This window comes from Lacerta agilis, chromosome 7, assembly GCF_009819535.1.
Source record: "Lacerta agilis isolate rLacAgi1 chromosome 7, rLacAgi1.pri, whole genome shotgun sequence".
Lineage (NCBI taxonomy): Eukaryota > Metazoa > Chordata > Lepidosauria > Squamata > Lacertidae > Lacerta > Lacerta agilis.
Window position 1 is genome coordinate 83,172,352 of NC_046318.1, and position 71,259 is coordinate 83,243,610.

General features: G+C 47.9%; 2 protein-coding genes and 1 non-coding gene across 3 annotated transcripts in view; 1 reads left to right on the forward strand and 2 right to left on the reverse strand.

Annotated features, from left to right (window-relative positions):
- LOC117050331 (lymphocyte antigen 6E-like) overlaps positions 1 to 9,806 on the reverse strand; it is a 10,583-nt gene extending 777 nt beyond the window's left edge. Inside the window, exons 1-2 of the mRNA XM_033155936.1 lie at positions 9,595 to 9,806; positions 2,533 to 2,652 (exon numbers count right to left, since the gene is read on the reverse strand). Of these exons, the coding sequence (XP_033011827.1) occupies positions 2,533 to 2,652; positions 9,595 to 9,646 (172 nt within the window). The 5' untranslated portion in view covers positions 9,647 to 9,806. The remainder of the gene's footprint in view (positions 1 to 2,532; positions 2,653 to 9,594) is intronic.
- On the forward strand, positions 6,049 to 6,121 carry TRNAR-UCG. Its single transcript has one exon. It is a non-coding gene; the product is annotated as a tRNA-Arg (tRNA).
- Positions 9,807 to 22,926: 13,120 nt separating the features above from the next.
- Positions 22,927 to 48,667, reverse strand: LOC117050332 (lymphocyte antigen 6E-like). Its single transcript, XM_033155937.1, has 3 exons — positions 48,354 to 48,667; positions 27,119 to 27,238; positions 22,927 to 23,447 (listed from the first exon to the last, which is right to left on the reverse strand). Exons 1-3 carry the CDS (start codon positions 48,403 to 48,405, stop codon positions 23,239 to 23,241), a joined length of 381 nt encoding a protein of 126 aa, XP_033011828.1. The 5' UTR covers positions 48,406 to 48,667; the 3' UTR covers positions 22,927 to 23,238.
- Between the last annotated feature and the right edge of the window lie 22,592 nt (positions 48,668 to 71,259).

The following is a 71,259-nucleotide window of genomic DNA, read 5'->3' on the forward strand; positions in this document are numbered from 1 at the left end:
TTAAATACTGTGGGGAGGAAGTATGAATAATTGTTACTTCTGGATTTTTTAAAATTGTTTTGTGGAGGTTTTTTTTTTTGTTTGTTTGTTCCACATAAACTAGTAAACAGTTCAGGAGATTTTTGCTCCATTTGTTACAAATACAAATAAATATTATTTTAAAAGTAAATTCTGTTCGTAATAATTGTTTGGATACACTATATTTTTAATATGCTAGTTGTGATAATTTTATGTCCATAAAAATTGTCCATAGTTATATTTCATGTTTCTAAAAGTAACAAAATGACTTTCAATCTGGAAAAGAAAAAAGAAGTGCTAATGTAGCATATTTTTTTTCAATTTTTCCAAAAATTTCCATTTCCCCCCAGAAAAAAAGCAAGGGTTCTTTTCCGAGCTTCAAAATTTCTGGAAATTTTACATCTCTAAGCTGCGCCATAACCAATAAAACGAATTTCAGTAGGGACAAATGTCAGGTTTTGCACTTGGGCAGGAAGAACCAGATGCACAAATACAGGATGGGTGACACCTGGCTTACTAGCAGTGCATGTGAAAAGGATCTAGGGGTCTTGGTGGACCCACAAGCTTAAGATGAGTCCGCAGTGTGATGCAGCAGCAAAAAAGGCTAATGCTATTCTAGGCTGCAGCAACAGAAGTCTAGTGTCCAGATCAAGGGAAGTAATTGTACCGCTCTAATCTCATCTTGGTCAGACCACGCTTGGAATACTGTGTGTCCAATTCTGGGCACCACAATTTAAGAAGGATGTTGACAAGCATGCAGAGGAGGGCCACCAAGGGTCCGGATTCTAAGCCTTATGAGGAACGGTTGAAGGAGCCGGGTACGTTTAGCCTGGAAAAGAGGAGAGTGGGAGGAGATAGGATAGCCATCTTCAAGTATTTCAAGGGCTGTCACGTGGAAGAGGGAGCAAACTTGTTTTCTCCTGCTCTGGAGGGTAGGACTCGAACCCATGGCTTCAAGTTGCAAGAAAGGAGATTCCGACTAAACATACGGAAAAGCTTTCTGACAACAAGAGCTATTTCCCTTGGGAGGTTGTGGACTCTCCTTCTTTGGATGTTTTTAAGCAGAGGTTGGTAGTTATCTGTCATGGATGCTTTAGCTGAGATCCGTGCATTCGAGGGGGTTGGACTAGATGACCCTTGGTGGTCCCTTCCAAGTCTACGATTCTTATGTTTTCCCAACTGCAACAACAACTAAAAAATTCCTTGCCTTCCCCTTCAGCTATTGCAGTGCACTTGCACAGGGAATGCCGTTTGGTGCTCCTGTTGGCGTGTTTGGACCACGGTGGTCCTCCAAACTATTCCTTGGCCACCAGGCAACTACGTAGTTACAGGCTCACTGACCACACTGATCTGCTGACAGATTCAAACTGCAGACAGTCCGCAGGGGGAAAATGTTTGCAGGAGCAGTTTGACTCCTAAATGCATCTGCAATCGGACAAACCCAGGCTTGCCACTGGTGGCAGTGGGAATAGTGACAGAAATTATCCAGGCACCCAGCGCATTTAGAAACTGGCCCAGATCCAATGGCGGCCGCATGGAGACCTCAGGTTGGCGACTGGGGAAAGCAAAACGTCTCTTTGAGAAGGACCTGAAATATTTCCCTTGGAGCTCGCTTCTGTTTTATTCTGGACTGTTTTGCTGTGTGTTTTAACGTGTTGTCAACCGCTTTTGAGTTTTGTTCTTTAAACTATAAAGTTTGTGTAGAAATGAAAATAATAACAGGAAGGAAAAGAAGTGGAAGAAGCTTCATTGGGAAAAAGTGGCACTTGAGACATTCCATTGTGGCAACCGTAACACAGGTTGGTATAAGGTGCCATTTGGCAATTAGATTTTATATCTTGAGTTTCGGACACTGGCTGAACCCCGATGAAACTGTCACCCCACAACATGTGGGGTGCTTGACAGGTAAAAGGTAAAGGACCCCTGGACGGTTAAGTCCAGTCAAAGGAGACTATGGGGTTGCGGCGCTCATCTCGCTTTCAGGCCAAGGGAGCCGGCATTTGTCCACAGACAAGCGTTCTGGGTCATGTGGCCAGCAGGACTAAACCACTTCTGGTGCAACGGAACACCATGATGGGAACCAGAGCGCCCGGAAACGCCGTTTACCTTCCCGCCACAGCAATACCTATTTATCTACTTGCACTGGTGTGCTTTCGAACTGCTAGGATGGCAGGAGCTGGGACAGAGCGACGGGAGCTCACCCCGGCGTGGGGATTCGAACCGCCAACCTCCTGACCTGCAAGCCCAAGAGGCTCCGTGGTTTAGACCCGCGTCCCTTGGACTTGACAGGTCGGCCCATGGGGAGTGGGGACTCCAGCCTGCCGGCCAAAATAAACCAAGACCCCCTATCCCAGACTAGATGGGCTTCTGGTCTCCCATGGAGAAGAGTCTTGCCTATCAAGTGATGAAGGATGATTGTAGCTTAAGATGGAAAACCCCAGAGCCAATCAACCCAAGAATACCCTTGCCCCCGTGTAAAGCAACCCTCGTGTCTCCAGTTTAAAATACACCTACCCACTCCTGCACCAACGTAGACAGTAGCGCAAGTGGTCTCTGAATCAGAGCAAATCTGCCACCTCCAGCAGCCCCAGTTCGATTCTGCTCCATCGCAGTACCAGCACACCAGCGAGGAAGCTGAAAAACAGTTAAAACCGTCCCCGAAATTAGACGCAACAGTGGTTGCCAGGGCTTACGTCTGAGTAAGCAAACCCACGATGGAACTGTAGGCCAGGCATAGGCAAACTCCGGCCCTCTAGGTCTTTGGGACTACAATTCCCATCATCCCTGACCCGGACTGGTCCTGTTAGCTAGGGATGATGGGAATTGTAGTCCCCAACATCTGGAGGGCCGGAGTTTGCCTACTGCCTGCTGTCGGCGCCTTCACTCATCCCACAACCCACCCAACTGTTTTTGACATTTATACACCTTTTTAACTTCCCCTTCCAGGCAAGGAGGATTTGATTTAAATAAAATCCATTTAAATCACTAGTCCGTAAGATTTGATTTAAATCATTTTTTTACAGAAAGACTCGTTCTTGCTGGTATCATCTTAATATTTACAACCAGGTGAAGGTTTCGTTTTTGGAAGAATAAATTTTCAGAGTAGTTTTTACAGTTATGTATATCAAAAAGTGCTGATTTGGTTATTAACTGTATTTGGACAACTTTTCTGCTGTACTTTATTGGAAGGAGAAAAATAATCATTTCCTTAATAACAATTAACTAAAAAAGTAACATCATAGTATCCATGCTTGTTAACTGATGTGGTTAAACAATGAAAAAACAACAACAGAGTTTTAGCACACATGAAAAACTTTAAACAAATCCTGATTTCCTAATGAACTATAATGGAGCTCAAATAGAAAACTATCTTTAGGAAGATTTTTCCTCCAAAAGCATTTCATTTAAAAAATCCAATTTAAATTTTATAAATCCAATTTAAATTTTAAAAAATCAATTTAAATTAAAAAAAAAAAAAGATTTAATTTTTTTTAAAAAAATCATTGATTTTTATCCAGCCTGCTTCCAGCTTCTTGGCCGAACAGAAGGGCAGGTGAGGTTTTTCTGTTTTTGTTGAAAGACTTTTCTTTCCCTAAGCCTTAGGTTACACTTCCCCAAGATCGCCTTCTGAAATACGGTACCTGGGAACAGAAACTTGACATTTTACAAGAAAAGAGGACATCCATCATGGCTGTGCCGTTTCACAATGAAATTGAGTAACTCGTGAAATATACTGTTTTCCAGTGCAGTCTCCCCCCCCCAAAAAAAAACCTGCACCTCGACCCAGTGTGGCAGTTCAGTGTCAAGGCAAGGACTGGGAAAGAGACCCAGGTTCTAATCTGCACCCAACTACAATGCTCCCTGGGCGATGGTGCACTAGGGCTAGATGCTAACAGCTTTGCAGCATCATGGTATATCAACCAGCCAAACATCGCGGGGTCTGGCGATATACCTCGATGTGGAAAACACAAGCTGCATTGGCCTGAGCCTGCGAGGCGCCGGGTGAAATTGCCGCAGCTCTCACCGCGGGAGAAGAGGCATTTCACCCCAAAACCTAGCGGGCTGGGACAACGCAGCTTGTTTGTACGGCTCAGGTGGGGCGCGGGACGGCTCCCCATCCCCAACTGAGCCAGCTCCGGGCTGGGGGAAGAGATTGAAGAAGAAGAGTTTGGATTTGATATCCCGCTTTTCACTACCCAAAGGAGTCTCAAAGCGGCTAACATTCTCCTTTCCCTTCTTCTGTGAGGTGAGTGGGGCTGAGAGACGTCAGAGAAGTGGGACTAGCCCAAGGTCACCCAGCAGCTGCATGTGGAGGAGCGGAGACACGAACCCGGTTCACCAGATTACGAGTCTACCACTCTTAACCCACTACACCACACTGGCTCTCACACTGGGGGATCCTTTCAACTGCTCGGCTGAAGGAAGCGGCAACCGCACACTGCTCAGCCAAGCAGTTAAAAGATGCAGAGGGAGGAACAAGCTGTATCGGCGCCTCACCAATGCAGCTTTCTTCTCCATCTGCGCAGCACAGTGGAACCATGACTTACGGACATAATCTGTTCCGGAGGTGCGTCTCCCGGTCGAAACGGATGCTAGAAGAGGCATCTTGCGCGGGTGCGCATCCGACGTTAGCGGCTTCTGCGCACACGCAGGTGGCAGAAGCCGCATGCGCGAATCGCGGCAAACACGGTGCTTACTTCCGGGTTTGCCGCGGACGCAACTTGGAACATCCACGAGACGAGGCGTAAGACGAGGTTCCGCTGTTATGAGGGCAGAATGGGATGGCGGTTTCACTCGGCGATGAATCGCTTGTGAAGTGCCACCGCTCCAGAGTCCCTCTGCTAGAAACGCTTGATGGAGGAACTCGCTAGCAGAAGGACTCAGGAGCAGCGGTGGTTTCACCAGCGATACACCACTGAGTGAAGACGGCATCACCGTCTGCTCCTCATACCGTTCCTGGGCGATGTATTGATATACAGCGGTACCTTGGTACTCAAACAACTTGGAACCCAAACACTGCAACCCCGGAAGTAAGTGTTCCGGCTTGCAAACTTTTTTCGGAAGCCGAACGTGCTCCGTTTTGAGTGTTACGCTTCCGATTTGAGCACCACACTTCCGTTTTGAGCGTTACAAAGAGGTCTGTCCATTTCTGCCATTTATTCTGTGTTTTTGTGCGTCTTTTTGTTTGTTTTTGTGTGTGGAACCCAGTTCAGCTACTGACTTATCAATTGTGTGACTGCAGTACATTGTTTATTGCTTTCATTTAATGGATTGATGAAACTAAGGTAAGGGGAGGGGAAACACCCCCCCCCCAAAAAAAACCCACCCCATTAGTAACTCAATGGTATGGAAAGTTGAGAAACTTGGAAGGGGTGGGCAGCACAGAGTGGCTGGAGCAGGTAAACAGACCTATAGGTATCAGGCATTGGCAATCTGGTGCCCCCCCCCCCGATTGCTAGCATGGGCAGGGATGATGGGAGGAATTTCAGCAACATCTGCCAGGCAACTTAGATGCTGCTTCTGCGTTTTCCACCCCTGTCTAGTAAACTATTATACTTCCCGCTTATTTCTTCCCATTTCTGCTAAACTGTCTCGTGGGGAGAAGGTGCGTGGCATGTGACTGGTGTCCAAAACTATGCGCCATCAAGCATATGACGTTCTTTGCACACCAGTGCCTTCCTTGTTTCACTTTCTCACACATACCAGTACATATATTCTGTTTTACAATTTAAAATACTCTTTTTAAATCCTCAATATATCAGTGACTTCCCTTCTCTTTCCATGGTTCATTTTAGCAAGCATAAAAGGGAAAGGGAATGGGACCCCTGACCATTAGGTCCAGTCGCGGACGACTCTGGAGTTGCGCGCTCATCTTGCTCTACAGGCTGAGGGAGCCAGCGTTTGTCCGCAGACAGCTTCTGGGTCATGTGGCCGGCATGACTAAGCCGCTTCTGGCGAACCAGAGCAGCGCACGGAAATGCCGTTTACCTTCCCGCCGGAGTGGTACCTATTTATCTACTTGCACTGGATGACCACGTGGCCTAATGGATAAGGCGTCTGACTTCGGATCAGAAGATTGAGGGTTCGAGTCCCTACGTGGTTGGCGTTTGTTATCTGTGAAGAAAGTTGCTGATTTTTAGAGAGCCAGTGTGGTGTAGTGGTTAAGAGCGATAGACTCGTAATCTGGTGAACCGGGTTCGCGTCTCCGCTCCTCCACATGCAGCTGCTGGGTGACCTTGGGCTAGTCACACTTCTCCGAAGTCTCTCAGCCCCACTCACCTCACAGAGTGTTTGTTGTGGGGGAGGAAGGGAAAGGAGAATGTTAGCCGCTTTGAGACTCCTTCGGGTAGTGATAAAGCGGGATATCAAATCCAAACTCTTCTTCTTCTTCTTCACTTTGACGTGCTTTCGAACTGCTAGGTTGGCAGGAGCTGGGACCCAGCAACGGGAGCTCACCCCGTCGCGGAGATTCGAACCACCGACCTTCTGATCAGCAAGCCTACTCAGAGTTAAATACAATCTGTGAATCACTTTCCTGATCACAGATCAAAATCAAGAGACCTGAAGCTCTGGGGACCCTTTGAAGGATGGATGTGGGACATAATCTCAAACTAATTTCATAGGGAACCTGGCGTTCCTCAAAGAGCAGGTAAGTGATGGTGGATAATCTCCCCCAAGAGACAGCTGGATCCCACCACCTTTTCCTGGTTAAGGAAAGCTGTTTCCAAAAGGCCTCCCGCTGCCTTCCGTGTAAACCAAGAGGGGGGGCTTTCCAGGATCTGACCTCCATTATAACAAATAAAATAAATGCAGAATACTTCCTTGTTGGCCAGAGGAAGCAGATTCCTCTTGAGATACAACTCTGCAGCTGTTCATTCAATTACGGAACTGAAGAATGTAAGCAGAGCCTGCCGGATCCGGCCATTGCCCCCTCCTCGAGTCCAGCATCCTGTTTTTCACAATGGCCAAGCAGATGCCTGTGGAAAAACCCGCAAGCAGGATCCAACCACAAGAGCAGCTCTCCACCCCACCCCCCCCCCCCCCGCGGTCTCCAGCAACTGGGATTCGGAAGCATCGCTGGAGGCAGAACATAAGCCATAGTGGCTACCGCTAGCCATCAATATCCTCTCCACCAGGAAGGACCAGAATGACTGAAGGACTACAGGTAACTGGGTTATTGAAATACAAAAACTTTTTAGCAGCAGGAAAAGGCAGGTCAGGGCTTCTGGCAAGTACAGGCAGGCTTGGTTTGTTTTCTTTTCATTTCTTTTGTTTTTTACAATACTGCGTTTTCCATAGGGCATAAATCACTTGGGGGGAAGGGCTTTGGAGAGTGAATCAAAAGCAACCATATTCACCGAGAGAAAAGGATGGTGCCAGCAGCCCAAAAAGGATGGGCAGAATCGATGCCGCAGAACACCACCCAATTTTACTCACTGCAAAGGACTAGCTGGGACTAGCGGGTGGCGCTGTGGGTTAAACCAGTGTTTCCCAAACTTGGGTCTCCAGCTGTTTTTGGACTACAACTCCCATCATCCCTAACTAGCAAGACCAGTGGTCAGGGATGATGGGAATTGCAGTCCGAAAACAGCTGGAGACCCAAATTTGGGAAACACTGGGTTAAACCACAGAACCTAGGGCTTGCCGATCAGAAGGCTGGTGGTTCGAATCCCCGCCATGGGGTGAGCTCCCATTGCTCGGTCCCTGCTCCTGCCCACCTAGCAGTTCGAAAGCACGTCAAAGTGCAAGTAGATAAATAGGTACCACTCTGGCGGGAAGGTAAACGGCGCTTCCATGCGCTGCTCTGGTTCGCCAGAAACAGCTTAGTCACATCGGCCACATGACTCGGAAGCTGTACGCCGGCTCCCTCGGCCAGTAACGCGAGATGAGCGTGGCAACGCCAGAGTCATCCGCGACTGGACCTAACGGTCAGGGGTCCCTTTACCTTTACCTAGCTGGGACAGGCACTAAGCCAGGGGTCAGCAAACTTTTTCAGCAGAGGGCCAGTCCACTGTCCCTCAAACCTTGTGGGGGGCCAGACTATATTTTGGGGGAAAAATAATGAACAAATTCCTATGCCCCACAAATAACCCAGAGATGCATTTTAAATAAAAGGACACATTCTACCCATGTAAAAACACGCTGATTCCCAGACCGTCTGCGGGCCGGATTTAGAAGGCGATTGGGCCACATCCGGCCCCCGGGCCTTAGTTTGGGGACCCCTGCACTAAGCCACAGGACCCTGGAAATGGCATTCCCGGAAGAAGAAGAAATAGAAAAAAAAACATAAATGTTTCCTCTCTAAAATATTGCTCTGATGCATCTCTAGCACATCCGTTTAAACCAGTGGTGGCCAAACCTGGCCCTCCAGCTGTTTTGGGACTACAATTCCCATCACCTCTGACCACTGTTCCTGTTAGCTAGGGATGATGGGAGTTGTAGTCCCAAAACAGCTGGAGGGCATTCCTTCCCGTTCAGTACCATCCCAGCTTTTACATCATCCCGGTAACATTCCACAGGACCACAATGGGAGCGACTACAAAACCCGGAGTTTTCTTCCAAGGCTTGCTAGAGGCCCTGGCAAGGCTCCAGACCCTCAGACAAAGGGGTGGGGTGGGGTGGAGGAGAGACCTCGTGGTCTGCTTCCCCTTCCCCCATCTCAGGATTTTTTGGCACTCTGCTGCTAGGTTGGGTTGCCACCTTCTCTTCCCGGCCCTGCTCCCATGCATGCAAAGAGTTTACAGAAAGATAAAATAAAATCAAGAAAAAGCAGGCATCCATACTTTAAATTTTGTAGGTCTCAAAATAATACATCAGATTAAAATTAACTCCGCCCCTTCTCTATACAAAAAATGATATTCCAGGAATCCCGCCACTGGGTTTGTGGGGGGTTGGTGTGAGTTCTTGCAAAGCCCTTGTACCGGGAAAGTCTCTGAGCATGTGCTGAGTGCCTCCCTGCTCATTACCACAGGTGATGGCGTTGGGGGGGGGGGAGGCCTTCCTGCCTAATCTTTTGGCTTCCGGCCCTATCCGTATCCAACCCTGGTCTCCCGGATCCTAACGCAGCACTCCAACCACTAAGCCACACTGTGTGAAGCACACACTGCCTCGATAGCAGACCCAGGTGTCCTTTCTCATTTAACGCGTGCACAGAAATGCAGGGCAAGCCCGGGCAAACGGGGTCAGGGCGGCACCTTTAGGATTGCGCGCAACCCTTAGCCGTGCCCACCCAGAAGAAATTGCTATTCAATCCAATGGCGCTTCCTCCCAGAGGTTTAGGATCGCAGCAGCGTACGTTGCGCTCGCTCTTTTAACGCGTAACGAGCCCCTCGCCCCTGCAACGCCCATTTTCGCAAACCAGACCCGGGCAGCCGCAAAAGCAAGCTATCCTCCCCCCGCTTTGCAGAGATAAGGGCAGACACGGCAGCTACTCCTGCTAGCAGCTAACGGGCATCCTTAAAAATAACCTAAATTGATATTGGGCGGGGAGACGCGGGGAGAAAAACTTATTTTGGATGGGGGGGGGGTCCAGAAACCCTAAACGCGTCCTGCCTAGTGAAAATGGAAAGGCCTCACCTCTTTGTACGCAGAGACAGGCAGCCAGCAGGATTGCAAAAGACGCCTTCATCTTGGATGCGGTCTTGTCCGCGCTTGTTTTTTACCTTCCCTTTTTTAATTATTTGCAAAGATGGATCCCACCTCCGGGGTGGAGGGACGGCGAAAACTCTTGCGCTGGGTTGCAAAAAGAAGAAGAAATACCAATGGAGGAACTGCGCCAAGCGACGGTTCAACCAGCGCGCAGCAATTTAGGCGCAAGCAGCTTATAAACCGCCGGAGGGGCCGGATGAGATCTACCCACGTGTAGCTTCTCCTCAAATCCAAGGCGGCTTGGCGGAGGCTGCAAAGCGGTTTTTTTTTTCTAATTCTGTTGTTCCACCCCAAACCCACCCCCTGTGTTTTGCTTTTCTCTTTCGTTTCTTGCTGCCCGGGTGCCTTCACCAGAAACGAAAGCTTTCCAAAAATGCGCCCTGGGGGCAGTGCCGGATTTACGCATAACTGGATGTACATTTCCAAAATATAAGATTAAAAAAACAAATAAAACGAAACCTACATACAGCGATGGTGTTTTGTGTTGTGTAGGCTCCTAGGATGTAAGTCATGGGTACGCAAACTAAGGCCCGTGGCCGCATCCTGCCCAATCGCCTTCTAAATCCGGCCTGCGGTCGGTCCGGGAATCAGCGTGTTTTTACATCCTTTTATTTAAAATGCACCTCTGGGTTATTTGTGGGGCCTGCCTGGTGTTTTTTACAGGGGTAGAATGTGTCCCTTTTATTTAAAATGCATCTCTGGGTTATTTGTGGGGCATAGGAATTCATTATTTTTTCCCAAAATATAGTCTGGCCCCCCACAAGGTCTGAGGGACAGTGGAGTGGCCCCCTGCTGAAAAAGTTTGCTGACCCCTGATGTAAGTAATGGGCCCTGCCTGCTAGACTGCTCCCTAAAATATCACTTATAAAGGGCCCCATTACCTTCAGTAGCTTAGGGCCTCATCAAACCTAAATCCGGCCCTGCCTGGGAGATGATATGGGGAAGAAAGCAACAAACTTTTTTGGAGGGGGGGTGCTGGGCATTTGGTCCAAATCAGGGCTGGAGATCAATGCTTTGGCCTTTCAGAGTGGTTATAAAAACCCTTCTCACATAAGGAATAATATTTGAACAAGTATTGACTGCAATATTCCAAGTCTCCTTTGGATACTTAATTCAGAAAGTGTTGATACTGATTTGCCGCTGATTACTTAATCTTAATAATATGGGAGAAACACCATAGGTTATAAGAAACAAAATACATTTATTGAGGGATTGCTTTTGTTTTTACATTTTTGGAACGACAATTTAAATGACGATGTTGCTGCAAGTTCAGGGGGGCCAGCCGGCCTCTCCAAATTCCTGGATCCGGTAAGTGTTAGAATTTGATGGAGACTTGAGGTGTTAAGCTGAGTGCCAGGCACTTCCATTCTCTGGATCCAGCAAGTGTTAAAAACTAATCAAGTCAGGCTGGCCTAGTGAGGTGTCAAGAGAACAAAGGAAGGGCCTCCGTGGAAGAGGGAAACAGCCCTCCCTCAAGCCACAGATAGCAAGAAGGACAAAAGTGAGATTTGAGGGGTTATGAGAGCTATATAGTGGAGGAGGAGAGCTGAAAATAATGCCAATATATTTTATTGATTTTATTCATTTATTAGATTTATATATATTTCACAAGGTTCAAGGACAAAGAAACATTTAAACATTTCAGTGTAGTGTAGTATAGTATAGTACATTATTATTATTATTATTATTATTATTATTATTATTATTATTATTTTATTTATTAGCTATATAACCAGAAACAGTATCTATGCTTTTCTTCAAGAGCATTGGCTATTCTCAAGGATATATTGTTGTGAAGAGGGATTTTCAGCTCTGACAAATATGAAAGATCAGAAAAGAGAAAGTGATCTTGCTGTTGATGGAAGAGTTGAAGATTTTTCGCTCCATAAGACACACTTTTTCCTCCTAAAAAGTAAGGGGAAATATCTGTGCGTCTTATGGAGCGAATGGTGGTCCCTGGAGCTGAATTGCCCAGGGGCCAAAAGAGGATCGTGCTTTTTATTTTACAAAGAGAAAAGGGGGTGTTGAAAGGACCCCGCTCAGCAGCTGATCAGCAAGAGATCGGGAGAGAGATAAGAGTCCCCGCTCCCTTTCAGAACCGCCCTCCATTGTTGGGTGTGCTGCAGAGGGAGGTTGTTTGTTTCCCCAGCAACATGTGACTGGCTGATTAGATTATCTGTGTGGAAACTAAGAAAGGCTCCCTTTCCTTTAGAAGCTGCAGAAATGTGAGTTGAACCCCATAAAAACGGGGCTTTTCCTCTTTGCTTTTCCCCCTTTGCAAAAAAAGCTGCAAAACTTTTAGCTGATCCTCAAAAAAACCAGGGCTTTTCCCTTTGCAAAAAAAGCTGCAAAACTTTTAGCTGATCCTCAAAAAAACGGGGCTTTTCCCTTTGCAAAAAAAGCTGCAAAACTTTTAGCTGATCCTCAAAAAAACCAGGGCTTTTCCCTTTGCAAAAAAGCTGCAAAACTTTTAGCTGATCCTCAAAAAAACAGGGCTTTTCCCTTTGCAAAAAAAGCTGCAAAACCTTTAGCTGATCCTCAAAAAAAAAAACAGGGCTTTTAGAGGAGGAAAACCAGAAAAATGTTTTTTTTCCCTTGTTTCCTCCTCTAAAAACGAGGTGCGCCCTGTGGTCCAGTGCGGCCTATGGAGTGAAAAATACAGTATTTGTTCGTCTCAAATTAGAACAAATATAAATGAGATTACCCTGAGAAGTAAGATGTTGCCTTTCACTGCGTTTATATACGTGCTTAAGGTACATATGTAAGAAGCTTGTTTATAGTTATATTTTGGGAACGATTCTCATGTAGCTTTATTGTTTTATACTTTCTGGATGTCCCACGATCTTACTACAAAGTAGTTGTGTTCTATGTTATAAATCAATGCATTTCTTTCCACACTAAAAAAAGGGGATGTTATTTGCTTTCTGGGGAAATGATGCAACTCTGCAAACAGTCAAGGAATACTGGCAAAAGATTAATGGCGGTTATTGCGCTGGGGTGGAAAGAAAAGGCTAAATGGAATTTGGAAAAATGGAACGATTATGGTATGTTTTCGAATATGTACAATCAGAAATATTTGCACAGATTGGGGCAGAGGGTAGATGGGAAAGTAAATGTCAAAAGAATCACCAAAAAAATGGGCATTTTACAGGAATTGGATAGAAAGTAGGGAAGCCAACCCAAACATACAAGCTAGAATGAAAAGACTGTATACATGGATAAAGTTTTGAAGAAGGAAGGTTTTGAAGAAGATGGTAAAGCGGATGACACTTTGAACTGATTTAGTTATGGAACTTCCCCCCCCCCCCCCGAAACAATTTCATAGAATATATATAATAATGTTAGGTTAGCCAAGCAAATTTAATAAAAGTTATTAAAAAACAACAACTCTGCAAACAGGGCCGTCTTAAGCATATGCGGCGCCAGGGTGCAAAGATCCGCCCAGCGCCGCCCGCCCCCCCCCCCCCCCGTTGCCCAGAGTTGTTGACCTTTTTCTTAGGGGCGAAGTTGTTGATCTTTTTACAGGAAAGGTTCCCCAGAGTTTTTAGGGAGCTGCTGCCACCACGCTTATCTCTGCTCAGGAAAAGAGGACAGGAAACAGGTTCTGGGGCTGCAAAGAGGAAGGAAACAGACCATGTGGAGAGCAGGATTACACTCACACACTTAAAAGAAAGAAAAGAAATATTGCCCCCCCCCCCCGGTAAACGCTGCTAAAATAGAATCCCCTAGCATTGCAGTGGGTTGTTAGTTGATTCGATGTCTTTTTATACTGTATTGTCATTTCGTGTTTTGCCATGTTACGTCCACAATGTTTTGTTATTAAATAAATAAATCATTATAGTGGGTTGGACTAGATAACCCTTGGGACAAATTCGGACTTCTATTATTCTATGCTTCCCCTGCGGCTACTTCAAAGTTTTTTGTTTTTGTTTTAAAGGAACTAAAGTTGGGAGACCCCACCGCACCTATTCCGGTCTGCTTTCCCGGCTGCCTTCGCCACCTCCCACTGCGAGAAAAGGGCCGCTTCTTCTCCAGGAACACCCCCCTCCCCCAGCGGGTGGGGGCAGCGTGTTTTGGCCAGTGTGGTGTAGTGGTTAAGAGCGGTAGACTCGTAATCTGGTGAACAGTGTTCGCGTGCCCGCTCCTCCACATGCAGCTGCTGGGTGACCTTGGGCTAGTCACACTTCTCTGAAGTCTCTCAGCCCCACTCACCTCACAGAGTGTTTGTTGTGGGGGAGGAAGAAGGGAAAGGAGAATGTGAGCCACTTTGAGACTCCTTCGGGTAGTGATAAAGCGGGATAGCAAATCCAAGCTTTTCTTCTTCTTCTTCTTCTCCCCCCCCCCCCCACCGCCTCACCTTCTGGGTTCCCTCGCTCCCTCCCCTGGCCATTTCTGCGGTGCGTGCTGGTGGGGTTTTCCACCATTCCTTGGAAGAGCAATCACCCCACGGCGAGGGAGGGGGGCGGTGGGAGCGTGCGTATAAAGGTAAAGGGACCCCTGACCATTAGGTCCAGTCGTGTCCGACTCTGGGGTTGCAGCACTCATCTCGCTTTATTGGCCTAGGGAGCCGGCGTACAGCTTCCTGGTCATGTGGCCAGCAAGACAAAGCCGCTTCTGGCAAACCAGAGCAGCGCACAGAAACACCGTTAACCTTCCTGCTGGAGCGTTACCTATTTATCTACTTGCACTTTTGACATGCTTTCGAACTGCTACGTGGGCAGGAGCTGGGATCGAGCAACGGGAGCTCACCCCGTCGTGGGGATTCGAACCGGCGACCTTCTGATCGGCAAGCCCAAGAGGCTCTGTGGTTTAACCCACAGCGCCACCCGCAGTATACGCTGTATATGCGCGTATACGTTGCCTTTAAATGGCATTGCTTGTCGTCTGAGCATGCTCCTGTGTGGTCAAGCGAGGGGTGTGTGTGTGTGTGTGTGTGTGTGTGTGTGTGTATATATATATATATATATATGTATGTATATATATATTTATTGGTGGGGAGCCCGGGGAGATCCAGCCAGGCACGGAAGCAGGTACACAGCTTCCCTCCCAAGCCTCCACAAGAGGAGAGCGATCCCCACAGAGGCTTGGGAGGGAAGTTGCGCGCCCGCCACCCATATAGTTGGCGGGGCGCAGCTTCCAGCCTAAGCCTCTGTGGGGATCGCTCTCCTCCCAAGGAGGCTTGGGAGAGAGCCAGTGTGGTGTAGTGGTTAAGAGTGGTAGACTTGTAATCTGGTGAACCGGGTTCGCTTCCCCGCTCCTCCACATGCAGCTGCTGGGTGACCTTGGGCTAGTCACACTTCTCTGAAGTCTCTCAGCCCCACTCACCTCACAGAGTGTTTGTTGTGGGGGAGGAAGGGAAAGGAGAATGTTAGCCACTCTGAGACTCCTTTGGGTAGTGATAAAGCGGGATATCAAATCCAAACTCTTCTTCTTGAGAAGGAAGCTGCACACACACCAGTTATATGGTTGGCGGGGCGCAGCTGGCGGGCGTGCAGGGAAAGGGGAGGCTGCCGGCAAAGCCGTGCAGCTCCCCCACTCGCTGGGGCGCCCCTGAGAGGCCGGAGCCCTGGCGCGACGCACCACTAAGCCCTATGGAAAAGACGGCTCTGTCTGCAAACATGGTTATCAGCAATGCTCCCTCCCTCCCTCCCACCCCTTATTCCCAGTTCAGTGTGTATCATAAATGAAACAAATATTGGACAGCCAGCACAATGAGAGGACACAAGGAAAATGAAGACGGCGGAGTAAATAAAACAAAGTTCATTTGGATTTGGTTACAGTGATTCAGTCTGAATTAGGGCCGGAAATGAGCTCCTTGGACCTTCCAGGTGTTGTTGAACCACCCATAATCCCTGATGGCCCATCACCACAGAGTGATCGTGACTTAACAGCTATCATAGAATTATAGAGTTAGAAGGGACCCTGGGGGTCATCTAGTCCAACCCACTGCAACGCAGGAATCAGCAGCTCTTTCCCCCCAGAGGTTTGTTTAAGCCACTTTTTAAAGCCTGCGTTCCAAGCCGGTAGCCGCCGCCGCCGCGTCCTGCGGCAGCAGGTTCCATAGATTCTACAGGGGGAAATGATTCTCTCCTTTCGCCTGCCATTTGGTTTCATGGAGTTCAAATAGTACGAGAGGAAGGGACAGCTCACTGTGGTGGCACATGCTCTGATTGGCTGCGTGGCTCTGAGGGAGCTTTTCCCTTGCACGTTTGGTTGGCTGTCTTCCTGTACGTACAAGGCCTGACGTAAGAAAGACAAAACCTCTCTGTTCCTTTCTCCTCAAATTATACATTGTGTGTGTCCAGTTTGTTCAGTAAAATCGGGGCTCTGGACCCCGTCTGAATTATTTAAGTGACTTTGCTAATAGAGAGAGAGTAGCTGAGGAGGGTGTGTGGCCTGTTAAGATTCCTGAAGGCCAGGTGAAAAGTCCTGGAAGGCGCTGTGTGTGTGTGTGTGTGTGTGTGTGTGAGAGAGAGAGAGAGAGAGAGAGAGAGAGAGAGAGAGAGAGAGAGAGAGACTTATCTTTATAATATTTTATTCCTGTATTGCATGGGGTTGGACTAGATGACCCTTAAAGGTAACGGCACCCCTGACCGTTAAGTCCAGTCGCGGACGACTCTGGGGTTGCGGCGCTCATCTCGCGTTACTGGCCGAGGGAGCCAGCGTACAGCTTCCGGGTCATGTGGTCCAGGGGTGTTCCTAGCCCCTTGGCCGCCCGGGGCGGGAAGCCAAGAGGCACCCCTGGGGGCGGGGCATCGTGACATGTGCGTGCGTCATGACGCACATTCACAGCGCGACGCCACGCCCCCAGGAAAAAAGAAAGGAACGTAGCAGGCGCTTGAGAGCGCCCGCTTTGCTCCCCCCCCTTTCCCTTTCGGCTTCTTTCAGTGCCGAAAGGGGAGAAAAAAAGGAAGCGAAGCGGCGCGTTTAAGCGCCGGCTTTGCTTCCCTGCCCGCTTTCTCTTTCGGCGCTAGCTGGGCTGTGACTCTGCAGCGCAGCCAGCGCCGAAAGAAGCCGAAAGGGAAAGGGGGGGAGCAAAGCCGGCGCTTAAACGCTCCGCTTTGCTTCCTTTTTTCTCCCCTTTCGGCTGCTTCTTTCACCGTTGGCTGGGCTGCGACTACACAGCCCAGCCAGCGCTGAAAGGGGAGAAAAAAAGGAAGTGAAGCGGCGCGTTCAAGCGCTGGCTTCGCTTCCCCGCCCGCTTTCTCTTTCGGCCACCGTTCGTTCCGTCGCCCCGGGAGCAGCAGCACCGCACACACTGTGCGCTGCTGCTCCCACGGCGACGGAGCGAGCGGCGGTGCGTGGGGGTGACAAGCGGCGGCCCCTCCCACCACTCCCCACGCACCACCGAGCGAGCACCCCGTCCGTGCAGCGCTGCTGCTCCCGGGGTGACGGAGGGAGCGGCGGCGCATGGGAATGGCGAGAGGGGCCGCCGCTTGTCACCCCAACCCGCCACTTATCACCCTGTCACTGGGGGCGTACCGCCCCTACCGCCCCTCCCCAACGACGCCCCTGATGTGGTCAGCATGACTAAGCCGCTTCTGGCGAACCAGCGCAGCGCACGGAAACGCCGTTTACCTTCCCGTCGGAGTGGTACCTATTTATCTACTTGCACTTTGATGTGCTTTTGAACTGCTAGGTTGGCAGGAGCTGGGTTGGAGCAACGGGAGCTCACCCTGTCACGGGGATTCGAACCGCCGACCTTGTGATCGGCAAGCCCTAGGCTCAGTGGTTTAACCCACAGCGCCACCTGCGTCCCAGATGACCCTTAGGTACCTTCCAACTTTACAACTCTGATTCGAAGTGCACACACAGTCGCGGCCTAGAGATGTTGCTTTTCATCTCTTGCAATCCTTGGATATTGTTATTGGAGGAGATTGGAGAACTGCCTAAGCAAGCTCCTTTGCAGAGGAAGACCAGGGGGCCACATTTAGTGCTGTGCCTCACTGCAAAGGGCTGAGCTGGGTTGCAATTAGCTTAGGTGAGAAAGGACACCAAGGGGGGAATGGGGAGAATTGCTCTTGTTGAGTCAACTTGGAGAACTAAGAGAGGTGCTTAAGTAGCTCTGTGCTGGACCAGGAAGGGTTGGAATCTAAGAGAAGAGGCTGTGGAACCAGTCAGACAAGTTTCTTTGTGGGACAATGACCTCATCAGCATCTCAAAAGATGAGCTTGGCTTCAAGACCTGATGGAAAGCGATAGGCTGGGACAGAGCTGTGTGGGTGAATGAGCTGAATGCTAGAAGCTGCAGACTTGCTCTGACTAAGGGGAGAAGCAAGATCTGTTGTGGTGTTAATGCCCTGAACCCCTCCACCCCGCGCAGAATGCAGTTGGCACCTCTCTCTCTCTCTCTCTCTCTCTCTCTCTCTCTCTCTCTCTCTCAGCAGTGGAGTGCGCCTCTGGGGGTGAAGCCAAACCACTGCCTTAGCAGCACCCAAGTGACCTCCCCGGGGCGAAAGCCTGGGCAGTGTGTCTGGAGGTCCTGGGCTGCCCAGATGGCAAGGCACACACACACCCCTCGGCCTTGCTAATGTGGCCCAAAGGAAAGCAGAGCAAGACGTCTGGCACTAGCTTGGCTGCAGGAGTTCCCAGGAAGCATACAAGGCACCATCCAACTGCCTTAGGGACTCCACTCTGAATTTGTGTAGGGCAGGCATTCCCAAACTCTGCCCTCCAGCTGTTTTGGGACTACAACTCCCATCATCCCTAGCTAACAGGACCGGTGGTCAGGGATGATGGGAAATGTAGTCCCAAAAACAGCTGGAGGGCCGAGTTTGGGGGTGCCTGGTGTAGGGTTTGCTTCTGAGCTTTTTCTTCTCATGAAGATATCCCACAAGGCAGCCGTGATTTAGGGTCAGAGTCTTCCTTCTTCTAGATGGGCCACCTTCCCAGGTGGATGAGTCCCACCTGCCCCTCACTTCCCTCCACAGCACGTGCAGAAACCACCTTCTTGACCATTGGGCCCACTCTTGGTCTCTCGCCTGCTCAATCTGCCAGAGCCTGTCTTTGCACGCAGGGGAAGTCCCTAACTTCACGGCGGGTTTGAGACCCAGAATGCGGCAGCTAGACTGGTGACTTGGAGCGGCCGCCGAGACCATATAACACCGGTCCTGAAAGACCTACATTGGCTCCCAGTACGTTTCCGAGCACAATTCAAAGTGTTGGTGCTGACCTTGAAAGCCCTAAACGGCCTCAGTCCATTGTACCTGAAGGAGCGTCTCCACCCTCATCGTTCAGCCAGGACACTGAGATCCGGCGCCGAGGGCCTTCTGGCGGTTCCCTCCCTGCGAAGAAGTGTGCATGCACACAAAAGCTCTTACCAAGAACAAACTCAGTTGGTCTCTAAGGTGCTACTGGAAAGAATTTTCTATTTTGTTGCGAGAAGTGAGGTTGCAAGGAACCAGGCAGAGGGCCTTCTCAGTGGTGGCACCCACCCTGTGGAACACCCTCCCACCAGACTTTGAGAAGACATCTGAACGCAGCCCTGTTTAGGGAAGTTTTTAATGTCTGGCTCTGGTGTATTATCATTAATTCTGTTGGGAGCCACCCAGAGTGGCTGGGGAAACCCAGCCAGATGTGTGGAATATAAATAATAAATTTATATTTCCAGGGTGTGGCAGCTGTCAGGTGCTGACAGCTTCTAGCAGCCACAGGTGAGAGCCCGAGGACAGAGTGGGATTGTATATACCTGTAAATGTAAAGAGACCATCTTGGCTGTGAGTTCTGCAAGACCAGCTGCCTCTCTCGCTAGCCTCCTTCTACCTTGTTGGGGAGGGCGAGGCTCTGATTGATTGATTGATTGATTGATTGATTGACTCCAGCTGCAAATGGTGAGGCTGCTGAAGAGGGCACAGACCACCCCTGCTTCTCAGGAAGCCTATAGACTCTTCTGAGGCGATATTGTTTAGGTGGTTTTGTTGGGGGCCAAGATTTAATGTTGGCAGCATTAATTCTGCCGTTATCGTTTTTTTGTTTCTTTATTTTTATATTGTGTTATCATGATAAATAACATGATCTATCCAAAAGGCGCCGTGCACTCCACTGCCATCATTCCAAGGAAGCCGAACCCCGGGAGTTGGGGTTGTGTGCAAGGATATTTTTTAATGATTGCAAGATCAAACCCTCGTGAAAATAAACTGCATATGTAAATCCACCAAGAAGCACAGATAAATTGCATGTACGGTTTGGATTGTTTATGTATTGTCTTTATTGTTGTTGTTATTCAGGTTCAGAGAGCTTTGTGAAAAAAATATACACTTCATAAAGAGGAGAGTGTACAATCATTTCCTTGAATAACAGGGTGTCTGCTTGACCTCAGGTCACCCTGGAAAAAAACAGCTTTTCCTAAGCAGCCAAACCTGGTCCACATTGAAAGCTGCAGGACTTACTTTTGAGAAAACCTATTTAGGATTGCCCTGCAAACATTCTTGGGGTGATACGAAGCAAAATTAATGGTGCAGGGTGTGGTTTTTTTAATGTAAAAAAAGAAAAGAAATCTGGGAACGCAGAGACGCTTTGATTCTTTACTTGAACTTGGCTGCCTAATTTTGCCCAAGAGGGATTTATATTTATTCATTTAATTCACAATCTCTTTATTTCCCACCAAGCTGTGCATATATAAACAGAGCCTCAAGAGGGCAGAACTGTTCAGGGAAAATATTTACCCTTCCCCCAAGCCAACCCCCAAAATCCTTCCTGGAGTCTGTGTGTTGTCCATATTAGCAGTTTTTCTCAGGATATGTTCCAGCGAAAAGGTTTTCTTGCACTTCCCCCAACCCCAACCCCCCCCAAAAGACATACAATGTTTCTGCCATCTATATGTGTATGTTAACGTATTTATTAGATTTTTAGACCACTTTTCGCTAACTGTCCCCAAGCCGTTTTCCAACAGTAAAAAAAAAACCAGATTAATAATTATGCGGGATATCATTGGCATGCAGTGGGTGTTTACTCTGGAGTAAACCAACCTGTAGGTAAAGCCCACAAGCTGCTTTACTCGCTGCCCTGGTTTCTAGCGAGAGGCTGGGTTGCCTTTTCCCGCAAGTGGGCCTACTCGTGAGGAGGAAGCACCAACCTACCCACACATGTTCCTCATCGAGCTGCAGCTCACCTTTCCAGCTTGAGGAGACCAGAGGGGGCTTACTTTAGAGTAATCCCTGCCCTGTCCATTATGTGCACGGGCTGTAGATGTGCAATGCTCCTTGGCTCAGAAAGTGCGCCAAGCCGGTGTGCACAGAGTCAGGGCATCCCCAGAGATGGAAAGGACCAGTGGCAGAGACAGGGCCGTCTTAAGCATATCCGGCGCCGTGGTGCAAAGATCCCTCCGGCGCCCCCCCCCTCGCAACTCCAAAACAAGGGAGGAGATGGTGGAAAATGTCCTCTGTCTCCCGCCACATGGCGGCAGCGATCAAGCAGGAAAACGTGCTGGCAGACATGCTCTCAGCGTCGGAGTGCCCAAGAAAGCAGCCTGGGAAGGCTGAGCGCCGCCTTTCGCCAGGAAGCAGGAGGAGGACAACGACCGGGAGCAGGGCCATCTTTAGCACAGTGTTTTTCAACCACTGTTCCGCGGCACACTAGTGTGCCGCGAGATGTTGCCTGGTGTGCCGCGGCAAAAATTGAAAAATTACTTTATATATCAGTGGTGGCGAACCTATGGCACGCGTGCCAGATTTGGCACGCAGAGCCCTCACTGCTAGCACGCGCACCATCGGCCCATCTGTGCTGCTGTTGTTGTTTTTTCCCCAGGCTTGCGTCCACTGTTGCCTGCTTGCACTCGCTGGGGCTGCTGGCCACGCAGAGCCGCCTCTCCCGGCGGAGCTGCGCCCAGGGTGCGAAGGCAGCGGCGGCTTGCCTCGCTGCCGGCGCGCCTGGCAAGGCGAGCAGTGCTAAATCCACCCTCTCGAGCAAGAAGGCAGCCCGGGCCCCGGATCAAGCAGGCGCCAAGGCCGGCGGGAGGCAGCCCGGTGGCGAGCCAAGCAAAGGCAGGAAGGGCAAGCGATGCGCCTCCTTGGCCCCGCCGGGTTCCCTGGCCCCGCCGGGTTCCCTGGCACCGGCCGCTGGGCTGGGCAGCGGATCCGGCGCCAGGATCAGCCACATGGACAGCAGCTCCGACCTGTCCGACTGCCCGTCCGAGCCGCTCTCCGACGAGCAGAGGCTGGCTCAGGCCGCCAGCAGCGATGCGGAATCCAGCACCGGCTCCAGCGATCGGGAACGCGAGCAGCCGCAGCTAGCGCCCGCTCTGCCCCCGGGGCCAGGCGTCGCCCCTCAGCCTGCCTCGCCTTCTTCGAGCGCCACCAGCAAAGGGCCGGCAGCGTACCGCCCCCCATAGCGACGCCCCTGCGGGTGGGCTCCCGCCTGCGGGGACTGCGGCTTGCTGGAGAGGCTGGGGAATTTGGGGTGCACCGGCGGGGGCTTGGCAGAAGCTGCCCGGGCGTGGAGGTCTTTGAGGAAAGGTTTGGCTGGGGAAGGAGCTCGGTGGAGCCCCTTCTTCTCGGCGAAGGAGTGGTGCAGGCTCTGCGGCGACTTCAGAGGCTCGCCGAGGCTGGTGCCATTCAAAGTCTCCATAGTCCCGGCTGCCTAAGAAGACGCCAGGGAGGGGCGGACACTTGAGGCTCCTCGAGCCCTTCCCGAGCGCAGGAGTGTGAGTGGCGAAGGCAACGGTCCTCCCGGCAGAGCCCCGCAGCAACAGCGCCTTCCTCTAGTTTTCGCCTTTGCTCTCTCATCACTCCTGCTTCCTCCTTGCCCGCCACAAAGCTCACACTTTTTCCTCGGTCTGATTCAGCAAGACGGGCTCTCCTCCACCCCTCGGTCAGAAAACACAAACACACACAAAGCACAATCGGTGGCAATCTTCTCCCCCCCCCCCCAGATCTTTCCAATCCGCTCGATGCAGCTCACGGTAACGTTGCACCCTGCAACATCGACTCCCTTCCCCCCCAAAAGCCCAGCAGCTTTGGGGCGCCCCCCCAAAAGCAAAGCAACTTTTGTGCACCCCCCCAAAACTCCAAAACTTTGGTCGGCAGCTCCCCCCAAAAAAGCTCAACAAGTTTGAGCACTTTGTGATAAATAAGTGGTTTTTGGTTTACAGTTTGGGCACTCGGTCTCTAAAAGGTTCGCCACCACTGTTTTTAACATTTCTAATGGTGGTGTGCCTCGTGATTTTTTTCATGAAACAAGTGTGCCTTTGCCCAAAAAAGGTTGAAAAACACTGCTTTAGCAGATGCAGAGGTGCGCAGCTTCCATCCTAAGCCTCTGCGGGAATCTCTCCTCCTACGGAGGCTTGGGAAGGAAGCCGCACGCCCGCCAGCCATATAGTTGGTGGGGCTCAGCTGGAGGGCGTGCAGGGAAAGAGGAGGCTGTCGGCAAAGCCGCGCAGCTCCCCCACTCGCTAGGGCGCCCCTCAGAGGCCGGCCCCCTGGCGCGACGCACCACTGACACCAATGGGGAAAGACGGCTCTGGGCAGCGAAGAAAGTTAACAGGCATGCATTATAAAGCACGTGGCGGAAAGGTTGGGTTTCTCCCTGGAGGGAAGGTGTCCTCAGCACATACGGAAGTCCTCCCCGCCTTCCGCATCTACAACTTGGCTCCGAAGATGTACAGCAGACTGACCAAGGTGCCCACAGCCAGGATGAGGGAGCTGCTTTTCACGCCGGCAGCCCCATTTATGTTGCACAAATCGTAATCGCAGCAATCGAGGGAGAAAGCCATGATGCCGATGTCGATGCCTCCTTTGGGGCACACGGGAGAGCAATATTTGCTGATGGACTTCTTGTTGTTGTCACCTGGAAGGAAGGAAGGAAGGAAGGAAGGAAGGAAGGAAGGAAGGAAGAAAACTGGTCAAGTTTTTTTAAAAAAAAAAGATTGCCCAAGGAGATAGTTCAGATAGTCAGATTATTTAAAAACTTCTTTATAATGGACTTTGGGCACAATATTGAGTATTATGCATGGACAAAATTATGGAATGAGAGTTTGAAATTTACTGCATGTGTAACTTTGAAAGAAAATGTATATAAGATGATGTATAGATGGTATTTGACTCCAGTTAAATTGTCAAAAAATGTATAGAATGCATGATAAATTGTGTTGGAAGTGCAGACAAGAGGAAGGGGACTTTTATCACATGTGGTGGACATGCAGTAAGGTGAAGGCATTTTGGGAATCAATTTACAATGAACTTAAGAAGATGTTTAAATATACTTTTCCAAAAAAAGCCTGAGGCCTTTTTGCTGGGTTTGATGGGAGAAGAAATAGCTAAGAAGGACAAAAGATTGTTCATGTATGCGACAACTGCAGCAAGAATATTGCTTGCCCAAAAGTGGAAATTACAGGAATTACCAACGATTGATGAGTGGCAGACGAAGATGGTGGAATATGCTGAACTTGCAAAACTGACCGGCAGGGTCAGAAACCAGGGTGACTCGAGGTTTCGAAGAGATTGGAGTAAATTTGTGGAATACTTAAGATTGAACCGAGGAAGTTTAAAAACACTAGTAGGACTGGAATAAACCTTTGACATAGTTCAATGGGGAAGTGGTAAAAACTGCGCGATGAGAATGGACTAGAAAACCTGCTGACGAGAGGGAGGGGAGTCGTAGCTCGGCAGAGCAATGGTTGATGTAATTTGTGTTAGATGTTGAATTGGCTGTAATTTGATATGTTTGAAAAAATAATAAAAATTTATTATAATAAAAATTACTTTATAGTATGACAGCATTCATGCAGCAGTTAATTTCCCTTAGTGTTACAGAAAGGTATAAGGAGAGTCTGCTGGATCAGGCCAGTGGCCCATCTAGTCCAGCATCCTGTTCTCACAGTGGCCAACCAGATGCCCCCATGGGAAACCCCAAGTAGGATTCGAACACAAGAGCCCTCTCCCCTCCTGTGGTTCCCTGCAGCTGGTATTCGGAGGAGCACATCCTTTCTGACTAAAGGTAAAGGTAAAGGGACCCCTGACCATTAAGTCCAGTCACGGACGACTATGGGGTTGAGGCTCTCATCTCGCTTTGAAGGCTGAGGGAGCCGTCGTTTGTCCGCTTCCGCAGACAGTTTTCCAGGTCATGTGGCCAGCAGGACTAAGCCGTTTCTGGTGAAACCAGAGCAGCGCACGGAAACGCCGTTTACCTTCCCACTGGAGCGGCACCTATTTTTCTACTTGCACTTTGACGTGCTTTCGAACTGCTAGGTGGTCAGGAGCTGGGACCGAGCAACGGGAGCTCACCCCATCGTGGGGATTCAAACCGCCGACCTTCTGATCAGCAAGCCCTAGGCTCTGTAGTTTAGACCACAGCGCCACCTGCGTCCTACTAGTGGAATCCAAAAACATTACTGCCTCCAGCTAGGTATGCAGAGCCTGGCCACTGTTGCTAGCAGTCCTTGATAGTCCTCCCCTCCAGAAATTTGTCCTGTCCTGTCCTGTTAATCTCCACATTACATTTGGGATTTCACAAGGCACAAAAGCCACTTCAGGAAAACGAATGGAAGAACGTAGCACATGTTTGGCGCTCCTTCCTGTAAAATCTGTTTGGGGCCTGCTGAGAATCATAGGATTGTAGAGATAGGAGGGACCCCCCCCAGGGCCATCTAGTCCAACCCCCTGCAATGCAGGAATTCCAGCTTGAAAATCCCTAGCAGATGGCCGCCCAGCCTCCATTTCAAAACCTCCAGCGAAGGAGAGCCCGCCACCCTTATGAGGAACGGCTTAGGGAGCTGGGTATGTTTAGCCTGGAGAAGAGAAGGTGAAGGGGTGATATGATAGCCATGTTCAAATATATAAAAGGATGTCATATAGAGGAGGGTGAAAGGTTGTTTTCTGCTGCTCCAGAGAAGCGGACACGGGGCAATGGATTCAAACTACAAGAAAGAAGATTCCACCTAAACATTAGGAAGAACTTCCTGACAGTGAGAGCTGTTGGGCAGTGGCATTTGCTACCAAGGAGTGTGGTGGAGTCTCCTTCTTTGGAGGTCTTTAAGCGGAGGCTTGACAGCCATCTGTCAGGAATGCTTTGATGGTGTTTCCTGCTTGGCAGGGGGTTGGACTGGATGGCCCTTGGGGTCTCTTCCAACTCTAGGATTCTATGATTCTATGATCTTATCAGGCAGTCACAGTTCCAAACCGGCACTACCGTGTGAAAGCAACACTAGAAAACAGGACAGGATGAAATATCCCTCCCGTCTGAATGCACTTTGAGTGGGACTCAACAATTTACATCCCCACCTAGAGATATCCTGGATAATATCTGGGACCTTCTGCATGCAAGGCAACTGCTCTGCCGCTGAACTTTGGCCCTTTCCCACATCTAGATCACTCTACTTCTTGGAGCAGCCCAACTGCCCTGGGGGAGAAACCCAGCCTGACCTGCTCTTGTGCTTTAAAAGGGTGAGGGAGTTAGAGAACGAAACCTACAGCAGCGCAGAGGCAAACATTTATCGCTCGCTACCTAAATGACTCCACAGGAGCAAATTGACAGCTGCGGTGATTGATAGGAAAGGCTCTCAGCTCCGATGGGAACTCTGCTAATTGTGTTTTCCTGATTCCAGGAGAGTTGAATATTTGGCTGTTTCCACATCCTCCCCTTTTTGACACCCACACTTAAGGGATAGTCTGTGAGAAGGAAAACTGGAGGAAAGGCTTCCTGACATCTGGAGATAAAACTGGGTTAGCCGCTGAACTACCCATGTTCTCTTGTAGTGGCACATTTCTAGGCATTAACAGTAGTCATGTTATTGCTGTACTGTCTGCTTTCTCCAAACCATTTCTGAGAACAACCGATTTAAAGGTAAAGGGACCCCTGACCATTAGGTCTGACACTCTAACCACTACACTCTTTGGGATATGTAGTGTGGGAATTATAGAATCGGAGACCAAAAGTAAGTGGAGCCAGTAAGTGAAGTTGGGATTTTTCACAAGGGGCGTGCCCCTGAGGTCCGTTCCCCCCCCCCCGAGTTTTTGGGGGGTGTTTACTTCTACAACCTGCCAAGCCTGCCAATACCACCCTGTAATGCACAGGTGTAACCTGGGCTGGTGCCATGCTATTTTATGCCCTAAACAAGGTTAATTGCTTGTGTGTGCGCGCACACACACACACACTAGCTGCTGCTTCTTCTTCTTCTTCTTCTTCTCCTCCTCCTCCTCCTCCTCCTCCTCCTCCTCCTCCCACCCATCTGGCTGGGTTTCCCCAGCCACTCTGGGCGGCTCCAATTTTCGATTTTCAAAAACTGATAGAAATGATAAAATTCTTCCAAATGAAAGTAAAATAGATCGGGAATTTATAAGAGAGAATAACATCGAATCTGCATAAAACTGGCCCCCTCAAAGGTCAGTACTGCACCCCCTCTGAGGTCTGTGCCCTAGGCAACTTACTCGGATAGGCCAGGTAAAAGTAATCAAGAGGGAGAATTCAATTTAGAGAAAAGGCGAGAACGGTAGAAGTTTACGAAGCTATGCGACACTCACCGATGCCTCCTCCGAAAAACTTTGTGACGCAGTGCTTGTCTTCGGAGTTGCAGGTCTTTGGCTTCAAGCAGCTCCAGTTGGATTCCTCATTTTCACACTGGAAGCAGGTCAGCGCAGCCACTGCAAATGGAACACAAAACACGCTCCTTAGGTACAGACCGCAAAGCAGGGGAATGAATCATAGAAGCCAGATTTTCAGCATGTAGTTTATTAAGAGAGAACATTATGAAGATGATGTACAGGTGGTATTTAACCCCTGTGAAACTAGCCAAAATTTACCATGGTCAGAGTAATAAATGCTGGAAATGTAAACAAACAGAAGGAACCTCCTTCCATATGTGGTGGACGTGCCCTAAAGTGAAAGACTTCTGGGAAATGATATATAATGAAATTTTAAAAAGTGTTGAAAAACACATTGAAGAAGAAACCAGAGGCCTTTTTACTGTGCATCCTAGGCCAGGATATTGCTAAAAGTGATAGAAATTTGTTTTTGTATGCCACAACAGCAGCTAGAGTTTTGATAGCCAAAAACTGGAAGACAGAAGAACTACCAACAATAGAAGAATGGCAGATGAAAATGATGGACTATATGGAGCTTGCAGAAATGACCGGGAAACTCCGGGACCAGAGGGACGACGCGGTGGAGAAAGAGTGGAAGAATTTTAAATTGTATTTAAAAGAACATTGTATGATTGAAAGTTAGATATAATTTGAGGATAAGATAGGTTGTAGAGTAGAAGATAGATGATTAAGTTAGAAGGTGATAAGGATTAAGATAAGATATAAGTTTAATTAATTAGACAATGATATAAGTTAAGAGGTATGAGATATTAATGAATTTTGTTGTTAGAAATAGAATAGAATTATAGGAGATTTTGGAAGTTACAAAAAAGGTATTTATAAGGGACGCAGGAGGAGGAGACAGGAGGAAGTCCCACTAAGATGTGAGGAAGTATCATTATGTAGCCTTATTGCAGACCTTTCCGTTAACCTTGGGTTCTTTGTTGCACCCGGGGGGGTGAGGGAGGAAGGAGTCAAAAAAAATGACACTGAGGATTTGAAATAGAGAAAGAGTTTTTATTCCTGTCATTTAGAATGGCAGGAAGGCACCCGCGTGATAATTCACAGCGAACTGCCCCGAGCATCAGTTGCATACAGTTTATATAATCTTCAAACCCCTCTTTCCCCCTCCCCAGGAATCTGTGCACGTCACAGCCTTAGTATCATCCTTGAAAATTCCTGTTCTTACAATCTTCTAGGCCAAAAGGTCACTTAGCGTTGAGTTCGTTCCTGGTGCCTGCCTGTCTCCTTGAGTGGGCCCCTCTTGATCTATTCCTTTCCTGGCTTAATATGCCAGTAAGGAATGCACTACTAATCAAGGTTCATATCTATCAGAAAAGGTTTCATCTAAACAGGTTACAGAAAAGCTTTTACTTAAAGGGTTTCAGCCTTGAGTTCATTATTGGGTGAAAGTTCCTGTCTCACACTCTTATCTCAAAGTGGGGGTTAAGCAGCCCCTGGCTGCCCCTGGTACCTCCCGCCTTTTCCTCCAACCAGCAGGACCATCCATCAAAGAATTATCCTGTCTCTGGCTATCTGGCAACTCTTACATCCCTCGGCCAGGAATTCCTGTGCCATCCAGGGAAGGGGCGCTCCAAGGACGGGGCGCTCTAACCTGCTCCTTTTCATGATTAATGATATGCCAGAGAGGTATGTACTAAGAGCAAGTAGCACAAAGACAGAGCTTACAGTAAAAGCTAAATATTATGCCAATAACATAGAAATATTAAAAAGGCCATGCAAATAGTATCAAATAAAAGCCAGGCAAATAGTATCAAATAAAAGGGGCTACAGACAAAAGCCAAAGTTTTACAAACTCAGGTAAAGTCTAAATACCATTTATAGAGAGGCTAGGAATGCTACACATCAGTAGAAGCTACATGTCAAATAAAAGAACTTAAAAAGCATTAGAGAGAGAGACAAAGAATCTCAGTTTAAAAGACTTAAAATGGAGAAAAAGGAAAATCAGTTAAAAGGACTTAATTGCGTAGAGAACAAGGTAAAAGGGGGGACTTACATAGAGGAAAGAAGATCAAACTATCCAGGGGAAAGACTCACTTGTACAGAGAGAAGGAGGGTGAAGCTTACCCGGGGGGTGGGGTTGTCTTTTCCACAAAAAGGAGATTTTCAGAGAAGCTAAAAGACTCTCTCTCTCTCTCCAGAGAGGTTTGAGAAAAGGCTGACTTTCAGCTCAGAAAACTGAGAACTCCAGAGTAAGTTGAAAAACTCCTATTCAGAAAAAAGCTTGAGTCTGTATACTGACTTTCACAGAATAACTGAAAGCTCCAGTTATTCAGGGGGGCCTCTTCGTTCAACTCAGAGCCAGGTATGAGATAAAGAGAGGAGAGAGAGGAGGAGAAAGGGGGAGGAATCCCCCTCCCTTAGCTGCCCGCTTCTGGATTAACAGTATGTCAGTAAAGAATGCATTAGCAGACAAGCTCTTAGCTAAAAACTTTTTTTTCCCCAAGTTATACAGAGAGAGAGAAAGCTAACCAAGAAAGCTTGGTTACAAACAGACTTATAAACTTATAAACTAGAAAATTAAAACTCTCCCTCTTCATTCCCTCCTCTTCTTTTGGACAGCCTTACGGCTCGTCCTTGGGAAATGACCGATATTCTCTAGCAAGGGCAATAAGCTGTAGAATCCATGACACAACTTTGTGAATCATTATATGCACACATTGCATTAAGCAGGGAATACAGAAGCGTAAAAGCAATAAAACAGCAAGGGGACTTTCTAATATAATGAAAATACCCCTGAATCATCCTAGATTGGTTAACCTATCTGTAACTGGTCAACACAAATTAAGGCAATACAATCGTCCGGTCCTCCCATTCAGTGTTCTTTTCTTCCCTTTCTTCTATAGGCGTGCGCAGGGCCAATGGCTCCCGGTGCATTGGCAGCAGGCCTTTGTTGCCTTTGAAGACCGTGCTCTGACCCACTCCCGGTGGGGTCAGAGACAGGGTTTCTCTGGATCTTCAGCTTCTAGGGATATTCGGCACGTTGCGGCAGATTCACTTTCTGCATGAGTAGGGAGACACCTCAGCCACTTAGATTTCAGAGCCGCTGCATAGGGATAAACTGGCTTAGCAAAACTACACAGCGTGCATTAGAGGGTTTTCCTGTTAAAAGAATAGAAGACACGTGACAGAGATAATATCTGCGCTTGGAGGGTACGATCGATAATGGTCACACCTCAGTCCTCCTACCTGTTTGAGGTAAGCTAGAATACCCTAAACAAATAAGGATGGCCTCCCATACACTCACAAGGTAAAGCTGACCATGTCAGATCACTATCTCCTCGAAATACAATGTTCTTCCGCAATGATTATCCCATAGCTCCACCCCTTGATCTTACATGGTCTACTCTTTGGCCCAGGGAAATAATTTGGTTCATTTTCCCAATCCGTGCAAACACTCTAAACTTAGAATACACACAAATATAAACAAATACACAATACCACATATTTAGCCATTTCCCATCTATATTGATATTCAAGATAATATGTCTTCTATCTGTTAATACCTTCAGCACTTCCACTTGAATATCACATTCCAATCTTCATAGATGTGCAGTAGGGTAGATCTTGCCCTTAATGTCTATTGCTGCTGTCTAATCATATTGATTAGTTAATATTTTATTATAACCTTTATATCTTGAATCAACACACCAGCTTCCTGCAATATTTATCATTTCAAGATGACCACCTAAAAATGCCAGTTTATTATCCAGAACTTTTAAACCCATAGCATTAATAACTCCAACTCCTGCAAATCAGATTGATATATAAATATATAAGTTATATATTCTTATCCATTCGTTAACCCTTCAGTCATCCCACAGGGGATTGATTCCATTCCATAATACCAAATTTTATAATAGTTGATACCTTTATTAGACAAATATCCATACACTGAAAGGTAACATTCTATTATTATTATTATTATTATTATTATTATTATTATTATTCAGCCCAGTTTAGCATAAAACTCTGCTGATGTCAAGGAACAGAAAGATACAATCTCTCCCAGATAAGCTCCATTTCCCATCCCAATTATATTATGGTTCCAACAGCTATATCAGAGATTAACTTTCCCTCCTCTTCTGTTTGCCTGCATCCAAACAGACTGGAGAGTCCGTGTCAGCTAAGACACAATGCCTCCATCACCTGTGGATGACAGGTGTATTCAATTACTCAGAAATCTGCTTTACACCTGAATCATGCCCAGCTGGATCTTGGTACAATCCGCCTGTATGAGCAATGAGAATCTGCAAATCCCGCCCAGGGACATTATTACCCACTCTTCAATAAAAAAACAAAACATGGGAGAGAGACTTCACTTTGTGACGTATGCATGCCTCCCGAAACCACCAGCCCATTGTTGACCCTCAGGAGAACTTAGGGCAGGATCTGCAAACAGGGCAGTAGGGAACAAGTCTGACAGACTTGGGTTGCCAGACAAAACTTGGCCTATATATTTCGCTTCAGAGCCATCAATAGGTCGCTCTCATCATCTCACGCTGCGTGGTAGCCAGCTTAGCAAGGTTGCCAACTCCACACAACGGTGTTTCATTTGGACAATGGAGTTAAAACCTCGATGTGCTCATTCAAAGGGTGACAATTTTCAGGGTTCTTTTAGGTAACAACGAATTATGGACAGGGCAATAGGGAGAGCCCCTGTCTATTTAAAACAGTCTTTGAAGGATTTGATATATCTTACCACCTCTGTAATATCAGAGCCATCTCCAGGCTCCTCTCATCGTCCCATGCTTCCACAGCAGCAGCTTGGCAGGCCGCCAACTCCTTGCCGGGCCACCAGCTCCTCTCCATGGTGCCTTGTTTGGGCGATGGAGTCACCCCTGAGATGTGCTCTGCAACCTGGGCACGGCGGGTGGTGAAGCACACTTCAAATCTGTAGGAGATAAATATTGCCTTCAATGTGCACACACATTCTCTTTGCCATCATCATTTTTTCCCCCCAATCATTCCAAATTTCTGCCCCCTTTTCTCCTGAGGTTCAAAATTTCCCAAATCCTCACAGTGTCAGGGCTCCTGTTGCAATTACTGCTTGCCAGAAACCCTTCCTATTCTGCTTTTAACATTCCTTTTTTTTCCTTTATTCCACATACTATATCTTCAAAAATACTTCCTAGAAAAACTTAAGACCTGGGATATAAAATAAAACTTTTCCTCTAATCAACCTTTAGTGAAGATCATCAGCCTGCTTAGAAGACATATCACCTCCCCTCAAGCCGGTAGGAGAGCCAATTCCCTTCCAAGGTTTGCTGCTGTGAAGAGAAAGATTTTTGCTCTTTAAAAATGAGGCTTTTTACTTTTTTAAAAACGAGGCTTTTCTGTCTCCCCCGCTCCCCTTCCTTTCCATTCCTGCTAGCAAGCTTTTGTTAGAGATTGTGGCGATCTCCCTGCCACATTCCTTCAGTGAGCTCGTTACTCCTTTATTACTTAACAAATGTCAATTAAGAAACAAACAAGGACTGTATTAGCTTCAAAAACAAACAAACAAACAAACAAACAAGCAGCCCTCCTTTTAATGCAAAACACACTCACATTCACCTAAACCTTGCAGAGAAATAGACTTTTACAGCCCGTTCTATTGAATATACAAGCCTTGGCATACAAACAGTTTATAAAACACACTCACCCAACCCTAGGTTCAAACAGATTCCTCGAAAGGAAGCAGGAGGACATAAAAACAAAACATATACAAAGGGACTGTCACTGTGCAGACACACGTCAATTTCAAATCCACCTGAGAAAGCTGCCGTTGTGCAGCCGCATATCAAATTCCTACAAGAAAAGCCAAGGGACAAGACAAAGGTCAACTTACCAGGATAAAAAAGATTGGGGAAAGCCAACCCCCCCTTCATACACAGAGATAGAGCTTTGCAGGAGGGTTGACTTTAATGAAAATAAATCTTCTCTCCTCTATCCCAGCTCTTTACTGGGACCCGAAGTTCTGTCTTCGACACAAAACACAGTTGTGTTAAGGCAAAGAGAGAAAGGAAAAACAAACAAACAAACAAACCCACACACACACACACAGAGCCTGCAGCAACTTAGCCCCCTTTTGGCTAATTCCTGCTGGCACACACACAGTATGAGTGATCACTAATTATTGGAGGGGTTGTGAGGCCCCCCCTTCTTCTTCTTCCCTCTTGCTTAGATTGTTATGTAAGAGGGGCTATTTTACATAATAAAAACTAGAAATGAGAAAAACAACACAACAGGTAGATAAACAGGTGCAACTTGCTTCCAAAGTCAAAGAAACACACAACCAGAAGGTGTAAGTTGTCATGGGGGTTTCAAAGACCATGCTCCCACAACAACGTGCACACAGATAGCCTGGCAGCCCGTAGCTCTTCCCCCTTCCAAGGCAGGGTCTGGGAATTTGATGGGGATGCAGGGAACAAGCAGGTATACTGCTTGCTTTGGGGACACACAGTTCTATTCACACACTCTCTAAGGAGGTGGCAGCCCTCCCTTTTCACTTACTTAATGCCACACGCTTGGGGCTGCCCTCTGCACCCCCTGTTCTGAATGAAATGCAAGCCTCAAACAGAAAAGAATCCTTCATAATTTTTGCAAAAAGCAATAAGGAGACATAATCATTCACAGAGATCTGGAAGAAATGGGGTGTAAGGTGGGTGCCACCTGCACCCCCACTCACTCACTCACACACACAATGAGAGGAAAAGGAGGAGGAGGAGGAGGGCAAGAGGACAGGCAATCCCTGTCCACTAGACAACTGGAGAAAAAAATTTCCCTTCTCTCCAAGGATAACACTTGGAAAGAAAGCATGGAAATAATCTCTCCCGTCCCAGTTTTTCACTGGAACCTACACACAGAGGCAACAGAAGTTCACCCAGATAGGCTAATCTCCTAGAAACCCACACAGACCCACACATTAACAAATTCATTTCACAAGGCATACTGGATTAGCAGTCAAAACAGCCTCTTGTGGCATCACTGCAGACACAGACGGACTCATACAAAATCACACAGCATGGCATCTTTGAGACACAGACAGGCACATACACACACACAAGAGGAAATTCACAATATCATAACATTATTACAAATCATAAATTTTTACACAGCAACAAAAATTTCAATTGACCTGGGACACTCCCCCCACCTAACCAAATTTCTCTCACGCCAACATTCACATTAAAGACAAACATTTTGCCTTGCCAGTGACTCTGAGTCCTAGCGTCTCATTCACTCAAACCATTCATTGGAGTGTCCCCATACACCCATTCACTTGAACAAAGTAAACCTCCCCTCTATTCCCTTCTTCCCAAAAACCAGCGGCATTTGCTGCACACTGCTGGCCCTGGCGGCACACCATGTGCTCACTGCCAGGTTAAAGGCGGCACTCACTGCTCACTGCCTTTGTGGGGTTGATCAAGCCCCGTACCTCCCAACCTCTGGAGCTTACCTTTTCCCTCCAGATTTCCCCCCGTGCGGCCGCTCTCTTTCTCTCATCTCTTGCAGCGTCTCCACTCAAGAACGGAGTGGCTGGCTCCTCCTACAAACTGGTAGGTGCGCGCAGGAGCGCCAAGCCGAACTGAGCTGTTCGCCTTGCAGAGATGCCTCAGACCTAGTCCCTCAACCCCGGGGAACGCCAAATCCCGGAAAAGAGCCCCCAGGAAAATGTAGCCTTATTGCAGACCTTTCCGTTAACCTTGGGTTCTTTGTTGCACCCGGGGGGGTGAGGGAGGAAGGAGTCAAAAAAAATGACACTGAGGATTTGAAATAGAGAAAGAGTTTTTATTCCTGTCATTTAGAATGGCAGGAAGGCACCCGCGTGATAATTCACAGCGAACTGCCCCGAGCATCAGTTGCATACAGTTTATATAATCTTCAAACCCCTCTTTCCCCCTCCCCAGGAATCTGTGCACGTCACAGCCTTAGTATCATCCTTGAAAATTCCTGTTCTTACAATCTTCTAGGCCAAAAGGTCACTTAGCGTTGAGTTCGTTCCTGGTGCCTGCCTGTCTCCTTGAGTGGGCCCCTCTTGATCTATTCCTTTCCTGGCTTAATATGCCAGTAAGGAATGCACTACTAATCAAGGTTCATATCTATCAGAAAAGGTTTCATCTAAACAGGTTACAGAAAAGCTTTTACTTAAAGGGTTTCAGCCTTGAGTTCATTATTGGGTGAAAGTTCCTGTCTCACACTCTTATCTCAAAGTGGGGGTTAAGCAGCCCCTGGCTGCCCCTGGTACCTCCCGCCTTTTCCTCCAACCAGCAGGACCATCCATCAAAGAATTATCCTGTCTCTGGCTATCTGGCAACTCTTACATCCCTCGGCCAGGAATTCCTGTGCCATCCAGGGAAGGGGCGCTCCAAGGACGGGGCGCTCTAACCTGCTCCTTTTCATGATTAATGATATGCCAGAGAGGTATGTACTAAGAGCAAGTAGCACAAAGACAGAGCTTACAGTAAAAGCTAAATATTATGCCAATAACATAGAAATATTAAAAAGGCCATGCAAATAGTATCAAATAAAAGCCAGGCAAATAGTATCAAATAAAAGGGGCTACAGACAAAAGCCAAAGTTTTACAAACTCAGGTAAAGTCTAAATACCATTTATAGAGAGGCTAGGAATGCTACACATCAGTAGAAGCTACATGTCAAATAAAAGAACTTAAAAAGCATTAGAGAGAGAGACAAAGAATCTCAGTTTAAAAGACTTAAAATGGAGAAAAAGGAAAATCAGTTAAAAGGACTTAATTGCGTAGAGAACAAGGTAAAAGGGGGGACTTACATAGAGGAAAGAAGATCAAACTATCCAGGGGAAAGACTCACTTGTACAGAGAGAAGGAGGGTGAAGCTTACCCGGGGGGTGGGGTTGTCTTTTCCACAAAAAGGAGATTTTCAGAGAAGCTAAAAGACTCTCTCTCTCTCTCCAGAGAGGTTTGAGAAAAGGCTGACTTTCAGCTCAGAAAACTGAGAACTCCAGAGTAAGTTGAAAAACTCCTATTCAGAAAAAAGCTTGAGTCTGTATACTGACTTTCACAGAATAACTGAAAGCTCCAGTTATTCAGGGGGGCCTCTTCGTTCAACTCAGAGCCAGGTATGAGATAAAGAGAGGAGAGAGAGGAGGAGAAAGGGGGAGGAATCCCCCTCCCTTAGCTGCCCGCTTCTGGATTAACAGTATGTCAGTAAAGAATGCATTAGCAGACAAGCTCTTAGCTAAAAACTTTTTTTTCCCCAAGTTATACAGAGAGAGAGAAAGCTAACCAAGAAAGCTTGGTTACAAACAGACTTATAAACTTATAAACTAGAAAATTAAAACTCTCCCTCTTCAATTATTTTCAAGAAATGTAATAAGTTGTTGTTTTTGTAGTGTTTTTGTGTTGTTATTGTAGTTAGGTTTTTTCTTTATGTATGTTTTTAGTTAAAAATTTAATAAATATTATTTTTTTAAAAAAAATGAATCATAGAAGCGAGAAGTTGGAAGGGGCCACCGAGGGTCATCTAGTCCAACCCCCTGCAATCGCAGGAATCTCAGCTAAAGAATCCCTGACAGATGGCCACCCAACCTCTGCTTAAAAACCCCCAAGGAAGGAGAGGGCACCACCTTCCGAGGTTGTTCATTCCGCAGTCTAGCAGCTCTTGCTGTCCAAAAGCTCTTCCCAATGTTGATTGTAAGGAAGAGAATAAGCGGAGTAACAGGAAAGCAAGCTAAGGCATATATAAAGTAAAGGTAAAGGGACCCCTGACCGTTAGGTCCAGTCCTGTCCGACTCTGGGGTTGCGGCGCTCATCTCGCTTTACTGGCTGAGGGAGCCGGCGTACAGCTTCTGGGTCATGTGGCCAGCATGACTAAGCCGCTTCTGGCGAACCAGAGCAGCGCACGGAAACGCCGTTTACCTTTCCGCTGGAGCGGTACCTATTTATCTACTTGCACTTTGACGTGCTTTCGAACTGCTAGGTGGGCAGGAGCAGGGACCGAGCAACGGGAGCTCACCCCGTCATTGCGGGGATTCGAACCGCCGACCTTCTGATCGGCAAGCGGAAAATACTAATAAGAACTACTTCCCAATGAATTCATCCCTTTGTTGTTGTTTAGTCGTGTCCGACTCCGTGACCCCACGGACCAGAGCACGCCAGGCACTCCTGTCTTATTCATCCCTTATGGGATCTAAATTGAGATGGGGATGGTTATTCAGGTACGTCATAACAGAGCATCTAAATGCTCACAAAATCCTCAGGCTTATTGAAACAGGTCCATTTTTGTGTGGCTTGCTTGCTTTCCTTTTCTTTTGAGTGAAACATACTAGTCCTCATGACTTCGTAGCGCTGGTGGTTTAGCATCACCCGCATGTGATGCCTACAAATCCCAAAACTTTTAACACCTCATCATTTCTAAATTGGGACATATAAATACTGCCTGATGTGCACTGCTATGTATACCATATAATAAATGTGAGGGTAATTATACTGTCCTGTCAAAATAGGAAACAAAATAGGAAATTCTTTCCAGTAGCACCTTAGAGACCAACTGAGTTTGTTCTTGGTATGAGCTTTCGTGTGCATGCACACTTCTTCAGTTCTCCAATCAGATGTCAAGGAAACAAACAACTACCAGACTTGGTGGGAATGGGGGAATGGCTGATAGGTGTGGGAAACCTGTCGACGACTGTTAACGACTGCAGTTGGTCTTACAGGAAAAAGCAATGACTGAGATGGCTAAAGATAGCTTTGTCATGTATAATGAGATAAGAATCCAATGTCTTTTTTCAGACCAGGTCTCTCCGTGGTTTTAAGTTTGGTAATGAGTTGCAATTCAGCAACTTCTCTTTCCAGTCTATTTCTGAAATTCCTTTGTGGTAAGACAGCTACTTTGAGATCTTGTATAGAATGTCCTGGGAGACTGAAGTGTTCTCCTACTGGTTTCTCTGTCTTGTGATTCTTGTTTTCCTGTAAGACCAATTGCAGCCGTTAAGAGCCGTCAACAGGTTTTCCACACCCATCAGCTGATCACCCATTCCCACCATCCTTCTGAGTAATACCCCTCCCCACTCCCTCACTATATTTAAGGGTCTGGTGACTTCCGTTTCAGTGTATCTGAAGAAGTGTGCATGCACACGAAAGCTCATACCAAGAAAAAACTCAGTTGGTCTCTAAGGTGCTACTGGAAAGAATTTCCTATTTTGTTTCGACTATGGCAGACCAACACGGCTACCCACCTGTAACTATACTGTCCTGTGTTACAGGGTTCTTGTAAGGAATGATTACTGTCATTATGCTTCGAACGCTCAGAAAGCATTGTATAAACCTCGAGGCGTTCTTTATTATAGCAGCAACTGCAGACCCTCCAAGTGTCCCTGTTTTCCGGGGACAGTCCCGGATTTACAGAAGCTGCCTCGGTTTCTGATTTGATCCTGGAATGTCCCACATTTCCTTAGGACGTCTCTATTTTCACTGGAGAAATGTTGGAGGGTTATGAAACCCCAGAGCCAAGGAGATAAGTAACTATACAACCTTTAGAAGACATCTGAAGGCAACCCTGTATAAGGAAGTTTTAAAATTATATATATATAGTGAGATATATATAATTATATATATATAGTGAGAGCTGGACCATAAAGAAGGCTGATCGCCAAAGAATTGATGCTTTTGAATTATGGTGCTGGAGGAGACTCTTGAGAGTCCCTTGGACTGCAAGAAGACCAAACCTATCCATTCTCAAAGAAATCAGCCCTGAGTGCTCACTGGAAGGACAGATCCTGAAGTTGAGGCTCCAGTACTTTGGCCACCTCATGAGAAGAGAAGACTCCCTAGAAAAGACCCTGATGTTGGGAAAGATGGAGGGCACAAGGAGAAGGGGACGACAGAGGATGAGATGGTTGGACAGTGTTCTCGAAGCTACTAACATGAGTTTGGCCAAACTGTGGGAGGCAGTGGAAGACAGGAGTGCCTGGCGTGCTCTGGTCCATGGGGTCATGAAGAGTTGGACACGACTGAACGACTGAACAACAACAAAATACACACACACAAACGTTGCAAGCTCCACCCCACCCCAGACAGATGGACAGGGTATTTATTATTATTATTATTATTATTATTATTATTATTATTATTATTAAATAGGACATCCCTATTTTCATCGAAGAAATGATGGAAGATTTGTAACTGAACGATGGACCCTTAAGTAGAACCTTATTTCATCACAGTCCATCTCCCTCTCTCTCTCTCTCTCTCTCTCTCTCTCTCTCCACCACCCGAGTAAACACATATGATGCATGATACCACGTGCAAAGAGAAGGTTCACAGTAAGTTGCCCTCAGATCAACTACTTTCAGGTGGCTCAAGGAACCGAGCCAATCCTCAGGCTGTGTGTAGAGTTAGCTGCAATGCTGCTATTCCGACTGTAGGTGGCAGTGTGTCCAAGCTAGACAGTGAATCACGCTGCTGTTCTGGAATGTCATTTGGCAAGAAGGCTCTTCATCAATTATGAAACCACTTTGTCCTGGCATCAGCTCTGAAATATCCTGACATGCTGCCAAGGCTACTAGCCAATTCTGGTTGAGAGAAAATGTTTCCCTGATTCCCAGTACGCTGATCACTGTTGTCGTTTCAAGGATCCTGCTCACATCGGCCACAGATACAATGCATGTACTAATACAATATTTTTATTTAAAAAAAAAAAAAACACCAGCCAAAATTTACACAGTATATACATTCGCCATAAGGACGGGCCTCCGGAACGGATTATGGTCGGGAGTAGAGGTTCCACTGTGTGTGTGTGTGATGTAAACTACAAAAGATTGAAGGAACTAATACATTAAAATTATTTTTAATATTCTTTTTAATGCTGTAGCCCACCCTGAGACCTTGGGGTGAAGCGCAGGTAATAAATAATAACAACACCATTTAATCTTCAATCTTTAAATTAAATCATAGAATCCTAGAGTTGGAAGAGACCCCAAGGGCCATCAAGTCCAACCCCTGCCAAGCAGGAAACACCATCAAAGCATTCCTGACAGGTTAAATCATCCAGTTAAAGCTTTGCCATTCTCTATATCAACCTCAATAAAAACTTCTTTGAGAAGTAAGAGCTGTTTGGCAGCAGTTTGACTCCCTTGGGAGGTTGTGGCCTCTCCTTCCTTGGAGGTTTCTAAGCAGAGGTCAGCTGGCCAACTGTCAGGGAAGGTAAACGGCGTTTCCGTGCGCTGCTCTGGTTTCACCAGAAGCGGCTTAGTCACGCTGGCCACATGACCCGGAAAAACTGTCTGCGGACAAACTTCGGCTCTCTTGGCCAATAAAGCGAGATGAGCACCGCAACCCCAGAGTCGTTTGAGAATGGACTTAACAGTCAGGGGTCCCTTTACCTTTACCTTTATATATAGGGTGCCTACATTCTGCATGGACTCGTTGCACAGCAACATGTCAAATGGCTTTAGGTACCTATTAGGTCCATAAATTACCATATAGTATATATTCAACACAAAAAAACAGTCGCAATTTGTTGTTGACAAAGGAGAGCTGGACAAAGGGCCCCATTACCTTCAGTAGCTGTGGGCCTCATCAAACCTCAATCCGGCCCTGTTCAGAAGCATCGCTGCCTCCAACTGTGGAAGGAGGGCACAGGTATCCTGGCTAGTAACCATTGGTAGCCCTCTCCTCCTCCATGGATTTATCCCATACTCTTTTAAAGCCATTCAACTCGGCCATCACTGCTTCCTGTGGCAGTGAGTTCCACAGTATAACTCGCACTCTGCTCTCACATCAGTCCTGGGGTTTTTTTGGGGGGAGGGGGGAGTTACCAAAGGACAGTGAAAACTATCCAGCACTTCCAAGCCTTGTTTTTTTTTCTAGGCAACTGCTCTTCCTACGAAGCACATTAGCAAGAGAAGCTGCCTCAATTTCCATCAGACCATGGGGACATCTTTGGCCCATCCAGTTTGCCCTGTCTTGCCAGCTGCAAAGTCTTTGCCGGCCTTGCTACATAACAAGGGGCGTTGCAAGGTACTTAAAAGACGCACAGGCCCTTGACCCAAATATGCTCATTCCTATGGATAGATGCAAATAAAGGCTTTCAGGGTTTGCATCAGAAGACTATTAGACTGTTTTTCTTTAAAGCCTTCATGAAAATTCATCAGCATTTTAAGTGCAAATTTCTCCTAATGCGCAGCTTTGCCTAATATACCTGTTTTGCAAAGTAATTTCCTCTGATATAATGTCTTTGCGTATGGTATTTTCACTCATATATGCATGTTATCCATATTTTACCACAGTGCAAGGATTTGGGGCACACGTTACTTGACAATGCAAAACTCAGAGAACCGCAGATTCCCGTGGCTGGTTGTGGTTTAATCTTTAAATGCAAAGTGACTCAAATTTCTCCCGCATCTCCATAAGGGCTGACTCTGAGATTTGGGGTGCCAATAGGAGGTTCTGCATGTAAACTGGGCCTTCCTCCCTACCCTCAGTCACCTGGCGAGAACAGTTGCTGTTGTTTGTATTAAAACTCGGGTGAGTGCCTCTGGGGAAATTAAGAAGACAGGTGGCTGGCACCTCAGCAGAACACCTCTTTGTATTGCACCCAGTTGCCCTAGGATCAAAGTTATTTTCACCCCTGATAATAATATGCAGCTTATAGCTTGGGGGAAGTTATGGAAAAGAGACGTAAAGTTCACTGCATGTTGTATGTTGAAAGAAAATTATATGAAAATGATGTACTGGTGGTATTTAACTCCTAGTAGCGCTGTGGGTATTTAACTCCTAGTAGACCCTGATGTTAGGGGACCCAGGTGGCGCTGTGGGTTAAACCACAGAGTCTAGGGCTTGCTGATCAGAAGGTCAGCGGTTCGAATCCCTGCAACGGAGTGAGCTCCCGTTGTTCGGTCCCAGCTCCTGCCCACCTAGCAGTTCAAAAGCACGTCAAAGTGCAAGTAGATAAATAGGGACCGCTCCGGCGGGAAGGTAAACGGCGTTTCCGTGCGCTGCTCTGGTTCGCCAGAAAGCGGCTTAGTCATGCTGGCCACATGACCCGGAAGCTGTCTGTGGACAAACGCCGGCTCCCTTGGCCTATAGAGCGAGATGAGCGCCGCAACCCCAGAGTCGGACACAACTGGACCTAATGGTCAGGGGTCCCTTTACCTTTACCTTTAGACCCTGATGTTGGGAAAGATGGAGGGCACAAGGAGAAGGGGACGACAGAGAATGAGATGGTTGGACAGTGTTCTCAAAGCGACTGGCATGAGTTTGGCCAAACTGCGGGAGTGCGTGGAGGATAGGGGTGCCTGGCATGCTCTGGTCCATGGGGTCACAAAGAGCCAGACACGACTGAACGACTGAACAACAACAAAGCGCTGTGAGTTAAACCACTGGTCGGTGGTTTGAATCCCCACGACGGGGTGAGCTCCCGTTGCTCGGTCCCAGCTCCTGTCAACCTAGCAGTTCGAAAGCACGTCAAAGTGCAAGTAGATAAATAGGTACTGCTCCGGCGGGATGGTAAATGGTAAAAGAACCTGCGGGAGGCGGGGGAGCCTGGATAGCTCAGTTGGATAGAGTGTGGTGCTGACAACACCAAGCTTGCAGGTTCGATCCCTGTATGGAACAACTCTATATTCCTGCACTGCAGGGGGTTGGACTAGATCAGGCATGTCCAACAGGTAGATTGTGATCTACCGGTAGATCACTGGATGTCTGTGGTAGATCACCGGTAGATCAGTGGCTCCCCCCAAAGAAGCTAAAAAACTTTGGCTCCCCCCAAAAAAGCTCAACATCCTTGCCCTGCACCCTTAAAATGACCTGAACCACCCAAAATAGGGCTTTCCTTCCTAAAAAACAACAACTCAATGTCACTTTCTTCTTCCCTAAAGAAGCTCAACAACTTTTACGTGAACTCCACAAAACAGGGCTTTGATTTCTAAAAAAAAAGCTCAACAACTTTGACCTGAACCCCCCGAAAGGGGGTAGATCACTGCCAGTTTTTAACTCTGTGAGTAGATCACAGTCTCTTTGGAGTTGGCCACCCCTGGACGAGATTATCCTCAGGGTCCCTTCCAACACAACAATTCACAAGTCTATGATTCACTAAGTTTAAGTTGAAAAATCAAATAGTTAAAAAAAAGAAGATGCAGTGAGCAGAGCAGAGGATTCAGGTTTTGGGGTGATTCTCAGGTAAGCACCTTCAGAGTTCCCCCCAGTGTTAGAAACCCAGATATATAAGCTAAGTGTCAAATGTCACCATAAACTGATTAAGCCAAGGTTGCAGTGGCCAAAACGGAATGTCTAGTTGTCATTTTTGGGTAAGACAGCTCTAAAGTCTTATTTGTCAAATGATGGACTGTCTGTGATTGATTCTCAGTTAAACTTCTGGCTAGTTCAGATGACAACCTTGACCTGGGTTAAGAGCTCTGAGATCTCAAAGGAGAAAAGTCGCGAGATCCAGGGACAGTCTGCATGTATATTGCCCTGCTCCTACCTCATAGAACCATAGAATCCTAGAGTTGGAAGAGACCACAAGGGCCATCCAGTCCAACCCCCTGCCAAGCAGGAAACACCATCAAAGCATTCCTGACAGGTGGCTGTCAAGCCTCTGCTTAAAGACCTCCAAAGAATGAGACTCCACCACACTCCTTGGCAGCAAATTCCACTGTCCAACAGCTCTTACTGTCAGGAAGTTCTTCCTAATGTTTAGGTGGAATCTTCTTTCTTGTAGTTTGAATCCATTGCCCCGTGTCTGCTCCTCTGGAGCAGCAGAAAACAACCTTTCTCCCTCCTTTATATGACATCCTTTTTGTTAAGAGTGACACTGACCATTCATATTTATCCTATAAACTAATAATGTTCCTCTGACCTCCCAAGGAAGTGTGAAGCCCTCGCAACACTGCTGGAAGAAGAAGAAGAAGAAGAAGAAGAAGAAGAAGAAGAAGAAGAAGAAGAAGAAGAAGAAGAAGAAGAAGAAGAAGAAGAAGAGTTTGAGAGTTTGGATTTGATATCCCGCTTTTCACTACCCGAAGGAGTCTCAAAGCGGCTAACATTCTCCTTTCCCTTCCTCCCCCACAACAAACACTCTGTGAGGTGAGTGGGGCTGAGAGACTTCAGAGAAGTGTGACTAGCCCAAGGTCACCCAGCAGCTGCATGTGGAGGAGCGGGGAAGTGAACCCGGTTCACCAGATTCCAAGTCTACCGCTCTTAACCACTACACCACACTGGCCTCACTTTCCTAGACCAGATCCCGAACCAACTATTTTCGCAATGACGTTCTTTGAGGACAGCCAAAACAAGAGTGACATCTTTGCTCAATCAGCAAGGCTGCTGCGGGCAGGAGAGCTCTGTGGGCAGATGTTTTTGCAAGAATCACACCTCAGACAGCGACGGCGGGACTTAATGAGCACCTGTTTGGAGCGTGGCACTGGGGAGACTTAAAAAAAAAAAACAACAACTGGTGTGCATGAGAACAGAGTGGGAGAGAGAGATAGAGAGAGGCTTGGCGATAAGAAGCAGCAAGGAGGAGTTGAAGGGCGTGTGGGGCACAGCATATGCCACCTGAAACTCTCAAGCAGGGAGGGCCTTCTCGATAGTGGCACCCACCTTGTGGAACACCCTCCCATCAGATGCCAAGGAGAGAAGTAACTATACAACCTTTAGAAGACATCTGAAGATGCCCCTCCAAATATTTACACATTTATTATTATTATTATTATTATTATTATTATTATTATTATTATTATTATTATTACACAACAGGTTGCGCTGTGGGTTAAACCACAGAGCCTAGGGCTTGCTGATCAGAAGGTCGGCGGTTCGAATCCTGCAAGAAGATCAAACCTCTCCATTCTGAAGGAAATCAGCCCTGAGTGCTCACCGGAAGGACAGATCCTGAAGCTGAGGCTCCAAGACTTTGGCCACCTCATGAGAAGAGAAGACTCCCTGGAAAAGACCCTTATGTTGGGAAAGATGGAGGGCACAAGGAGAAGGGGATGACAGAGGATGAGATGGTTGGACAGTGTTCTCAAAGCTACCAACATGAGGGAGGCAGTGGAAGACAGGAGTGTCTAGCATGCTCTGGTCCATGGGGTCATGAGGAGTCGGACACGACTTAATGGCTAAACAACAACAACAACAACAACAACAACAACAACAACAACAACAACAACAACAACAAATATACAATCTATGTTATACGGCTTGGCTGAGATTCTTTTGCCATGAGTTGTTTAGCGGAGGATCTGTGATTCCAAAAATTGATGTAGAAAGGGAAGAGAATGATGTTTCCTTGCGCCCAGTTGAGGACTTTGTATTCTCCGTGCACCCCCCACCCCACCCCGGCCAGCCAGCCTTGCCAAGCCCCGAGGCCACAAGCGATGAGCTCATTGCAAGCCACGCCACCGCCTGGAGCAGGAAAAATACTGCCCCGCATAATGGCAGAGAAACCCCCCTCCCCATTGCCTCTGATGTCTCAACTGACCTCATAACTCCTAACTGAAAACAGGCGCCTCTTAGTCATCTTCTCTCCACTTCCACAACAAAGGACAATCCAGGGTGTGGCTCTATTGTCTCCCAGAGGCTTGAGCTGCCTGCAGCAGTAGCTGCCCCCTTTGTTTGGACTTATCCCGATCCCAATGACAGGGCTGGGGCCCCTTTTGCAGTCCGGGGGAGGGGCCACATTCGCCTCTGGAAAACTTTTTGAAGGCTGCATGCTGTTACTGGAAAAGTTCCAGATTTGTTCCCTATCAATGCTAGTGTTGGGCAGTGCCACTGGTTCAACACACGCCTGGCTGCCCGCCCCCTCGCTTATCTGGACAATCAGGAGGCATTGTGGGCTTTCAAGGATACCGTGTAGCCTGAGAGAGACTTTCAAGGGGGCGGGAGGGGGGTGAAGAAGGGTTGGTGAGGGGTGTGTGGACCAAGGGGCCTGTGGTGTGCTATCAGAGCTGGTTTTTCGAGCGAAGGGGGCACAGGGGTGTTGTGTCCTGAACCCTACCTCACAGGGTTGTTGTGATGATTAAATGAGGAGCGGGGGGGGGGGGGCTTGGCAGAGAACCATGAGCAGCACCTCAAGCTCCTTGGAGAAATTCATCTTAAGATTTAGTGTCAGGAGTATAACGTATTCCTGGACACCGCAGAGTTAGACGCAGACTTTTCTGGAAGCTTCTGGCTGTTGTGTAATTGACTGGACAGCACAACGCAGGAACTCAGCAACTCACTGGATAACTATATACAGTATTTATTGAAGCAACTAGTATCCATAAAGTTACTATGTACAGACTTTACAAAATAAAAGAAACAAAACATAAAATCTTTTCCTCTCTGTCTCTCTCTCTATACTGACCACTTTCTCCACACCAACACCTGCACCACACACTAACCACAGAAGCTCTCACACAGAGCTCAGTCTTTAGGAACTCATTGACCAATCACAGGTCGTTGCTAAGGGTCTGAGAGAGAGCAGATCTGGGCTTTCTGCCAACTGCTAATTGCTTGAAGATAGACAGATGAATTTCTGCACGTAGGCAACTCTGAAATCTCTAACAATTCATATCAGCCTGAATAGCCCAGTTGGCTAGAGTGTGGTGCCGATAACGCCAAGGTTGCGGGTTCGATCCCCGCATGGGACAGCCTATTCCTGCATTGCAGGGGGGTTGGACTAGAGCAGGGGTAGACAACCTAAGGCCCATGGGCCGGATGCAGCCCAATCGCCTTTTCAATCCAGCCCAGGGATGGTCCGGGAATCGGCGTGTTTTTACATGAGCAGGATGTGTTATTTAAAATGCATCTCTGGGTTATTTGTGGGGCATAGGAATTCGTTCATTATTATTTTTTTCAAAATATAGTCCACCGCCCCGCCCCCCCACAAGGTCTGATGGACGGTGGACCGGCACACAGCTGAAAAAGGTTGCTGACCCCTTCGTGATTCTATGATTTCAGTGAAAATAGTGAGATATAAATGCATCCGTGATCTTCGGGCACATAAATTTAACGAATGAGATCATAGTAATGAATAAGCAACATAAAAGGAAATGTCAGCCTCTCTGCTTATCAGTCACCCTCTTGCTGCCATCCAGTTTTCACCTAGACACGGGGCTTAAGATGAAATCCAAGTGAAAGGCTGCCATACTGAGCTGGAAGGACAAAGGTTCCCAGGCTCAGTATAAGGCAGCTTCTTGCGCTCCTATCCTAGGAGGGCCATACCTGAGTGGTAGGTCTTCTGCTCTGCATGGAACCATAGAATTGTTGGAAGGGACCCCATGGGGTCATCTAGTCCAACCCACGCAGGTGGTCCCTGGTTCAATCGGCGCTGCTGGTCAGACGAGACCATGCTGTGCGTAATGGTCTGACTTGGCATAAGGTAGCTTCCTACATAGTCCTACATATCAGCTCGGTGGGTAGAGCATGGGACTCCTCAGGGTTGCGGGTTCGAGCCCCGCATTGGGCAAAAAGATTCCTGCATTTCAGGGGGTTGGACTACTAGATAATCCTTGTAGTCCTTTCCAACTGACTCTACAATTCTTTGTCTATGAGTCTATAGCTACCAGCCCTGTTTTAATTAACTGGAAGCTGCTCAGAGTGGATGGAGCAACACTGTCAGATGGACGCCACATAAATGAGTCACCATCACCATGAGGACTAGAATCTTGTCTGCTTAGTGGACACAACGCCAGAGTGTTATCAGCTTTGCATGCAGAAGGTCTCAAGTTCAGTTTCTGGCATCTCCGGAAATATGAAATTTTATTTCATAAAATTTACACGCCGCTTGACCGTAGGAAAAAGCCTCAAGGTGGTTCCGGGGGGAGGGGGGGAGGCAAAGCAATTAAACCACCCCAGGAAAAAAATTACAGCCATGATTCCAAACATGCCGAAAGTTAAAACTGCAACAGACGGAAACAAATTAAAACTCATACCAGCTTCCTAGACATCTGGGGTGGCTTGTCTAAAAAAGAATGGTCTTTGGCATGCGATGAAAAGAATACAGGGAAGGTGGAAAGAAAACACAGGAAGACACCAGCCTGATATCAATAGGCAGGGAGTTCCAAAGTTGCTGCCACTCTAAATGGACGAACTCTTCCAGATTTGGTGTTGGTCTTGTCCTATGGCCCCCACCTGAAGCCCTGGGCTGCTGCTGCCAGCCAGCGCAGACGGTACAGAGCTTAGGTGAACCTACGAAGGAGGAGAAAGAGGTCTCTTACCTCTCTCCACGCAGAGCAGGACTGCCAGCAGCGCGGCAAAGGAAGCCTTCATCCTTGGTGATGGTGCGCTTTGCAGTCCCGGCACAGGCAGATGCTTCTCTCCGGGTCAGAGGAACCGCGCTAGGAGCTGCCTGCTCCCGTTGAGAGTGTTGTATAAGGGCTCGGTGGCAGGGGAGGGGTCAGGGAGGGAGGTGTGGGCTGAGGAGGAGGCAGCTCTCCGGGATCCCGGATTGACCACAAGGAGGAGGAGGGCGCAAAACCTCTCCAAAGGGACTTTTCAACCGTCTGCGCTTTGCTCCAGTTCCTTCGCAGGCGATGAAAGAATGCAGATGAGGGCGAAAACAGAAGGACATTCAGCCAAAGGGAAAAGAACAAAGGGGAGGGAGGGAGGCACACATTCTTTCCCAGCTCTGCTCCTGATTTTGTTTGTATTCAGGGCTGGAGAGAGAAAGAGAGAGAGAGAGAGCATTCGCTCCAGGATTTCAAGGGGTGGTGTGGCCAAACACGCTGCGTGACTTTGCAAGGACACAGAGAAGGGGAACGGGCAGGAGGGCTCTGGCAGCGCAGCGGCGGGCGAGCAAATGCGCACAGGCTCACGGAACGGCAGGGTTGGCTGAGGCCCCCCAAGGGTCATCTAGCCCAACCCCCTTGCAATCACGGCTTCGGAAACCCAGGCAGGTGGCCAGCCAACCTCTGCTGAAAGGCCTCCGGCGAAGGAGAACCCGCCACCTTACAAGGCCATAGGATGGTAGAAATGTAGAGTTGGAAGGGCCCCCCAAGGGTCATCTAGTCCAGCCCACAGCTGAGGAATCCCTGCCGGAATCCCACCGTTATGTTGAACGGCAACAGAACATAAAGGAGGGTCTGTATAGGAATGTGCCCTTCCAAGGCAGGTTAGTATGTTAGGAGGGGCTTCCAAAGTTATTGTGTCCTCAGGTCACAGGGGTATTTATTTAGTATGCATTTATTTAGACTTAAGAGCTCAAGGTGGCATACATGGTTCTCTGCTCCTGTTGTACCCTCACCAAAACCCTGTGAGGTAGGTTAGGCTGCAGGGCAGTGAGCTTCTTGGATCGGTGGGGATTCAAACCTGGGTCTCTTGGGTCAGAGTCTGGCACAAAATCGGAACAGGATCATAGGAAAGTGCCTTATTCTACTGGTGTCGTTTGGCTCCGCATTCCTTCTCTCTCTTTCTCTGCAATGCTGACTGGCAGGAGGTTTTCTTTTTAAAAAAATAAATAAATCATTTTATTAAATTTTCCACTTTAACAAACCAATCAAATCACATTAAATATTCCACATTATACATAAACATATCAAATAGTCCAAATATTCTGCCAAATTATAAATGTTTGTACTTCCCAGAGTACAAACCCTGATGTTGGGAAAGATGGAGGGCACAAGGAGAAGGGGGCGACAGAGGATGAGATGGTTGGACAGTGTCCTCGAAGCTACTAACATGAGTTTGGCCAAACTGCGGGAGGCAGTGAAGGATAGGCGTGCCTGGCGTGCTCTGGTCCATGGGGTCACGAAGAGTCGGACACGACTGAACGACTGAACAACAACAACTTCCCATGCTTCAAACTTGGAGGGCTCTGATCACCATCAAATTTCGGTTGCATTCCGTAGTCATTTCCGATGATTCCCCCTAATTCTTTCTGGTGTTATCCTTCATTCTTTCGCAGCCTCTGAGTTGTTCCCACAAGCGAGATAAAACAAACAAAGATAGGTTACTGTGTGGGACTGGTGGGAGGTTTTCAGGTGGAGTCCTCGCCCGTCTCACCTGGAGATGCCAAGAATTGCACCTGAGGCCTTCTGCATTCAAGGCAGATGCCCTGCCTCTAAACTATAGACCTTCTATCACAAGCAGAGCCTGACAAAAAACGAAAAAACTGCCCATCAACGCAGTTGGGAAAGGATTAGAGTGACTACCTGTTATCTCCCGGCCTGTTATAAGAACAGAAGATGCAATCCTAGAACAAGAGTAATTATAAGTGAGGGTTCCCCCCTCCCCCCAAAAAGCAGAAAAGAGAATTCAAAGGAGAGTAATCATAGCAAGTGGGGGGCGGCGGCAGATCAGCTCAGGGGCATAGCAAGGTAAATTGGTACCTGGGGGCAAAAAAAAATTTGTCCCCCCCCGAGGCATAGGAAGGTCAGGTGGTACCCGGTGTGGAAAATTTCTTGTCAACCCCCCCATTGATTCCCCCCCCAAATGGGTTTACATTATTTCATATTTTCTTACAAAGGAATAATAACAAGTAATAATAATAATAAACTTTTATTTATATCCCGCCCTCCCCGGCTGAAGTCGGGCTCAGGGTGCCTAACATCAGATACGTAACATTGGTATAAAACCAAACAATAATTAAATTACCTCCTAAAAACATCTCAAAATCAAATTAAAGTCTAATTAGATGGCTTTCCACAGGGTTAGGGTTGGGAACAGTGTGTTCTCTGAGCTGAAATTTCAGCCTTCGCGGCATAGGAAAACAGCCAAGTAAACAGCTATTTTGGTGGAGGAGAGTCAAGATATTAACCGATATGCATGAAATTTCATATATAGCTATATAATTCCTAGTATAGTAAGATAAGACCTTCGGAGCAGGCATTAATTTTTTTTTTTTAAAATCCATCCCCCCCCAAAAAAACAAATTGTTCCTTGATAATTTGTCACCCCCTCCATTATGGAACATGGGACGGAACGCCCCCCGCCCCCCTTGCTATGCCCCTGGATCAGCTGAACAACCATAAGAACATAAGAGCCTGCTGGATCAGGCCAATGGCCCATCTAGTCCAACATCCTGTTCTGTCAGTCGGCAACCAGATACCCATTACGGGAAACCAGCAAGGAGAATCAACCACAAGAGCCCTCTCCCCTCCTGCGGTTTCCAGCAACTGGTACTCAGAAGCATCGCTGCTTCTGACTGTGTGGAGGCAGGGCAGAACCATTGTGGCTAATAGCCAGTGCCGGATTTACGTATAAGCTAAACAAGCTACAGTGGTACCTCTGGTACCTCTTCTTACAGTCCATGGGACTCTCAAGAGTCTCCTCCAGCACCAGAATTCAAAAGCATCAAAAATCAGTAGCTTAGGGCCTCATCAAACCTAAATCCGGCCCTGCTAATAGCCATCGATAGCCCTCTCCTCCATGAATCTGACTCATCTTCTTTTAAAATCATCCAAGTTGTGAATGGCATACAAAAGATGTTAGGTTAAATTACAGGTTAAATCTGTAACAATACACTGGGCAAGGGGTTTGGGGCATAATATTCAGTTTTCGGATTGGGAAAGGTTATGGAGAACTGACCTGAAATTCTCAGCACGTTGTACGCTGAAAGAAAATTACAGTGGTACCTCGGGTTACATACACTTCAGGTTACAGACGCTTCAGGTTACATACTCCGCTAACCCAGAAATAATGCTTCAGATTAAGAACTTTGCTTCAGGATAAGAACAGAAGAATGGATGCTTTTGAATTATGGTGCTGGAGGAGACTCTTGAGAGTCCCATGGACTGCAAGAAGATCAAACCTAAAGAAATCAGCCCTGAGTGCTCACTAGAAGGACAGATCCTGAAGTTGAGGCTCCAGTACTTTGGCCACCTCATGAGAAGGGAAGACTCCCTGGAAAAGACCCTGATGTTGGGAAAGATGGAGGGCACAAGGAGAAGGGGACGACAGAGGATGAGATGGTTGCACAGTGTTCTTGAAGCGACTGGCATGAGTTTGGCCAAACTGCGAGAGGCAGTGAAGCATAGGCGTGCCTGGCATGCTCTGGTCCATGGGGTCACGAAGAGTCGGACACGACTGAACGACTGAACAACAACAAGAACAGAAATCGTGCTCTGGCGGCACAGCGGCAGCGGGAGGTCCCATTAGCTAAAGTGGTGCTTCAGGTTAAGAACAGTTTCAGGTTAAGAACGGACCTCCGGAACGAATTAAGTACTTAACCAGAGGTACCACTGTACAGGTGAAACTCGAAAAAATAGAATATCGTGGAAAAGTCCATTTATGTAAGCAATTGTTTTCATTAGCTACTGGAGTTTAATATATGAGATAGACTCATGACATGCAAAGCGAGATACGCCAAGCCTTTGTTTGTTATAATTGTGATGAATACGGCACACAGCTGATGAAAACCCAAAAGTTGAAATTGTTAATTTGGGGTTCTCGTCAGCTGTACGCCATAATCATCATAAGTATAACAAATAAAGGCTTGACATATCTCGCTTTGCATGTCATGAGTCTATCTCATATAATAGTTTCACCTTTTAAGTTGAATTACTGAAAGAAATGAACCTTTCCACAATATTCTAATTTTTTGAATTTCACCTGTATATGAAAATGATGTACCGGTGGCATTTGACTCCTAGTAAGTTAGCAAAAACTTATATATAAGACAAGTACAAAAACCTGCTGGAAATGTAAAGAGAAGGTGCCTTTTACCATATGTGGCAGTCATGCAAGGTAATAAAAGTTTTGGGGGAAATGATATATAATGCATTGGAAAAAATGTTTAAAATAACATTAAAAAAAAAAAAACCAGAAGCCTTTTTTATTAAGTATTGTAGGTACTGAGATCCCAGCAGGAAAGACTCTTTATATATGCAACAACAGCCAGACGGATGCTACTAGCCCAGAGATGGAAAGAAGATAATGTCCCTACCAGAGAGGAATGGCAAACCAAGCTGTTGGAGTATGCCAAAATGGCAAAACTGACTGGAAACCTCAGGAACCAAGAAGACAAAAACTTCAATAAAGAATGGGAAAAAATATAATTTATTTAAGAGACCACTGTAAGCAGAAGAAAACATTGGCAGGATTTTAATAACACTTTAGCATTTATCACAGACAATATGGAGAGAGATAAAACATGGATTGTGGAATAACAAGCAGTTGTAAAGGTTTGCAAAAGGACCCCTGGAGGGGATGTTGGGAAGTCTGGAGATTCAGAGAAATCTCTAAATATGGATATGTGTTTGGTATTGTTATAATTTTACACTTGTAAAATCAAATTATTATTATTATTATTAATATTATTATTATTATTATTTTAAAAAACCACCCAAGTTGGTGGCCATCAGTGTCTCCTGGGGAGGTGGGTTCCATAGTTAAACCTTGCACTTTTCTCTGCCCTGAATCTTCCCACATTCGGCTTCCACATTCGGAGAGCCAGTGTGGTGTAGTGGTTAAGAGCGGTGGACTTGTAATCTGGTGAACCGGGTTCGCGTCTCCGCTCCTCCACATGCAGCTGCTGGGTGACCTTGGGCTAGTCACACTTCTCTGAAGTCTCTCAGCCCCACTCACCTCACAGAGTGTTTGTTGTGGGGGAGGAAGGGAAAGGAGAATGTTAGCCGCTTGGAGACTCCTTCGGGTAGTGAAAAGCGGGATATCAAATCCAAACTCTTCTTCTTCTTCGTCTTCCTTGGATGTCCACCAGTTCTGGAACCACTGGAAAAGGCCACACAACCTTTCCAGAAATCTAGCAAAGGGCTCGGTTCCCTACACAACTTCGGAAAGGAGGTTTCAGGAAGGAGAGTTGTGACATCGCTGAAACTCTTTTAATTATTACTTGTTCTGGAATCCAAGTTTGCTAAGGGGATAAGGAGAGTGTGCTGGATCCAGACAATGGTTCGTCTGTTCCGGCATCCTGTTCTCACAGTGGCCAACCAGATGCCCGCAGAAAACTCACAAGCAGATCCGAGCAGCAGATCAGTCTCCCCTCCCATGGTTTCCAACAAGCAGCATTCATAATCCTGGCTGTCTCCAGCTGTGGAATGCTCAAAAGCAAGCCCAGCTACAGGAAATGATAATATTATGCGGCACGTACATCAATGCATAACCCACAAGTTCGAAAACACCAAGAAGCATGCAAGACACACCCAAGTATTCCAAAAGATTTAAAGAGACCTTAATCCCTCAGAGGCAGGGCCGGATTTAGGTTTGATAAGCTACTGAAGGTAATGGGGCCCTTTCTATGTCCAGCTGTCCTTTCTCAACAACAAACTGTCGCTGTTTTTTGTGTTGAATATATGCTATATGGTCATTTATGGACCTAATAGGTATCTAAAGCCATTTGCACATGTTGCCATGCAGAATGTAGGCACCCTATATATAGAAAGGAGCAAACCAATGATATTTTAGGGAGCAGGCTAGCAGGCGGGGACCATTACTTACATCATAGGAGCCTACACAACACAAAACACTGTTGCTGTATGTACGTTTTATTTTATTTGTTTTTTATCTTATATTTTGGAAATGTACATCCAGGCTTCTTCCCTTTAATTTTTTTGTGGGGCCCCCAAGAGAGTGGGGACCTAAGCTATAGCTTGTTTAGCTTATACGTAAATCTGGCGCTGCTCAGAGGTACCGCAGCGAGGGTCTGCCTGCAGATGTACAATGGAACTTTCTTTATATGTCAATCAGTCTGCAGGGGAGTCTATTGATTATTTTGCCTCTTTTTATGAATGAAAGACACTGATTTATCCATGAAACATGGGCTGAAGCAGCACAGGGGGCCCGAAAGCAATATGGTGGCTGTGTTTTAAACCCTGGTCGACCTCGAAGACCCTCTCCAGTCACGTAGGCAGGAATTCCTTGCTGGGTCAGCTATCAGAAAAACCGGTCCGACAGGTGTATGTCAAAAGCAAACAGGGCAACTTTGTGTGTGAATGTACCAGACAGACTGGGAAGAGCCATAAACAGGGATCTTGGTTGACAGGCAGGAATTCACGTCCTCAAATTTCGCTGGGTAACTCCTTCTTCCGACATGTTGGTGACGCTTAAGTTATGCTTTGGGGGTGATCTTTCTGTCAAAGGAGACGGATTTCCTGAGGTTTTAAAAGATGTTGCACACCTTTGTTCAGGGCTTCTCGTCACCTCCTTGCAAGCTGGGGGGTGGGTGGGCTGTGTTGCAACAGATCCAGTAAAATGCCTTGCAGCCTCTGTTTGTATCTCTGACCAATAGCGGACCTCACGGGGCTCCATGAAGGGGAGCTGGGCTGTAAAAGCCAACCCCAATTTTCTTACAACAGCATCAAACGCCCCGGAACTCCTTCTGCAGCTTGGACTGCAAAATTGTGACCCTTTGAACGGCTTGAAATTTCCACATCCGTTTTTAACCAAAAATCCATGGAGCTCACCAGGTTTTTATTTATTTGATTTTTTATTAGAAGGATTTCATCTTTAAAAACGATAGCGTGACAAAAGGAAAAAGAAAGGGGGGAAAGTGTGTGAGAATGAAAAAGAGAAAAAATAATTACATTTACATACATTAATACACAGATGCGTATAATCTTATTATCCTAATATGCATATAGTTGTCAATAACCTAATATATTCTGTGTGAACTCATTCCATGGTATTTATCCAAAGAAAGTCTGTGTATATAAGCACCCCATTAATAGGTTGTTAAAATTGTCATGTTGTCAAGTGATTGATTAAAGGGAATCAGATCTCTATTCTTCCAGTTCATCAGTATCAGTCTCTTGGACACCATTAGGGCATGTAGAGTCCATTTTCGCTGTCCCATTGTCAAGTTCCATACAATGGGTATATTTCAAAAGACTGTCTCGCCAGAGTGGTGCATGCTCTATTTATCTCTCACTTGGACTACTGACATGCGCTCTACGTGGGGCTACGATTGAAGGTGACCCAGAAACTACAACTAATCCAGAATGCAGCAGCCAGACTGGTGACTGGGAGCGGACACCGAGACCATATACCGGTAACCTCGGTCCTGAAAGACTCCCAGAACATTTCCGAGCACAATTCAAAGTGTTGGTGCTGACCTTAAAAGCCCAAAACGGCCTCAGCCCAGTAGACCTGAAGGAGCGTCTCCACCCCAATCATTCAGCCCGGACACTGAGGTCCAGCTCCGAGGGTCTTCTGGCGGTTCCCTCCTTACGAGAAGTGAGGTTGCAGAGAACCATGCAGAGGGCCTTCTCAGTGGTGGCACCCTCCCATCAGATGTCAAGGAAATAAAACAACTACCGGTATCTGACTCTTAGAAGACATCTGAAGGCAGCCCTGTTTAGGGAAGTTTTGAACGCTTGATGTTTTATTGTGCTTTTAATATTCTGTTGGGAGCCGTCCAGAGTGGCTGGGGAAACCCAGCCAGATGGGCGGGGTATAAATAAATAAATAAATATTATTATTATTATTATTATTATTATTATTATTATTTATTCACCTTTGAGAATCTTAAATTTTTCCATAGCATCTTGTTTATGTAGTGCTCTCAAAGTTCATAATTGCTGGTCGCGCAGCTAATAAACCAAACATCAAAAAGGATTTTTTTTTTGAATGGGTTATGGGTTTTTCCTTCTTCTTGGCAGTGTGTAGAACAGGACTGGATTGATACCAGTTGTTTACCCACGAAAATTAATCCTTGGTTGGAGCTCTCCTTGCTCAACCATTGAGGTCTACCGTTTATATTTAGCTGACCTTGGATTTCCCCTCGTCTGACTAACCCGGATTCAGCACTAGGATTGCGAAAGGGGGAAGGAAGAGAATGTCTTGCGGGAGAGAGAACCTGTTGAGCCACACTTTGTGTGATGGGAAAAGATTCCGGGAGGCAGCAGGAGTAACAAGTCAATCCAAACGGGGAGCTGTATAGCTGGATACTAATTGTTTGTGCTGTTTGGGATTGCAGAAGGACTCAAAGACAATCTCTTTAAAAAAAATAAATTAAATTGAATTTTACATTTTTATCTTCATCACAATAACATCTCAAACGAAACCAAATACCCCCCCCTTCCCCTATGACTTCCCTCAACTTCCTCCTCTGGTTTGGTGTATATTAACTTCCTGTATTCTTTTGTTAATTGTAGACTCAGAGACAGTCTCCACCTCCCAGAGTTCCAGTTACAGGTAGGTAGCCGTGTTGGTCTGCCACAGTCAAAACAAAATAAAAAATTAAAAAATCCTTCCAGTAGCACCTTAGAGACCAACTAAGGTGCTACTGGAAGGATTTTTTTTTATTTTCTATTTTGTTTCCACCTGCCAGAGGTTCTCTTGCAACCTCCAAGTGCAGGCGGTCATGATCCGTGGTCCTCTCGCTTTGTTCAGGTGGTCCCTGGAGTGTCTGTGGATTTGCGGAAGCTGCAGTTAGTGCAGAATGCTGCAGCATAATTGCTGGCAGGAGTGAGGCCTCGCCAGCATGTAACACCTGTGGCTCAGAGATCTGCAACTGGTTGCCAATTTGCTACGATGCCAAGTTCAAGGTGTTACTATTAGTACGGCAAAGCCCTTAACACAGCGGTTCTTGAGCTTTTCCCCCCTCTGGGCCACACTTCCAGAATTAAAAATGCTCGCGCTACAAACCATACTTTTCATTGATAAGAAATACATTGGGAAACGGAAGGAGACAACCCTTAGCAGTGCTTGGATTTACAGCATAGAACACAACTACTACTACTGGATCAAACTTATCCATCCTTAAAGAAATCAGTCTTGAATGCTCACTGGAAGGACAGATCCTGAAGCTGAGGCTCCAGTACTTTGGCCACCTCATGAGAAGAGAAGACTCCCTGGAAGAGACCCTGATGTTGGGAAAGATGGTTACCGTGTCAGGCTGGGAGACCTGGGTTCGAATTCCCCACGTGAAACTTGCTGGGTGACCTTGGGGACCAGTCCCTGCCTCTCAGCCTCACTTACCTCGCAGGGTTGTTGTGGGGGTTAAATGAGGAGGGGGTGCCTCCTTGAGCTCAATGGAAAGACAAAAAGTGGGATAGAAACGCAAATAATGATAAAAATGGGTTGGGGGTGCAGTTAAATGCAGAGTGGTGGGAGGTGGGTGAAGGCAGGGACCCGCCACACTTCATAATCCAGGCACTGAATTGTAACCTGAATGTGGAAGCTGAGATTGACAGAACTGCTACTGATCCAGGATCCCAGCATGAAACTCATAAAGCTGACCTAGTTCCTGAAATACTAGGTCAGGGGTTACTGTGTTAGCTCAGCCGAAAGATTGCGTTGGCAGTAGCAGAACTGAACTCTCCATTCTTCCACATTCAGGAATCCACTCCCTGTCTCTTTGACACATCCAAGCTTTCTCAGGGTGCTTCTGGACAACCTGTTTCTACAGGTGAAACTCGAAAAGTTAGAATATCGTGGAAAAGTCCATTCAGAAGAGAAGAAGAGTTTGCCGGAAAAAATATCAGCAACCTCAGATACGCTTGATGGCAGAAAGTGAGGAGGAATTAAAGAACCTTTTAATGAGGGTGAAAGAGGAGAGCGCAAGATATGGTCCGAAGCTCAACATCAGAAAAACTAAGATCATGGCCACTGGTCCCATCACCTCCTGGCAAATAGAAGGGGAAGAAATGGAGGCAGTGAGAGATTTTACTTTCTTGGGCTCCATGATCACTGCAGATGGTGACAGCAGTCACAAAATTAAAAGACGCCTGCTTCTTGGGAGAAAAGCAATGACAAACCTAGGCAGCAGCTTAAAAAGCAAAGACATCACCTTGCCGACAAAGGTCCGTATAGTTAAAGCTATGGTTTTCCCAGTAGTGATGTACGGAAGTGAGAGCTGGACCATCAAGAAGGCTGATCGCCGAAGAATTGATGCTTTTGAATTATGGTGCTGGAGAAGACTCTTGAGAGTCCCATGGACTGCAAAAAGATCAAACTTATCTATCCTTAAAGAAATCAGCCCTGAGTGCTCACTGGAAGGACAGATCCTGAAGCTGAGACTCCAAGACTTTGGCCACCTCATGAGAAGAGAAGACTCCCTGGAAAAGACCCTAGTGTTGGGAAAGATGGAGGGCACAAGGAGAAGGGGACGACAGAGGATGAGATGGTTGGACAGTGTTCTCGAAGCGACTGGCATGAGTGTGGCCAAACTGCAAGAGGCAGTGAAGGATAGGGGTGCCTGGCGTGCTCTGGTCCATGGGGTCACAAAGAGTCGGACATGACTGAACGACTGAACAACAACAAGGAGTCTCAAAGCGGCTAACATTCTCCTTTCCCTTCCTCCCCCACAACAAACACTCTGTGAGGTGAGTGGGGCTGAGAGACTTCAGAGAAGTGTGACTAGCCCAAGGTCACCCAGCAGCTGCATGTGGAGGAGCGGGGAATCGAACCCAGTTCACCAGATTACAAGTCTACCACTCTTAACCTCTACACTACACTGACTCTCCAGTGTTATGTAAGCAATTGTTTATGTAAGCAATTGTTTTCTTTCGATACTGGAGTTTAATATATGAGATAGACTCATGACATGCAAAGCGAGATATGTCAAGCCTTTGCTTGTTATAATTGTGATGAAACAGCCCTACTAGAAAAACTAAACAGTAACCTGAAACTGACACGGGAACAAACAGAAGACACCTTCACCCTGGTATGGTCCCCCTTCATCACACACGCAGCCCAAAGAGACAATGACAAAAATCTACTGGCAGCATACAAATCAATATGGCTAACCTGACCCAAAACACCCACCAGCCCCACTCACACAGGAAACCAAAGATCACCACAGCCAACTACAAATGAACAATCACACCCCACGCCAACCCCTACCTCTCTCACTGCCAAAGGAGCACAAGCGAACAACAGAGAACCTACACATACAACGCTGACACTAAACCCTACTCATATCAAGTAAAAAAGAAACATCGTCACCCCACCCATCCCCCCATCCCACCCACCTCTCTCCCCCTTTTCTTCCTAATGTCTCAACAACAAAAACTGATTTGTAAAAATGTTACATTGAAAAATATGAGAGAGACATTGCACTACCTTTGTAAATCAAGAAAATCTTTAATAAAAATATTTTAATAATAATTAATAATTGTGATGATTATGGCGTACAGCTGATGAAAACCCCAAAGTTGAAATTGTTAATTTGTGGTTCTCATGAAAGGCTTGACATATCTTGCTTTGCATGTCATGAGTCTATCTCATATATTACTTTCACCTTTTAAGTTGAATTACTGAAAGAAATGAACCTTTCCACAATATTCTAATTTTTCGAGTTTCAGCTGTATAGGGTGATCCCAAAGTTGGGGGTACTGCCCCCCTGGGGGGACATGGGGATTACCTAGGGTCGTGCTAAGAGGCAAGCAGACAGCAGGGGGACGATGGAGGTTCATCGGTTGAGCTACCTGATCCGCACTTCCTGAAATAAGGCACAGACCAAAACGGAGCTCTCCTTTGAGATTCGCGGTTCTCCAAATTGTGCGGTGTATTTGTCCAATGGAAAACAATGCAAATTGTTGTCGGGAAAATGTTGCAGATCCGCCTCCTGTATTAACAGTAAAAAGAATAATCGCCTCCACTTCATGCGGAATAGCATCGAAGTCGTTCAGGTGCCAATTCAAATTAAAACCACTGTGCACCTTAACGAAATGCAGTGGCAGGGGCGTCTTACCCATAGAGGCTAGTGGCGCAGGGTGCCAGGGCGCCAGGTTCTGGAGGGCACCAGGGAAGAGGCGGAGGCAGGACGCAGCGCCTCCCGGAATCAGCTCGCCGCCCTCGCCTGCCTCCGCCATGCCATGCCGAAGCAGCGCCATGCCCAGAGCCTCCGTCTGCCGTGGCTACCGTGGCACGAAGCGGCCAGCTGAGCCTGGGGGCACCGCGGCCAGCCTCCGACTCTCCCCTGCCGGAGGAGCTGCCCTCCAGCCGCTGCCCGCCTCCTCCAGCCCCACTAAAAAAAACTCTGGGAAACGGGGGGGGGCGGTGGCGCCAGAGGGTGCTTTGTACCACGGTGCCGGATATGCTTAAGATGGCCCTGTGCCATGGGGATCTCTCTCTTTTCACTTTTGGCAGAAACACGAAGCAATTCCAACAAGCGACAGTACGTTTGAACTAGTTTCGATTGTTGCCCAGTAGGAAATTGTTGTGGTTATTCAAAAGTATTTTTTAAAATGCAGTTACAGGTGGGTAGCCATGTTGGTCTGCCATAGTCAAAACAAAATAAAAAAATTCTTTCCAGTAGCACCTTAGAGACCAACTAAGTTTGTTCTTGGTATGAGCTTTCGTGTGCATGCACACTTCTTCAGATAAAATGCAGACGGGGAGAAATCTGCACAACGAATACAGTATATTACTAGCCACAATGACTGTGTTCTGCCTCCAAGATTGGATGGAGGCAGTTTGCCTCTGAATGCCAGTTTGCCTCCTGGAAGCCACAGGTGGGGAGAGCTCTGTTGCGCTCGCATCCTGCTCCAGGGCTTCCCATTGGGGCATCTGGTCGGCCGCCATGAAAACAGGAGGCGGGACTAGATGAGCCTACTTGGGCCTGATCCAGCAGGCAGGTTGATTTGTGCCACAATGTCACCCATAAAGAGAGGGACACACACCAACCCCCGTGCCATATTGTAATACCTGGGAGAGACTCCTGCCCGGGAGTGTGTCACCCTCTTTGCAAAAGAAAGGTTTCTGTTGGGGTGAGTTGTTTTGCAGAACATCTAGTACATTTTTCAGCTCCACCCTTTAAAATTAAGATTGCTTACGTAAGATAGCAATAAGGCCCAGGGATTTCCATTAGGCGTTTGTTATCTGTTTTCCAACTCCAGGTGTAGTCATCATCCTGCGAGTTTCTCCACTCCCTGGTGTCAACGGGCAAGAATGAAGAGTGAAGAAAGGGGAGCTCTGCATGCAATGGTGTCGTGCTGAGCATAAGGATCATAACATTGTTGATCTGGAAGGGACCCAAGGAGCCATCTAGTCCAGCCCCCTGCAATGCAGGAATCGCGGTGTTGTATTCTCTGAGAGTTAACAAATGGAGCTCTGGTAAGCAATCATTCCTCCCTAAGAATGCACTTCCTAATTCTTTCCAGTAGCACCTTAGAGACCAACTGAGTTTGTTCTTGGTATGAGCTGAAGTGTGCATGCACACTTCAGCTCATACCAAGAACAAACTCAGTTGGTCTCTAAGGTGCTACTGGAAAGAATTTTCTATTTTGTTTCGACTATGGCAGACCAACACGGCTACCCACCTGTTCCTTAATAGTGTCTCTTCAGAACTGGGGCTGAGCAATCTCTGGTTTTCAGCACTGCGATATATCACCAACTAACCATTGTGATATATCGTAGGGTTGGCATATGTCTGGCATCTCCTGGACATAGCCTGTATTCGTCCCTTGCTAGCAGCGTCTGGGCGGAAATCGCTCAACAACTTTTGCGGTCCAGATTTTCACTTTTTGAAATATGACAACCCTAATATATCGATATTCGCTGCTTGGACAAGTGAAACCAACCACCTGTCTCCTTGATCCTTGCCCATCCTGGCTCATAAAAGCGAGCCAGGAAGGGCTGGGCAATGGGCTCTGTGGCGTGATGAATGCTTCCCTCTGTGAGGGAGCCTTCCCAGACCTGCTGAAAGAGGCAGTCATTAAACCACTTCTTAAAAAAACATATTTGGACCCAGCCAATATGGCCAACTATCGCCCAGTCTCAAGTCTTCAATTCTTGGGCAAAGTGATTGAGCAACAGGTTGCTGAACAACTCCAGGCACGCCTGGAAGATACAGACCATTTGGTTCCCTTCCAATCAGGATTCAGGCCTCATCATGGAAGAAGAAGAAGAAGAAGAAGAAGAAGAAGAAGAAGAAGAAGAAGAAGAAGAAGAAGAAGAGGAGTTTGGATTTGATATCCCGCTTTTCACTACCCGAAGGAGTCTCAAAGCGGCTAACATTCTCCTTTCCCTTCCTCCCCCACAACAAACACTCTGTGAGGTGAGTGGGGCTGAGAGACTTCAGAGAAGTGTGACTAGCCCAAGGTCACCCAGCAGCTGCATGTGGAGGAGCGGGGACGCGAACCCGGTTCCCCAGATTACGAGTCTGCCGCTCTTAACCACTACACCACACTGGCCATCATGGGACCGAAATTGCCTTGGTCGCGCTGGTCAATGATTTCCAGCGGCTAGGGACCGAGGTGAAAGCTGTCTCCTAGTTCTGCTGGATCTCTCATGCATCATGATTCACAATATGTTGCCAGGTCAAAAACTATGAAACCAATTTCAAACCGGTTTGGGTCTATTTATCAATATATCGCCCAGCCCTATTCAGGACTACTCTTGAGATAATGGACTTGAATCCCACAGGCATCTGGTCGGCCTCTGTGAGAACAGGATGCTGGACTAGATGGGCCATTGGCCTCAACCAGCTAGGCTCTTCAGTTCTTAAGTGAGCTGTCCTTATGCGTGGAAGGGATGATTAAAGCATCACACTCCAGCCACAAGGATTAGGGCGTTGTCCCAGAAACTGAAAGGCCTCAAGGTCACAAGGAGATGGACATAAATAAATGCACACATAAATAATAGACTTGCTATGCAACTCCTAGCAAGGAAGGTAATTTTAGGGACTGCAATTCTGGAAACATTTAATGATGACTCACGTGCTATGGCTCAGTTCACCCCTCCCCATAGCAATCACCCAATAGCTGTGGAAAGAATGGGCCAGATATTTGGAGCAGAGCAGGAATACCCTCCAACAGAAAAGAAGTAAAAAATATTTTCCTACTTGGGCTCAGCTCCCCAGAAACATGTTCAACTTCCTCACAAGAAAGGGGGAAAGTTGGGGTGTGAGGGCGATCTGGCTGCGACATCTGTCACCCCATTGATCGCCAGGGTTGATTCAGCTGATCTGGCTGGCTAGGCGGGTGTCCCCTTCCTCCCTCACCGCTCCATGTGCGTCCCTCCCGAAGCTGCGCGCTCGGTGGAAGAGGACGACCATCCCAGATAGAAGGAGTGTACCGTTCTTCGGTCAAGGGTATACGATAGCTGCGCTCCCCTGCTAGAACCTCCAAACAAGAAAGGGGGAAAGTTGACAGCTATGTTCATGTGTTCTGGGTAGGCCCTGTAAATGTGTCTCTCTGAGGGAATTCTGACCCAGTGGAGCAGTTTAAAAAAAGTAAAGGGACCCCTGACCATTAGGTCTCCAATCGTGGACGACTCTGGGGTTGCGGTGCTCATCTCACGTTACTGGCCGAGGGAGCCGGCGTACAGCTTCCGGGTCATGTGGCCAGCATGACTAAGCCGCTTCTGGCGAACCAGAGCAGCGCACGGAAACGCCGTTTACCTTCCCGCCAGAGTGGTACCTATTTATCTACTTGCATTTGACATGCTTTCGAACTGCTAGGTTGGCAGGAGCAGGGACTGAGCAACGGGAGCTCACCCTGTTGCGGGGATTCGAACCGCCGACCTTCTGATTGACCTCATTGGCAAGCCCTAGGCTCTGTGGTTTAACCCACAGCGATGCTAATCTTAGGGATATCCTGGGAACAGCCCCTTTATTACAGATTGTAGGCATGTCCCATCAACCATCACACCAGGAACAAGACTTTGGGGTCATAGTGGATAGCTTGTTGTGGACTTAGTATGCAGCAGCTCTGGAAAAGGCAGATTCCATGCTAGGGGTCATTAGGAAAGGAATTGGGAGTATTGTGTAACGATCTCAGGCAGGCAAGCAAGTCCCAATAAGAAGGAATGAGTCTCCGGCAGTTTTATGTTCGTTTATTTACAAAAACAAATATTATTTCCCAGTAGTGATGTATGGAAGTGAGAGCTGGACCATAAAGAAGGCTGATCACCAAAGAATTTATGCTTTTGAATTATGGTGCTGGAGGAGACTCTTGAGAGTCCCATGGACTGCAAGAAGATCAAACCTATCCATTCTGAAGGAAATCATCCCTGAGTGTTCACTGGAAGGACATATCCTGAAGCTGAGGCTCCAAGACTTTGGCCACCTCACGAGAAGAGAAGACCCTGATGTTGGGAAAGATTGAGGGCACAAGGAGAAGGGGACGACAGAGGACGAGATGGTTGGATGGTGTTCTCGAAGTGACCAACATGAGTCTGACCAAACTGCGGGAGGCAGTGGAAGACAGGAGTGCCTGGCATGCTCTGGTCCATGGGGTCACGAAGAGTCAGACACAACTAACCAACTAAACAACAACAAAGCCCTCAAGAGCACAGCTTCTTGCCTGTTCGCATTGACGATAGTTCATCAGTCTGAATCTCCACCCCTTTCACAGCAGGAAGGACGCCAAATTTCCGCCCTTCCCCTCTTGCCCTTCTGTTGTCCTCTAATCTCATCCAGTCTCCTAGAATGGGGACTGAGAGGCTGGCCTTCCTTCTCTCCACTTTCACTTAACGCAGCCTCAGTCCTCTGCTTATCTGCTGATTGCCTAGCAACACTCTGGCTACCTTCCAACTCTCCCGCTTCTTGAGCGCTAACAGAATCTTCCCTGGGAAGGGGGGGTTGAACGGCCCCTTCTCAGTTCTGTCAGCCAGCTCTCATCTGCAGAGTCTGTCCCTCTTTCACTTAGCTCGATTTCTGAGGCTGACTCTTCCCCTGCGCTCTGGGGAGCCATGTTCCTGACATACTATGTTCCTGACATACTATGTGCACTTCTGATCGCCTCGCCTCTGAAAGGATATTGTAGAGTTGGGAAAGATTCAGAAAGGGCCCACCAAAATGATTGAGGGCATCAAGGGACTCCCCTATGGGGAAAGGTTGCAGTGCTTTGGGTTTTCTAGTTTTGAGAAAAGCAGATGGTGGGGGGGGGGACACACAACAGAACTCGTGGATACCCAAAGTAACTAAGTAAGTAAGTAAAACTTTAATACGGTCGAAGACCAGAGTGGACACCCAAAGAAATTGAATGTTGGAAGATTCAGGACAGAAAAAAGAAAGGAATTCTTCACACAGTGCATAGGTAATCTGTGGAACTCTCTCCCACAGGAAGCGGTGACGGCCATCAAGTTGGATGGATTTCAAAGAGGATTAGACAAATTAGTGGAGGAGAGGGCTATTGAATTTGTATATTGCTGTGTTGAACTGGAGGCAAACTGTTCAGGAAGCTTTGCTAACGCCATTTTTGAGCTCACATATTGTGATGGCCTGGGACTCTGACTCTGACTCGGAACCAGGGGAGTCTCAGCCTGCACCGGATCCTCTGCCCCGGACACCGGCTGAACCAAGTCTGGGGCCTGATTCTGAGGAGCCTCAGTCTGCACAACCTCCCCTGCAACAAGCACCAGCTGAGCCGAGTCTGGGGCCTGAGCCTGCCCTGGTTCCAGATGTGGGGAATACCTCATTGTCAGCTGGGTCGTCACCAGCAGCTGGCCCACTACCGGCTGAGGCTGAGGCGGCTCCTGGGTCCAGTAACCCACCAGCGTCTGCCGAGCTGCAGAGACTCGGGGCTGATAGAAGGAGAGACCTGAGTACTCGCAGGAGGAGTGCTGGCCTTCAGGCAAGACGGGGTGATGAGTCGCCAGGGGATCGGGACCGACCATTACCCCGTCTAAGATAAAAGGCGGTCAGGCCCTGCCCCAGGTTGCGGGAGCAATATTGCTGGTTGCTAGACCCTGCCTACGTACCTGTTCCTGACCTTGCCTGACTCCCTGCCCTGCTCCCAGCTTTGGCTACATTGGACTGTCTGTATGCTGAACCTTTGGACCACGGACCGGACTTGGACCTCGCCTCTTGGGTAACCCACGGGACCAGCACACATATGTTCATATTCGTTGGCTTTGATATAAGTTGATTGGCTTGCTTTGATGGCACCCTTCTCTCTCTCTCTCTCTCTTTTAATCATTTCTGCTTTATTGCTCACAATTGTATTTTTACATCTTAACTTTACATCATGTGTATATATATGTGTGTGTGTGTGTGTGTGTGTGTGTGTGTGTGTGTATTCTATGTACACACAGAGAAAAAAGATGAAATTTTTAAAACCATAATATTCATAAGTAAATGACTTCCCATCCCATTTTATACTAGTAAACTTATTGCCTATATTTGTCTATTTTCTTGTTATTTAAGCTGTTGGCTTTTCTATCCGTTTTTCTTTTGATATTTGTTATCTACAGAAATTACTCAAAGGCCACTACCATTTTCAGATTGCAGCAACTACTTTTTAAATATTCCTTAAAACATTCCCAATTTGAAACAAACTCCTGTTTGGATTTATCTTTCATTCTTTCTGACAAATAATCCAATTCCACATATTCTGTCAGTTTCAACGTCCAATCAGATCTGGTGGGCACGTATCCACTTTTCCAGTGTGTGTGGCTATTAAAACCCTCGCAGCCGTCGTAGCATACAAAAAGATTTCCCTTATCTTTTCAGGAATGTCCAGACCCGTCATGCCCAATAAAAATGATTCCGGTACCCTTCGCTGTGGGCCTGGGATGCTGGGCTCAGAGCTCAGAAGGGAAATCTATCTGCAAAGTTTGTGTATTTGCCATTTGGACTCTTATCCGGGGAAGGGGAACCAGGGACGGAGGAAGGGGTGTGTGGTGGGGGTGGGGTGCCCCAAGTGTCACCACTGAGGGGGGTGACAAAATGTCGGGTGGCACTAACCGCGGGGCCTGCAGCGCGCCCGAGCCACACGGCTCTCCTGGGAGTGATGCGGTGGCTTGGGCGCCCGCAGGCTCCATACTGACCCAAATGGGCCACCCACTGCCTCCCCCTCAGCTGTAGGGCGGCTGAGTGGGAGGAGGCAGACAGACTCCTCGGAGGCCCCACAGACCGTCCTGCTCCGGCTGGCCCCACCCCTGGGCACAGGGCACACGTGCCGCCCCAGACGCCCGATCGGCTTGCTCCGCTGCTGAGGGGAATAATGGGAAGAGCCAGGCAATGTGACCTATGTTGCTCTGTGTATAAAGAATGGGCGCATTTTTGCTTGGATGGAGACAAGCCACCTCCTCGCTGTGGCGCCCATCCCATGTCTCTGTCAGAGAAGGCTTGGAGAGCGAGCAGGCAGGCTGACTTGTTGCAAGTTTTTACCTCTCTTCATAAAGCATTAGAACTGGCCGTTCTGATGTCTGACTTGTGCACCCTGTGACTCCCAGAGCCAGGGCCGTCTTACCCATAGGCACTAGGGGTGCGGGGCACCTGGGTGCTGGGCTCTCAGGGGTGCCAGATCGAGAGTCCGGGGCCCGAGAGTTGAGTCCAGGGAAGAGCCCGTCTGTGCTGGCCCCAGGGGTTTGTTCGTGAAGCAAGGTCCAAGTCCAGTCCTGGGTCTAGGGATCCAAAGAAGGTCAGTCCAGTGGGGAGCGAGGCAGGGAGCAGGTCAAGGTCCAAGGCAGGTGTAGGCACGAGGTTGCAGGTCAAGCATACGCTTGCAGCTAAGTTGCTCACGCAACTTGAGCTGGGTCTGGCTGGCTTTTATCTGGCCCTATGCTTAGGGCGGCCCCGATCCTCCGGAGACTCGCCTCTCCTCCGGGCATGGAGGCGAGCACTCCTCCTGAAGGCACTTAGCTCCCTTCGCCTCTCTGCTCTGAGCCTCTGTAGCTCAGGAGAGGCTGGTGGGTTACTGGACCCAGGGGCCGCCTCAGCTTCCTCTGATGAGGCTGGGAGTGGAGCACCTGCAGACAATGGGTCCTCCCTCCCATCAGGAGCCAGAGCAGACTCTGCTGATGCCTGCACCTGGGGATCCAGCACAGGTGGGGATCCTTCAGGCTCAAGCCCTAGCCCTGGCTCAGCTGGTTCTGGAGGCGGGGAATCCTGTGCAGGCTGGGATCCCTCAGGTTCAGCATCTGAGTCTGACTCCCAGGCCATCACACCGCCCACCGGTCAGAGTGCCACGGTGGGCTCTTCAGCTGCGGGGCCGTGACTTCGGGGGCGACCGAGCCAGCGAGACGCTGAGGTGGTCAGCCGGCTCCGCCCTCCTCCACTCCTGGGACTGGGCAACCGAGGGGGGGGGGGGGCTCCGGGTGGATCTTTGCGCCCCTTCACCGCATATTCTTAAGACAGCCCTGCCCAGAGCCCTCCTTTGGTTCTGTCGTTCAGAACAACTGCCCTTCATCCCAAGATCACAGAGCAGTGCACGACATAAAAGGACAAAATGAGAACACAGAATGCACAATGAAACAAAACAAGACCCATAACCTCACTCCCGATGAATGCTAGTTGGCGGCCACAGATGGGGAGAGGGCTCTGATGCTCGGCTCCTGCTTGCGGGTTTCACATAGCATGTAGTTGGCCCCTGTGAGAACAGGATGCTGGCCTGGCTGGGCCATTGGTCTGATCCTGCAGGTGCTTCTTACGTTCTTACGCATTTACTGCAGGAAGTGGCAGGTGTACCCAATTCTCACCGAAGTCAAGGAAGACTTCAAAGGCAAACTCCAGCGTGAAGCCGCTGAATTGCAACTCTGGATGGTTTAATTTCCTGTCCTGCCATTTACTCAGCAATGCTGAGGTGCTTGTCTTCTTTCCAATTAATGTCGCTAGGAGTGGGCCGCTGTGCTCATTTTGCACGCATTTTAGACCTCTTGCCACTTATGGGATCTCCCTATCAGGGTTCCCAACTACTGCAGTTTGCCTTCCCTTTAGGCAAATAGGTGGCACACTTGGCTTCACTGTCCAGCCCTCTGTATGACAGGAGAATAAGCAAACAGTTTCCTCTTCCACAGGAAAGCTTTGTTCTCTCCTCTTAGTCACACCTCTTAAGGTACGGATACACTGCCAGAGTCAATGCACATTTAAGCACACAGGGGCGTAGCTAGCCGCTGAGCTGCCGGGGGCGGCAAGCCAAGCGGCACCCCTGGAGGTGGGGCGTCGCTCCCTGCACATGACCTCATGACGCATGTGCATGAAGCAACGCCTCCGCCCGGGCCAGCTGACCCGCCCCTCTCCTTTCCCCGCGGGCTCCCAGGGCATGGAGAAGGGTTGGGCCAGCAAGGGGGGGTGACACCCCTCCTCACTGGCCCGCCCCTCTCCATTTCCCGCCGCCTCAGGGAGCGGAGCAGCAAAAAATGCCACTGGAAGGGGGAAAGCCCCCTCTTTCAGCGGCTTTTTTCGTTTCTGGCTGGAGGCGGAGATTGCGGGGGGCGGGCCACCGCCCCGAGTGTCACCCCCCCAGGGCACTACCGGGGGGCCCTGCCCCCCTTGCTACGCCCCTGTAAGCACATTTAACTTTATTAGTGTGCTGGCCCCAAGGGTTTGTCCATGAAGCGAGGTCCAAATCCAGTCCTGGGTCTAGGGGTCCAAAGGAGGTCAATCCGGCAGGGAGCGAGGCAGGGAGCAGATCAAGGTCCAAGGCAGGTTCAGGCACAAGGTTGCAGGTTGAGCACACGCTTGCAACTAAGTTGCTCACGCAACTTGGGCTGGGTCTGCCTGGCTTTTATCTGGCCCTATGCTTAGGGCGGTCCCGATCCTCCGGAGACTCGCCTCTCCTCCGGGCCTGGAGGCGAGCACTCCTCCTGCAGACACTTAACTCCCTTCGCCTCTCTGCCCTGAGCCTCTGTAGCTCAGGAGAGGATGGTGGGTTACTGGACCCAGGGGCCGCCTCAGCTTCCTCTGAAGAGGCTGGGAGTGGAGCACCTGCAGACAATGGGTCCTCCCTCCCATCAGGAGCCAGAGCAGACTCTGCTGATGCCTGCACCTGGGGATCCAGCACAGGTGGGGATCCTTCAGGCTCAAGCCCTAGCCCTGGCTCAGCTGGTTCTGGAGGCGGGGAATCCTGTGCAGGCTGGGATCCCTCAGGTTCAGCATCAGAGTCTGACTCCCAGGCCATCACACCATCCCCCCTCCCAGGCCCCCCCCTCAACCGAGGGGCCGGACCAGGCTTGCTGGGGTAAGCTGCATGGAAATCACGGAGGCAGGCAGGTGCGTGGACGTTTTCCGCTGGTTCCCATGAACGATCCTCAGGCCCATACCCCTTCCAGTCGATGAGGTATTGGAGCTTCCCCCTGCGGTATCGTGAGCGAGAATGCGCTCCACCTCGTACTCAGGCTCCCCCTCAACCAAAACTGGCTGCGGTCGTGGATTGTCTGGGTGGAACTCGTCGGGCGGGGCGACTGGACTAAGTAGGGACCGGTGGAACACTGGGTGAACCTTGAGCGATGGAGGTAACTGGAGGCGAAACGCCACCGGCGACACCTGCGCAGTGATGGTGAATGGGCCGGCAAACCGTGCATCCAGCTTTCGTGAGGGCCGAGAAGGATGCAGGTGAC

Bases quoted from the DNA above. Each gene is read 5' to 3' on its own strand.
- LOC117050332 (XM_033155937.1), bottom strand. From the start codon at position 48,405: ATGAAGGCTTCCTTTGCCGCGCTGCTGGCAGTCCTGCTCTGCGTGGAG. The intron at 27,239-48,353 runs GTAAGAGACCTC...TTCCATTTGCAG, and splicing joins CCTGCTCTGCGTGGAGAGAG to TGGCTGCGCTGACCTGCTTC. The intron at 23,448-27,118 runs GTGAGTGTCGCA...CCTTCCTTCCAG, and splicing joins GTTTTTCGGAGGAGGCATCG to GTGACAACAACAAGAAGTCC.